The 72,089-nt window shown below is 43.4% G+C and overlaps 1 protein-coding gene across 1 annotated transcript; it reads left to right on the forward strand.

Moving 5' to 3' along the window:
• The first annotated feature begins 12,099 nt into the window (after positions 1 to 12,099).
• On the forward strand, positions 12,100 to 41,119 carry DPT (dermatopontin). The gene is made up of 4 exons (XM_035010889.1): positions 12,100 to 12,447; positions 24,387 to 24,512; positions 35,849 to 35,956; positions 39,969 to 41,119. Exons 1-4 carry the CDS (start codon positions 12,143 to 12,145, stop codon positions 40,033 to 40,035), a joined length of 606 nt encoding a protein of 201 aa, XP_034866780.1. The 5' UTR covers positions 12,100 to 12,142; the 3' UTR covers positions 40,036 to 41,119.
• Positions 41,120 to 72,089: the final 30,970 nt, after the last annotated feature.

Genomic DNA, 72,089 nt, shown 5'->3' on the forward strand with positions numbered 1-72,089 from the left:
CTCGCCTCCAGGGCTCATTACCCCACGCAGTCCCCCAGCTCAGTCCCTCAGGAAACCAACACTGTGATGTTCCATCCAAGTGACAATGTGGAAGGGCCACTCGCAGTGGGTGGGGTGCTGTCAGAGGGAGAGGAAGAAGGAGGTGCTTGCGGGAAACTGAGAAGATTGGTGGGGATCCTGTCTCATTCAGGGGTGCAAGGAGGACAACACTCTAGTGGCAAAACTCCTAGAACCTAGAGAAATTTTTTTCCCCTAGGACTGCCACAATAAATAACCACAAACCTCGTAGCTTAAAACCATGAAATTTATTATCTCGCCATTCTAGAGACTGGAAATCTGAAATCAAGGTGTTATCAGAGCCATGATCCCTTGGAAGCTCCAGGCAAGAATCCTTCCCTGCTTCTGTATAGCTTCTGCTGGCTCCTGGCAATCCTTGGCATTCCTTGGCTTGTGATGCTTCACTATAGTCTCTGTCCCTGTCTCCACATCACCCTCTTCTCTGTGTCTGTGTGTCCTTTCTTTATAGGGACACCAGTCATTGGCCCATGGGCCCACCCTAAATCCAAGATGATGTCACCTTGAGATTCTGAACTAATTACATCTGCAAAGACCTTTATTCCAAATAAGGTTAAATTTTGAGGTTTAGGGTAGACAGAAATTTGTGGGGACACTATTTAACCCACTTCACCAGGCTTTAGGAAACCATCACTGCTGTTGGTTTTAGTGAAATAAACATAGTAAATATGCCCCTGCCTAAGAGAGAACAAGGTCAATTTGGTGCTCTAGAAAGTATGGAGCCGAATGTTTAAAATCAAAATACCTCAGAATATATGAATAATTTTGTTTACTGAGCTTATCAGAATAAACCACTTGATAGCTACTAAGAATTTTGAATTAAAGCACATATTCTTTGGCATTCCCAACTGAAATGAGCTGTGTGATCTAGCCACACAGTCACAAAAAATGGATACCTTGATGTAGAAGTCATCTAAGTGGGTTACAGACACATCTGTACACACATATACACACACAGAGATAGATGATGATAGATAGATAGATGATAGATAGATGATAGATAGATAGATAGATAGATAGATAGATAGATAGATAGATAGATAGATAGATAATTGAGTGAAAGATAGATGATAGAAAGAATAGGTTTGATATGACATTACTCCCAGTATTATTATATACAAACAGACAAAAAGACCCAAAGCATTTTGCATTTGCGTACAGTTGGAGGCTTTTTTTTTTTTAGTTGATGCCACTGGTTACTTCATTTTACAAAATGTGAAATTTCGTTGTCTCTTCATGCCATGAATTATATTTTGTCCTAAGTCCATCTCCTTTTGGAATTTGCAACAGAGTATGCTTTGTATTGTTGGTCATTTTCTCTGTAATGTCACTAGCCAGATGGCCACGTGATTTCCAGTTTTGCTTCCTTTACTCCCGGAAGCATTTCTGAGGGATAAGTATGACTTGAGAAGAGAGGAGTGGAGAGCACCTTACTTCATTGACATTGGCCTATTTCACCTCATCCTTGCAAGAAAACGTTGATTCAGCACCCACCGTGGATGCACCAGTCCCTGTACTGGGCTCAGCACACACAGGTGTATCCCTGCTTTTAGCTAGCTAGTCATCCAGCTCACCAGATAGCAGCTGCCTGGATATCCTCAGACAACAATAAGTCAGAAAAACCAGAGTTTCTGAGCTATGCCTTGATCTGAATTTGATGTCTTGGGAGGCATCAGACAAAAAGAATTCACCCCTTGCTCTTAAAGGTATTTATAGGGTCAAAGGCTGAAAGGGACTTCAGGAAGCATTTGATCCAATCTCCTGATTTCACTCAATAGACAGCTGATAAATATTTGTTAAATGTCAGCATAGTACCTGGTACAGTATTATGCCCTGCAGAAACAACCGTGAGTAAACCCAGGCACAGAACTCACCCTACTGGAGCATATACGGTCCAATGGGAGACGTCAGATGTTACCCAATAATTACATGAATAAATATGAAGTTGTGAAGGTGAAGTCTTCCCAGGAAGTAGCCTTAAGCTTGGGTCTCACAGGATAAGCTCTGCAGAAGCAGGCAGGAGGGAGGAGCATCCTGGGCAGAGGGAGCCGGCAAGCTCACTGCGGACTCCCAGCCTGCAGGGGTCCGTGAGAGGGGCCAAGAATCTGTACTTCTTGCGAACTCTCTCTCTGTGATTCTGATACAATCCTGAGAGAACTGTCATTTTGAGAGCACAAGCTCTGTGTTCAAACGGACTTGACCTGGGTGTCCTTAGGCAAGTTCCCCTCTAAAGTCGCGGCAAGGCGTTCCTGAAAGAGTATGAAGATGACATCCAGTATAGTGAGGGTAAACATTTTGCACAGTCAGACAGGCCCCTGTAAGTCTGCAGCTCAGCCAGATGTCATTTTCCTTTGTTCAGGGACAGACTGCCTAGGGGAGAAGCCTGACTCATATACATAAGGACGAACCAAAGGGAGGGACAATGTGTTGTCAGGACAAGATTTATCTTTGACTTCCTGAAAGGAACAGGTTGCAAAGGTGGGCTTTTGGACCAAGTGATGTAAGAGCTGAGGTGGAAGAACCATGGGCGGAAGTCAGACTGACCTCACCCAGCTGGTGAGAATGTTCTTCTCCCTGGGAGTAGCTATCACCACAGCAGCTGGAGACAGATGCCCAGTGCTGGGGACAGTCCCATTGTTTCAGGATCTTCCTTGTATTGAATCCAGCCAGGTATCCCTTAGATCAGTCAGGTCCTGGCAGGAAGCAGGTGCACACATTCAAAAGGGGTGACTGGAGAGAATTCATGAAAGAACTGTGTGCAAAGGTGAGAGCTGGGTTAAGGTGGAACATCCCGGGGCCAGCTATGCTAGAAACTGCTGAATACCACTCCAGGCCTGAAGTGGCAGGGTGAGGGGGGGTGATGTTGCTGGAACCTCTCCTTGGAAGGGGGACCAGCCAGCAGAAGCCAAGGCTTCATGGAGAGAAACCCAGCCACTGCCAACCAGGGCTTGGCAGGCAGAGAGCCAGGGGAGTTAATAATTTGAGCCTCTTCTCTTATCCTTTAGCATTCTGCGGGTGCCTCCCAGTGAACAAACCCCACCAGGAACCAGAGCGCAAGAGGCACAACCATGCGGCCCATAAATCTTCCCCAGCACAGTGCAGATAAGAGAAGAGATTCAGAAAGTGAAACATCTTGCAAAATGATAAATGTTTCTTTTTTGAGTACCTGACTATGTTCAAGCACTTTCCATTATTTCCTTATTTAATATTCATGATGGATGAAGAGTAATGTGTGAGTGCATGTATGTGCACACACACACAATCACACACGCGCACACACACACACACACTGCAGGGCTTTGGCAACAGCAGAAATGCTGCAACTCTATTAGTGCTTCTGTTTAGGTGAAGCAAGCCCACAGTTGAAGAGAGTTGAATTATTTTGAATTAATTGAATTAATACTGCAGCATTTAAAAAGCTGGGATGGAGAACAAACGTCATTAACTCAGCTGCAGACTGTTGCCGGGGGATGGGAGGAGGGCGGAGCTGCAGTTCTCAGTTCTGTCGTGTCACGGTCTGCATGGTGGCATGTGAGCAGGAGGCAGTCTGGGCTTCACAAAAGTGGGATTACAGTGCAGAGCCCTCCGCACTGCCCATGCACCCCAGAGCCGGGGACACACCTGGACCTGGACCGCTAGCTGGGTACTTGGCAGAGGAGACTTGCCCGGTTCTGCCTCATATTTGGGAAGAATACAAAATCAGAAAAATTATCAGGGAATGAAAATGCACCTTAGCCTATGGTTCCAGACTTTGGAATGCATAAAGTTCACAGGGGAGAGCTCGTTGCAAACACAGATTCCAGGGCCCCATCTCCAGAGATTCTGCTTCAGCACATCCCTCCCTGACTGGGATGCTGCAGTCTGTGGACCTCACTCAGAAATGCTGGTTTGCAGTGGGTGTGTGTTCTTAGGCCTGGGAAAGGCAGTGGGCTTCCTCGGTGACCATGTCCAGCACCCAAAGCTAGAGGAAGGGACTGATCAATACCAAATGGAAGTACAAATGTGTAGTTGCAGCAATGGGGGCAAGAGCATGGAGCTTAGTTGAAGGGTAACCAGGCATGATCAGAGGAAGCAACAGATAGGAGCAGTGCTGGGGGAAGGACCTGGCAGAGACAGTGGAAATCTGGAGGAGAAGGGCTGTTCAGGGAGGCTACTTCTGCTGCTCAAACCCAGGCCCATAGCCTTCAGAAGGTCAGAGGAAAGGGCTTGGTAAATGTGCATAAGTGGATCTTCCAAAGCACTCTAGGATGGGTCATCTTGCTTCCATGCAAGTCAGGTTCACAGGTCTCTGTCCAGGCCTCCAGTGCCCTGAGAAACCTGGTAGGGCTTGCTGGGATGGTCAGAGTGATGTAGGGTGCATCAGGATCCTCTATGTGAAATCGGGAGACACGGGTTTATATCCACACACTTTCACCCATACGTCTGTAACTTTGGACATGACTCTACCTCTCAAAGCCTCCATTTCAAAATTGGCAAGAGAACTAATGAAGCCGACTTCACCACCTCCATCAATGCAAAGATGAACTGATTCTTGTTGGAGCCCTGCAAGTAGAAGAGAACAAATATGTCCTGGGGGCCTCCCACCTGCTAGATGGCATGGTTTATATACCAGGTCTGAGCATTCATAAAGCCGATTTGAAACTAGGAACTTTGGCTTGGAATGACATCACTTAAGATCTCCTTCTCCACCATGAAGGTTCCTCCTCCTGCCTGTCACTCCCAGACCTCCTGAATTCTCCTCCCTCACTCCCTGCCTCTAGTGCCCAACCCTGTCCTCCTGACATCTGCAAACTCACTCTCTCGGTGAGCTCTGCCATCCACACTCATCCGCATGGTGTAGTGGAGCCCCTGAGTGGTGAAGCAGTGCATTCCTAGCTTCACCATTCCCAAACGAATTCCGCCTGGCACTCGTGTGCTCGGGACTACTCCGCGGACTGTAGTGCTGGCTGCTCATTACACCAGTTTGCATGATGAGCCCCTCTGCTCCGGTGTCTAGTGTTTCTCCGAGGTGATAATGACAACCTACATTTGTGTCAAGCTTTACAATTTACTAGGACTTTGCAAGACCGTTATTCGGTATGATTCTCACAGCAATCTCATGGTGGGGAGAGGAGCAGGTACTGTGATTATCATCCCCATCTGACAGATGATCAAACAGGTTTTGTCTAGCTCAGTGGTTCTCAACCAGAGATGATTCTGTCCCCTGGGAAATGTTTGGCGATGTCTGCAGGCATTCTTGGTTGTCACGTACATTGTGGGGAAGGGAGATACTGCTGGCATGTGGATAGAGACCAGAGATGCTGCTCAACATCCTACGGCGTTCGGGACAACAAAAAATTATCTGGCCCAGAGCATCAGCAGTGCCCAAGTAGGAAACTGGTTTAATGTCATTTAGCTTACTTGTAGAACCAGAATTTTGATGCAGATATTTGGAGACCAGGCACCTCTGTTCGTTTCAGTATCATCTGCCACTGCTCTGAGGTCCAGTCATGACTGCTCGGTACTTGGGATCAAAGAAACAGACTGACAAAGTCGAGCCCCCTTTGTGTCTTGTGCCAACTCTAAGAATTGGGGTGAGTTACCAATCCTCTCTCAACCTCATTTTCCTCAACCATAAAACGGCCATCCTAGAACTGTGGGAAGACTAACTGGGCAGTCGCATGAGAAGTCATAGCAGTTTAACTAGCACAAGTAGGTGCACTGTGTTCTACCCTTCCCGACCTTCTCTCTTCACTCTCCTTAACTTTGGTTCTCACTCTTTCTCCTGCTGCCTCCAATACAAGCATTTCTAGCCTCACTGGTAGCTCTCAGGGCTCACCTCAAATGGCATAATGGTGGATGCCCCACAATGGGTCAAGCAAACAGTGGCGAGCTTGAGGGACAAGAGGACAGCCTGGGCGTGCAGAGGCTATTTAAGACCTCCCTCAGCTAAACTCTGAAGCTGAGAAATGTTCTTTTTGGGGAGAGAACATGGATGGTTCAGCAGACACGTGGCATGGGGTTCCTCACAGTATGTGTGCAAAGACCCTGTACATAGACCTGCAGCTAAATCCTGATTATAGACAGTAGTTAAAAGGGAAAAAAGGAAGTGTGTAAAAATGGAATCTTCCCATAATTTCCAGCCAATATTTCAGGCTAAGCATCTGCTCACTCATCTGGGGCTACCACCTTCATCCAAGCACTGCAGTGAGCCATGTCTTCTGCCTTTCCCATAGCTTGTCCATGGAGCCAACAGGTCATACCCAGAAAACTGCAGTGGATTCGGTCTGCTCGAGAGTGACACCATAAGTATACACTGTTTTTCTTGCCAACGTGCAATCCAGAAAGTGTAAAAATAACTCACTCAGAGGGGTAAATTGATTCTAGGATCATTCTGGGGGCTCCCCACTGAGATCAGGCCAAAACGGTATATTCAGTATTTCTCAAGAAGGAATTAAATCTTTGAGGAAGTTACCAGATTGGAGTGGATCCAGACCCCTAAAAGTGTCACCAGAGTGTCTGTGGCTTTCTGCAGCTTTCTGAAGAAGCCAGGCCTAATCAAAGCATTGGTGAAGATGTAGAGAAATTGGAACACTCACACACTGCTGGTGGGGACATTAAATGGTTCTGCTGTTTTGGAAAGCAGAACCTCAAAAAGTTAAACATGGAGTTATCATATACCCCAGCAATTCCACTCCTGGGTATATATCCAAGAGAAATGAAAACCTATGGTCACTCAAAAACTTGTACGTGAATGTTCATAACAACGTTGTTCATAATAGCCGAAAGGTGGAAACAACCCAAATGTCCATCAACTTATGAATGGATAAATAGCATGTGGTATATCCATACAATGGAACATTGTTTGGCAACAAAAAGAAATGAAGTCCTGACACATTACAACATGGATGAACCTTGAAAACAGTTACACTGAGTGTCAGACCAGTCACAAAAGACCACATGATTCTATTTACATGAAGTGTCCAGATTAGACAAATCCATAGAGACAGGACGTAGATTAGTTGTTCCCCAGGGCTAATGGGAGGGAAGAAATGTGGAGTCATTGCTAATGGGTACAGTATTTCTCGTTGGGTGACAAAAATATTCTAAAATTGACTGTGGTGATGGTGGTACAATGTGAATACACTAGAAGCCATTGTATATGCCTTAACTGATGAGTTGTTTGGTATGTGAATTGTATCTCAACAAAGCTGTTAGAGGGAAGAGGAAGAGTAAGAGAGGAAAAGGAAAAAGAAGAATCATCCAGGCTTTGGAAAGCTCAATGGCTGAGTCGCTCCAAAACATCTCAGGTTCATTACTACTAGGAAATGATATAGTCCAGTGATTACTGTGTGGGCTCTGTGATAAAATAAATGATTTGGACTCAAATAGGCTTCAGTATCATTCAATTACTCCTTACCAAGTGACTCCTGGAATTTGGGTAGATTTTTCTGAGATATCTCCTGTGTGATGGTTCTCACTTCAGTGTGCATCAGATTACCCGGGGAGCTGGTTGAAACACAGATTGCTGGTTCCCACCCCAGAGTGTCTGATTCATTAGGTCTGCAGTGGGGCCAGAGAATTTACATTTCTAACAAGTTCCCAGGTGCCGCTGATGCCACACATTCTAGAACCACACTTTGAAAGCTGCTGATCTCATACTTAGTTCTTGAAAGTCCTCAGATTACTGAGCACATGTCAATAACAGCAGAAATCCATAGTGCAAATTAGTTGTGTGTGTGTGTTCATATAAATAACCCCATAAATATTTTATGTGGAAATTCGTTCTAAGTGCTGATTTATAGTTAGTGACTGCAGTTTTGTTGAAATAAGGAAAGGAATCACAGAATGGAGTCAAAAGACCTGAAGGTCATAACCTCCCAGCTCTAGCAATCTGAGCCAAAATGTTCCCTAGCCAGTTTCCTCATCTGTGAAAAGTGAACCCCAATAAGGCCTCACTAATATATGTTATAAGGTTGTGAGAAAGGTAATAGGATTCCCTAGTTGAAAATGCATGGTAAAGTGCACATGTGTTAAACAGGTTCCTAACGTCCACTCAGGAAAACCATTCTCTGTGAGGCCTCTAGCAACTCGCTCAAAGCCCTCAGCAGTTTCTGGAATCCCCTGAGCCATTGCATCAGTTGGGATGCTTTCAGCTCTAAGTAACAGGAATCTACACCCAGACTGGCCTAAACTATCAAGATGTTTACTTCTGCACATTGCAGGGAGTCCAGCCATGGTATCTCTAAGCTGTAAGACAGGAGAGGTCTGCCCAGAACAGGGAACAGGCAGGGCCTGGAAATGGTTGGGAAATGAATGTACAAAAAAGATAAGTGCTTCAATGACTTACATTGTCTCTGGGAGCTCCTTAAGGTTTAAGATTACTCATACGTCATACCCAGAATGCAGGATAAAACTCCTGAGCATCAGGATGCTAGAACTTAAAACCTCTAGGGAAAAGGGATGGAGGACAACCAATCAATCAACCAGTCAATCTATCAATCAATCAATCCTCTATAGTAGTTGTTCTCAATGTTGGCTGTATGTAAGAATCATACAGAAAGGTTTTAAAGTTTAAAGTTTTACTGTTGTCTGGGCCCTGATCAAAAGCTTCTGGTCTGGAGGGTTGGGGAGGAGGCTCAGACCTTGGTGTTTTTCAAAAGCTCCCCAGGTTATTCTTGCCTGGTAATTTTTGACAGGGCTGAGAATGAGTGCTCTAGCATATTAAAAATCAAAGTGGTCACCCTAAGCTTGGAGGACACCAGTTGTCAGCTGTGGGGAGTTACTTAGGGATAAAGTGGTAGGAGAAGATGATGCTAAAAAGAAAACGGAGGCCCATTTACCTGTTCAGCCCAGAGCCTCTTCCCCTCCCTTTAGTAACCATAATCTCAGAGCAAACTGCATGCCCAAAACACACGCGCGCACGCACACATGCACATACACACACACACACGTCTGCTTTCTTCCCATGTGGGACGTTCTTTCTCCTTCAAGGTGATCTTGATTAATCTAGCTTGAATGCCATCTGGTAAATGTGCTATAGGTTGGACAAGGCGTGAGATTTATAGTGTGATTTCCTTTTCCCTAGCTCCACATTCCTTTAGAAAAGTGGTTCTTAAACTTGATTTGAATAAGAATCACCTGGAAAAAAAAATTCTTTTAACTGTAGGTACTTGGGCACCCCCTGTGAGGTTATGGTTTAATAGGTTCTGGAGTGGAGCCCAGGAATCTGCATTTTAACAAGCTTCACAGGGGCCTAAGAGATAATTGGTCTACAACCACAATATAGAGAAACTTTTTAAAGGACAACCCTGATGAAAAATGAGAAATACTATGCACTTAGGAGACACCCAAAGGGCTCAAAAGATCTAAACAGCTAAATCACCAGAGAAGACATATGGTGGCTGATAAACACATGAAAAAAATGTTCAAAATCATTAGTCACTAGAGAAATGCAAATCAAAAGCTCACTGAAATACCACTAGAAACCTATTACCCTATTAAAATGGTAAAATAAAGAAAGAAATGGTAATTTTCTGGTAGGGATGCACAATGGCTCAGCCATTTTAGAATTCAGGTAGTTTCTTATAAATTTAAACAGACGCTTACCTTGTGGTCCAGCAATTCCACTCCTAGGTATTTGCCCAAATGAAATAAAAATCTGTTCACACAGAAAAAACCTGCACATGGATGTTTATAGCAGCTTTTTTTCCACAATTACCAAAACCTGACAAAACAACAACAACAACAACAACAACAACAAAAACGATTGTCTTCCCAACCGACAGAATGGGAGAAGATATTTGCAAATGACATATCAGATAAAGGGCTAGTATCCAAAATCTATAAAGAACTCATCAAACTCAACACCCAAAGAACAAAGAATCCAATCAAGAAATGGGCAGAAGACATGAACAGACATTTTTCCAAAGAAGACATCCAAATGGCCAACAGACACATGAAAAAGTGCTCAATATCGCTCAGCATCAGGGAAATCCAAATCAAAACCTCAATGAGATACCACCTCACACCAGTCAGAATGGCTAAAATTAACAAGTCAGGAAACAACACATGTTGGCGGGGATGTGGAGAAAGGGGAACCCTCCTACACTGTTGGTGGGAATGCAAGCTGGTGCAGCCACTCTGGAAAACAGTATGGAGGTTCCTCAAAAAGTTGAAAATAGAGCTACCGTATGATCCAGCAATTGCACTACTGGGTATTTACCCCAAAGATACAAAAGTAGGGATCTGAAAGGGTACGTGCACCCCGATGTTTATAGCAGCAATGTCCACAATAACCAAACTGTGGAAAGAGCCAAGATGTCCATCGACAGATGAATGGATAAAGAAGAGGTGGTATATATATACAATGGAATATTATGTAGCCATCAAAAGGAATGAGATCTTGCCATTTGCAATGACATGGATGGAACTGGAGGGTATTATGTTGAGCGAAATAAGTCAAACAGAGAAAGACATGTATCATATGACCTCACTGATATGAGGAATTCTTAATCACAGGAAACAAACTGAGGGTTGCTGGAGTGGGGGGTGGGGTGGGAGGGATGGGGTGACTGGGTGATAGACACTGGGGAGGGTATGTGCTCTGGTAAGCGCTGTGAATTGTGCAAGACTGTTGAATCTCAGATCTGTACCTCTGAAACAAATAATGCAATATATGTTAAGAAAAAAAAAAGAAGAAGAAGAATGTAGCAGGAGGGGAAGAATGAAGCGGGGGAAATCAGAGGGGTAGATGAACCATGAGAGACGATGGACTCTGAAAAACAAACTGAGGGTTCTAGAGGGGAGGGGGGTGGGAGGATGGGTTAACCTGGTGATGGGTATTGAGGAGGGCACATTTTGTATGGAGCACTGGGTGTTATGCAAAAACAATGAATCATGGAACACTACATCTAAAACTAATGATGTAATGTATGGGGATTAACATAAGAATTAAAAAAAAGACGATTGTCTTTCAACTGGTAAATTTATAAACAACTTATAGCACCGCCGTATCATAGAACACCACTCAGCGGGGACTAATCTTAAAAGGGAAAGGAGTCGGACACAAAAGACTACTTACGTACGGTTGCATTTACTTGACATTCTGGAAATAGAAAGCTATAGTGACAGAGAGTAGATCAGGGTTTACCAGGAACAAGGTGCTGGGGAAGATTCGACTACCAAGGAATATAAATGGGATTTGGGGGGGTTGATGGACCTGTTCTGTGTCTCAGCTACGGTTCTGGTTAAATGACTGTATGCTAAATATTTTAAAAGATGACTTTTATTATCTGTACAGTATACTTCAATAAAAAGAAAACCCCTCACGTGGAGGAAAAAACCACTGAAGGATGAATTCAGATTATTCAGATAACTCATTACACACTTAAGAGGAGAGCACAGCTTGTAGAGTAGCTGGGTCCAATTTCCGCAGCTTAGGAGGATGCTCAAGTGCAGGGATGGTGCCTAACTTCCCTTCCCATGGGCCCACAGCACTGCCACGTGTGACTTAATAATTCACAGAACAGCCTTGCAAACCGGCACACCGTATATACACTCACAGTCGAAAGACAGTGGGCTGAGAACTTAAACCAGGCATCGAGCCTTGCAGAAATCTTAAGGACTCTATCCCTTCATCCTATTATTTTGGTGTTTTGGAATCACTCTGGGTATCTGTGGGGTCCTGGAAGGCTAGTTTGGACAAAAAAGTGCAGGGGCTTGCTGGCGGAGGGGAGCAGAGAGAGGGAAGGCCCTGAGAGACGAGGGGCAGACACGCGGTCCTCTCCGGTGAAGGCTTCTAAGGGCTGTGAAGCCGTTTGCTTTTATAATCTATGCGCGGAATTATTCTTTCTCCAGGGAATTTCTTTCATTTGTATGTTCCTCACATTTTCCTAGAATTCCACCTTAAAACGAGCTGGATGGACTTGTGGCCAGGATCTCCACGCCGAAAAGTTCTGCTTGAACGATGACACACTGCAGTTGGAGCTTGCTCACCCACATCTGGAAGCCACATGTCAGCGGCAGCTGTACAAAACGGTCAGCCCAGCGGCCCTAGGGTGACAGTGTTTGCCAGAAGCCCAGCAGCATGGACCGTGCTCTGCTCTGGGTGCTTCTGCCGCTGGTCACCGTGGCCTGGGGCCAGTACGGAGACTACGGGTATCCTTACCAGCAGTACCACGACTACAGTGATGACGGGTGGGTGAATCTGAACCGGCAGGGCTTCAGCTACCAGTGTCCCCATGGGCAGGTGGTGGTGGCCGTGAGGAGCATCTTCAACAAGAATGAAGGCTCGGACAGACAGTGGAATTACGCTTGCATGCCCACGCCACAGAACCTCGGGGAGCCCACGGAGTGCTGGTGGGAGGAAATCAACAGAGCTGGAATGGAGTGGTAAGGGCAGCCTGCACTCTTGGACGGGGGGCACGGCCATGACGGCACATTTGTCCCCTGGGGGCCGCTTGACCCCAGCCTCCAGAGATGGGGCCAGGAACTCATTCTCGGGGCGGCTGGGGCAGGGCTGGCTGCTCAGCAGCCTACATGACAGGACAGAAACCCAGGATGGGGAGTGCCCACGGCAGATGGGCTCCTCTGTGGTTCCGTTCCTTCCAGAGGCAGCCCTCCTCTCAATTTCGTCCAGGAACTACCGTGGGTCTGCGAAATGTTTACTAGCCCGCAAAAAGATCAGTACAGGAATTGAGGGTTTTTAAGACACTTTACAGTGTTGTGATGTCCAAATGGCATTTTCGTTTTGTAGTAATTTATTTTTACTATTTTGCAAAGGTATTGGTCCACAAGAGTTTGGGGACAATAAATGACTGGACCCTCACCGTGGACAGTTTGAGAAATGCAGATTTAAAACAAGTGAATGGGGGAGAGGGGACAAAGAAATTTAGGCAAGGAGAAGGGAAATGAAATACCTCTCTACTGCCCTGCTAAAAGGTGCTCTCTTGGTTATAGGAACTGAGGTCCTTCTCTCTGTCTGAATTTAAAGTGGGTTTCACTGCCAGAAAATAGTTTACTGAAGACTTTTAGGGAGAAGTGCTGTTCTGGCCTGACTGGGCTCTGCCACAGTCAATGGCATGGAAATGGTCCAAGCTGGTGCTTGGCTGTGGGGTGTGACAGTCCCAGCCCCAGACCTCGGTCAGGATCCCATCCCAGTACTACTGCCTGTGAGGCTGGCTATTCATGCAGACTGGATGGGAAGGCAGGACCCCTGGGGGGTGGGATGGGGGACGTGGGCTCTGGGGGAGGCAGGTCCAGTGAGGAGGAAGCCCCGCTGCCGCTGGGTTTTCTGGAGAGCAGGACTCTGTGAGGGTTCCAGCAGCGCATGGTGGAGAGTGGGTTGGGGTGGTCAAACTCTGGGGGACCGCACAATCAGCAGACTGAACCATGATGAGACCCCGGGAGGGAAAGACACTGACGCGTGTGTGCAGGAACCGGGCAAGAGAGGGGACTTCTGAGTAGTCAAAACAACTGCCATTTATTGAGTGTTTATCCTGAGGTAGCACCATGCTGATGCTTTATATGGATTATCTCATTAATGCTCAAAACAAATCTATAAGTCATTTTATAGGTAGACAAATTGTGGTCTAGAGACCCAAATGTTTCCTCAGCCCAAAAGTGGTAAAGGCAGGATTTGGATCTAGTGAGTCTTAACTCCAAATTGTATGTCCTTGGCCACAGTGATGAGCTTCTCGAGAGCCTGCTGCCCCCGCCTGATGTGGGCCATTGGCCCAGCCAGGGGCCGGGACTGGACTCAGGGAAGTGGTTCATCCTGGGAGGATGGGATCTGCAAGGTCATAGTGGAAGCCGAGCCCGGGAGGTTTGGGGACCAGCTTGGTTACTGTGGCTGAGGAGGGGCTCAGCTTGTGGAAGGAATGGGGAGTGGGTCAAATAAGCAGCTGCAGGTGGGGCCCTTTACTGGGCCTCCCTTCTCTACCCCACTGCCTCTGGTGAGCAGATTTAATTATTCAAAACTCCTTCTGAAAGGTGACCAACTCAGAGTCCAGGCTTACCTCAAAGATCCCCTTAGCCAGGCCCATTGCCTGGCATGGAGCACAGCACCACCTTAGTCCATCCATCTAGGGGGCCGTTATATGGGCGGGGCCCCTTTCTAATGCCCCTTTTTTGAGCCATATAGTAAAACAGCGCTCAGAGATGATTTCTTAACCCCAAAGGAAGAGCCTTGGGCTTGGAGTCAGAAGGCCTGGATTCAGACCCAGCTTCTAAAGGCCACGTGACCTTGCCCCAGGGATTCAACTCTCTAGGCTCCTACCTCATCTGGAAAATGAGTGGTCACACTACGTGATCTCAGAAGAATCCACAACTCCAATACCGCATGCTCTGTTTGGCCTTGAAAATGCATTTGGATTTTTCTTGCATTCTGTTGATCCTTGTGTTTATCCCTGCTAGGGAGAGAAGGCAAATGATGTTTAGTTTTAAACTTGCCAACTTGCATCTGGTTTGTCATTAACTCCCAGACTGTTTGAAGCAAAGCAAAAGAGGAAGGGAGTGGACATGAGATGGGTTTTTTTTTGGCCAATGGGAGTCCAATAAGAGGCTGACGGGTAAGATCACTCTTCCACCCTCTTCCTCCACATTTTGGGCTGTGCTGACTCAAACGATTTTCCTTCTCCCTTTCCACCCCCTGTTGCCTCCTACTCTGCTAATCACAGAGTGAAAAATGCACAAACATGAAAAACAGTTCCTTTATGGTAAAACTCAACTGCCCCAGGTCTGATACCAATTACCCCAGAAGCACTTTTTTAGATGATTATTGCTTTGAGTTTAGACTTCAGTCCCAGTGAAAAATCTGGAAGGAAAGAATTTGCTAATAGGCTGAGTGAGGGGCAGTTACACTTCCCATGGGCTGCAAGCTTGTAATCTGCTCTGGGGGAAGAGCTGTGGACGGTTTTGTGAATTTGGCTGCCTTGTATAAGTGAATCAGCTTGCAGGTTTATTTTAAGAGGGAGGAGGAGTCTAAAACACAGATTTGACAACGATATATAGGACCTACTAAAGACACAGGCTAACTGAAGCACAGATTTAAAAGGTGCTCCATGGGGTGCCTGGGTGGCTCAGTCTGTTAAGCGTCGGACTCTTGGCTTCAGCTCAGGCCATGATCTCGGGGTGCTGCAATCGAGCCCCGCATCGGGCTCTGCACTCAGCACGGAGTCTGCTTCAGATTCTCTCCCTCTCCCTCCTGCTCACTCTCTCTCAAATAAAGAAATAAAATCTTTTAAAATAAATCAATAAAATAAAAGGTGTTCCAAGCATGGGCTGGGTGGCTCATAACACTGCTGTTCGCTATAGTTTCTCTGTAGAAAGCCACCTCTTCAGGGGCCATATTCTGGAGTGTGCAAGCCGGCTCCCCTATTAATGGCCACCAGGAGGCTTTCCCTGAGTCCCAAGAGTGGCACTTTGCCATTTCAGGGCATGCCTCGGTTGTTCTCAGGGAATCTCTAACTCGACGTGGCACAGGCTAGAGGACATGTGAGTCCTGTGTGGAGCAAAATGGAAGCTGGAATTTGCTAGTGAGGCTGAGCTGTCATGTGGTAGACGGAGCTCTGGTCTTAGAACCAGGAAATCTCGATTCACAGCTCCTGTTTCTATCATCTCTTAGCCCTGTGGTCCCAAGCATTTGATTCCTCATTCCGGAAAAAAAGGAGGGTGCGGCACCCGCCTCACAATAGGGGGTGTCACTGTGTGCGTGCAGGAGAAATGTATAGAGGCGGGACTCTAAATCTCAATGTAAAGAAATGCCTGGCACATCACAGGCGGTCAATAAAGGTTTAATGAATCTGGAACTTGATGAGGCTGGTTTTGGGGCAAGCCAGATTTACATGGAGCCTGAATTCAAAAGAACAGCATTCTGTTTGTTGGCACCTGCTTCCCCCGCCCCCCCAGCCCCCGGGGAGGGCCCTGGGCTTCAAAGGATCTCAGGAAGGTGTTTTTAAATGACAGCTTCTCTCACAGCTGACAATTTAAATTTATGAATTCACCAAAGGCCAGTCATGTGACGGAGAAGAGGAGAAAGGAAAACTGTCCCAAGACCTGTGTTAGCATTAAGGTCAATCTGAAGCTGAGAATAGAGGGCAGAAACTCAGTTTGCCATAATCTGACTCTACTGGAGAGCAGGACTCTGTGTCGTACAGAGCAATGCCCCTGATTCATGGTTCTAAGCACTCAGGACACACAGAGCCCCCCCTCCTCTGAGAGTCTTTTTCAGACCACCTTGTCTGAACCCAAGTTTCCCACCCTCTACGCCCCAACCTGCTTTATGTTTGCTGTGGTGCACCTGTCATTAGCTGATTTGTATTTGTACAGTGTTTGTCTCCTTCAAAACAGGCTTAACAAATGTAGGGACTTTGTCTTATTTGACGCTGCATAGGATATTCTCCAGGGCCTAGAATAAGTCGGTGCATAGTAGGACCACTAAATATGTATGCAAGACTAAATCAGACTAGTGCGTGCTTTGGGTAATTCAAATCCCAGTCAGTGTTCCACCCCCCACCACACTCAACAAAGAAGCCTGCAGATTTTCCAGCAGGGGAAACCATTTTGTTCATATTTTTGGTTTTCAGGATCCCATTACCTATAATATAGGGCCCAGCTTTATTGTTCACCTCTCATTTTGGCTAGCTGCATTTGCTGCCCTGCAGGATGGTCTTCTGAGACTTCCTGAAGTTCTCTATAACATGCACAGAGGATGTTGGACACACTTACCTCAGGATGAATTCTTTTTTTTTTTTTAAGATTTTATTTATTTGAGAGAGAGAACGAGATAGAGAGAGAGCACGAGAGAGGGGAGGGTCAGAGAGAGAGGCAGACTCCCCCATGAGCAGGGAGCCCAACGCGGGACTCGATCCCGGGACTCCAGGATCATGACCTGAGCCGAAGGCAGTCGCCCAACCAACTGAGCCACCCAGGCGCCCAGGATGAATTCTTAATTAGATTTCCATCCTACTATCCCCCAAATCTTACTGTCCCAATAATTTCAAAAATGCAATAGTGAGCTCTTTATCTCAAAAGCCACTTGGGCCAAATGCCACATGGTATTCTGGTTTGGATCTTGGAACAAAAAAAGGTCATTAGTGAGAAAACATGAAATCCAAACAAAGTCTGGAGTTAAGGGTTGTACCAGTGATAATTCCTTAGGGTTGATCAAGGAACCAGAGTTCTGAAAGATAAGATCAGGGAAACAACTCTTCTGTAAATCTAAAATCACTTCAAACTAAAAAGATTTTTAAAAGTAAGGATGCCGGCTAGTAGAGTACATACTGGTAGTTTAAAAGGCAAACAGCAACAGAATCAAAGAAGCTTAGCGCCAGGAGGGGCCTGGAAAAAAATCCACAACAATGTCCTTGCATCGTAGATGAGGAATGAAGGCCAAGAGAGTCTGCAATTGAAAAACCCATGAAATAGGTGCATTCCGTGTAGGTGCTATTACCCTAGGCCTAATTTCTGCGGTGCTTGGTAGTTTATAAGCATTCCCCATTTATACGTTCCTTTGCTCATTTATTCACTACCAAATGCTTATTATCACAAATTTTGCCAGACTCCAGGATCATGAAGATGAATGACATACAGTCTATGCCCTTGAGTTACTCGTAGTCTAATCTTATTTGATCTTCATGGTGCTATCAGGAGGCAGGCACTACTATTTCTCTGTTTTACAGATGAGGGACTGTGGCTCAGAGCACTGGGAGACTTGCCCCCTGGGAGCTGGTGAGCAGTAGAGGACAGGGCCCAAGCCAGACATTCTGATACCCCAGTGCTGGCCGATGTGAAATGCTGGTGTCGTTTCTGTTCTTGGATAAAGCTGGGCTAAAGAAGATATCACATCCACGTAAGAGTGACTTCTGAGGGCAAGAAGGCGAGTGTGGGAGAAGGGTTATGGCAGCTCCACGATTCTTGCCCACTCCCCATCGAGGTCACTCTTCTTCTAAGTACTAGGAATCAGGTGTCTGGGGGAACTTGAGTTTTGCAAAAATGGCTCTTGGCTGTGCTGATAAGATTGGCAAAGTTTCACTAATCCCGGTAGGGGATTTGCTTCTGTGGGGGTACCGGCCAGACATAATCTTCCCAATAAATAAGAGATTTCCCAGAGTTAGGATATCTTCCTCTGTGCGTGTGTGTGTGCACCGTGTGTGTGTGTTTCTTCAAGTTATCTTGAAGTAATGGAAAGATAACTTTTGCAGTCAAACAGGACAGTTCTCAAAATGCCACCCCACTCCTTCTGATGGAAGTTATGTCAACCTTCCAAGCCCCAGTTTCTACCTCTACAAAGACAGACGTGTAGTGAGAGGTAAATGAGATAATATATAGGCATTACTGACTGTGCGTCCTTGAGAGAATCACATAACGTCTCTAAACCCAAGTTTCCTTATGTGTCACACGCTGGTGGTGGTGAGAACTGGTTATGCGAGCCCATTTCATGAGATGTTTTGATGACTGAAATAATGAGCCCGGGTTAGAGTGCTGAGCACAACACCTGGCATGCGGTAGGTCCCTGACAAAGGTTACTTATTTTCACTCTTATGACTACCCTGTAGAAACTGAAACTCAAAGAGATACATATCACACAGTCCATTTTAAAGCTGGAGCTCAAATATAAATTGCTACATTACAAAGGCCCCTGATGTGTACCACTTTGTTTGGGGAACATATAATTCAGTTATGATCTATAAATATCTAAGCATACATTATGAGTGTCTTGAATATCGGTCACATTTTCAGATAGACATTGAGGCAGCATTAGATCTCTGGGTTAACAAATATTGTGATAATTGATGTTCATGGGTTCCTGTGGCTGAGGCTGAGATCCCCGCATGACCTGCATTTGCTCTCAGGCCATAACTGATCTCAAGACATTAATACGTCACATAAGATAATCCGGATCTTCTCAGACACCTTTGGGATAGTCTCTACTGCTTGTATTTTTCCAAAATGGGGCAGGAGTTGGTATTTTGGGGTGAATTTGTTTTTCTCTCTCTGTCCTGCTATGTTGGGGTTTTTTTGGTTTTTTTTTTAATCCAGAGAAGGTATTCGGCAGCCCATTTGTGCGTCACCATCTGGAAACCTGGTAGACAGGCAGGCAGACTTGAAACCAGATGCACGGAAGGCAGGAGGACTCTTCCTCAGATGCGGGCAGGCAGAGAAGAGACTGCCTTCAGCGCAGCGCTATTCAGATGATTGTTCACGTCCCCACCTGAGTGGCAGAAAGCCCAGCGCTCAGCAGTGCAGCGCTTACCTCCAGAAATTCTGCACTATTGCACCTTGCCCCCAAACTGGGTTTGTCTCTGCCTCTTGCCACTTCCCTGTCCCAATGTCCCCACCCAGTCTCTTGCTCCTCTTCTCTGGCTGGAGTGCCAGTCTACTTCTTCTCTCCAATCCCTGTATTGCCATAGCCCGTGCTAACTCGTATAGCCCTCTGGAAAGAATTCCAGACCAAGTATCGTACCAGGCAGAGAGAAGGTTCTGATGAGGGTTTATTGGAAGAGTTAATGAACATTCTAAAACCCTGTGCTCTATGTTATAAATGCCTTAGAGCAACTCAAAGGATTAATCTGGGGAGAAGAGAATTAACAGGACTCAAAGCTTTATTCTAAAATAATGAATCTGTCTTGGTGGAACTTAAGCCCTCATCAAGCTGGACTGGGGGAAAAATGGGGGGAGTCATGGAGGCTGTGTCACATGGTCTCCCCAGTGCTGAGAGCTCTTATTCCATCTCTGCTGTGTGGTTGGAGACTGGCTAACAGGCCTGGAGCACCTTGCATGTCTGTGGAACTGGGAGGAAAGAGACCAGAACAACCAGCCCATCCATTTGATGTGACTATGAAAGCTTGACCAAGATGGCCCTGCTTTACCCTGTTCTACACCAGACCCATCGCCATAAGTTTGAACTTTTTATAAGTTTGGACCAAAACCAGCAAAGATTGGAAGGAGGGACTAAAACTCCATAGAAGAGTTCACCAACAAGACCAGACATATGCACACCTTCCAGTCCCCACCCCCATCACTTGGCCTGACCAAGAGCCTGGACCCAGTGAAGACTACAGGAGACAGAGAGAAAGCCTGGCCAGAGAATGGACCAGAAGCAGAAGACAGTCTTCGACCAATTCTTTGTGCCCCTGATAGCTCATGTACAGAGTTTTGGCCTCGGAAAAATGCATTTGGATCCTGCTCTTCCTGTTTCCATCTTGGCCAAGAGTGACTTAAATAAGGCTCCACACAGTGTGGTAATGACAGGGCGGGGACAGAACTTGGGTCTGCTGCTTCCTCAACAACAGCTCTTCGTCTGCACCCTGTCGCTTCTTTGTTTTACTGCTGCTGACACAGGAGAAGGTTTTCTGTCTTTGCTTTCCGGGGCACGGTCCCAAGATAAGCCACTTTCAAAAGGCCACCCTCCCAGAGAAGGTCCCTGAATATTGTCAGGGAAAGGATAACTAACTGCCTTGTGATTTGCCTTCTAGAAAGTTTCTTCTGTCAGGTGGGGCAGGACCAACAATGATCCAGTTTGTGAAACAAAATTGAGCCTTCAGCCTTCAAAGGGATGGTGAGAAAGAAAGTCTGCCTTCTGAAATGGGGAGTAGACAGCTTCTGAAGCAGGGCATCCAAGGACTCAGATTCCGAAGGGATGTTCTCAGGGAGTCCGTGCCCACGGCTCCTCTGGGATCCCATCACAATCCACCCAGAAGCCTGCAGTCTTGGGTCCATACTCTTCTGCAGGCCCATTCAGGAGCATCAAGCCGGTGCTGAGAAGTGGAGCAGAGCCTTCGGTGTGTCTTTTCATCACTGGCCACTTTTTAAAAATTGAGTTTGAATCCTGTCAGTGATGCCAGCCCTCTCCTGCTCCCCCACGCCCCTCGTGTTCACAGCTGCCCTCACCCCTCTTCTCTCCTGCCTGTTCCCATGTTTGTGATCCTGCAGATGTGGCCAAATGTCTAAGTGAGTCTCGCCAAATAAGGTGCTTTTACAAAAAGTTGATTGAAAGGGACAAGAATGGAGGGGAGGAAAGTCCAAAGCTCTGCTCATTTCACGCCCTCAGCCTGAGCAGGCTTGGTTCCTGAGGGAAAAAGTGGATGTGGGGAGACCATCACTCACTCCAGATCCTGGAAACTTCTGGGGGGGAATGTCAGGGCCCTTTCTGGATCTGAGTGATGGGCTCTTCAATGTCAACTCTGCCTCTGGTGTTGGAGGACGCCTGACCAGTCATCCGTTCATTCGTTCTTCTGTTAAACATCTGCTAGACCTGCCTTGTCAGGCCCCATGGGGAATTCAAACTGAAAATTGAGTGATCTTTTCCCTTAAGGACTTTACTATCCACTCAAGTATCTATGCTACAAAGTGGGTGTGTGTCAGCAACCAAGACAGCCAACCTCCGTGCTTGGTTTTAGGGAAACAACAGCTCAGGGAATACACTGGAGTCCACCAGCTTTGCTCTGACTGGAGACTGGGGAGCCAAGGCAGCTTTGGCCAAGTACACTCACAATTGTCGAGTAGGCAAAATGAAAGTATGATGACAATAATAAAGAATTTATTAAGCACCAGAATATATATGCATTGTCTTATTTGGTCTTCACAATAACTTAAATAAGTATGTGCCATTATTATGCCCATTTTACAAATGAGAAAACTGAGGCCAATAGAGAGTATGAAGCCTGCCCAAGGTGACACAGCCAGTCCAGCAGCACAGTCCATGCTCTTAGCCATTCTGCTCTACTGATCCCCACATGAGTGTGAAAATGTACCCCAACAAAAATCCAATTCTGGATTTCATTGTCCTGGCCACATGCACTACCAAACTCCAGTACTCTACCAAAATGGGATGGCCGTGGGACAGAAGCTGGAAGAGAGTTCTGCTTGGTTTTCTAATCTTCGCAGGGCAGCATTATCTGAGGTGGTGTGTGAGGGAGTGACACACACACTCCCCACACAGGATCATGGGGCAGGCCGCCTGGCTGACAGCCAGCAGGGAATTCACAGAACTTGGATTTCCTTCAGAACTGGTACCCCATGAAACAGGCCAGCTTATCTTGTTACATGTATTTTTACTTAAGGGAACTTACCACCCTGGGAACACTGTCCCCTGTGGTGATCCAAGTGCACAGGACAAACCCAAACAATTGGAAGAAGAACCACAGGGAAACTACAACCTGGCTCGGTTTTGAAAGGACTGTTTCAGAGGAAGCCAGAACTGTCATGATGGTAAGAAGGAAGATCACAGAAGCTTTGTTTACAACTTTTAGTGCTTTCTCTTGAACAGCTCTCACTCACACTGCTAGAATTAGGATATAATAGACTATCTTGGACTATCCACCGTCCCGGACCCGAACACTCCATTCCAATCACATTCCCAAATGTGCCAGGTGTTTTCCAAAGTGGCACCACTCCTGGTGAGCTGTGAGCAGTGGTAGAGCAAAGAAGGCTAGGACGTCAAGGGCATGGGTCTCAAGGCACATTTTAATCTGCAATCCTGATCTGCCGTAGCTGAGCTCTCTAGGGTCCGTCAGAACCTCTTACAAGTCCCAGGGACAGGCACCTCGGGCTAATACGGCTAATACGTGTGACTGGCCAAATACTAAGCCCATCCCTCACTGCCCTCAGCATGGAAGCGTGGTGATTGATACAGAAGAATTGCTGGGTACAAGCTTGTTGAGTGGATGAACAAATAAACACATGCATATTTGAGTGTAGGTATGCATGAATAAATAAATGAATAATAAATGAATGAAAAGGACAGATGCCTTCCAATCAGAGCCATCGAATATATTTAATATCTAGTTTCATCAGATCCACAAGATCATTTCTGGCAATTACAAAGAAACCACCGATGGTTCTACAGTTTGTGTGTCAGCAAGGTCCCTGTCACCTATCAGCACAGAGCAATTATTCTTACTTTATCTGTTATATTTCCGGGGAACTTATCTGTACTTGGAAAACGGGATTGTGTTCCAGAAGTTTTCAAGCCATGACACATAGGCAGCCGCCTGTTCTGCTCACTCATGAGAGGGAGCATGATCAATGGCTGGGGGGTGGGGGGAGGGACATGCAGAGAACCTGATGGAGCTAAGGACTGGTTTTGGAAGGACTTGTGAGAGACCACCACCCCGCATAAGGCCGGGTGGACAACAGCATCGTCATCATCCAGCAGAAAGTGGCAAACTTTGGGCACTGGTGGGATTTGGGGCAGGGATGGGAGAAAGTAGTACTGGAGGTGGGACAAAGGAAGAAATGATCACACTGTCTAAAGCCAATGCTTAGTTAGGAAGGTGCTGTGAAGATAAAAGGGGCTGACCCCCAGAGGCATCAGCAGCCCAGCTAGAAAGAAAGAGTGACAATGCCCATGGCCGCAGGGAGGGTCTGTGGACCAGAGAGGAGGGGTCACCTTCTTTGAAGAATTAGAACAGAGCATATAAGACAGGAAAAAGACCCCTACAGGGAATTTGAGGTTAGTTTTCCTGTCACCACCCTGTAAGGAGTGCTTCCATATGCCAGGACCCACTGTGGGCACTGAGGATAAATCCAAGCAAAACCCGTCCTGACTATGTAGAGCTTACAGTCGAGTGGGCAGTAAGAAGATTCCTGGGTAAGTGGTGAGAACCTGGGGATGTGGTCCCAGCTTCCCACCGGGTGCCCTGGACCAAGTGCCGTGCCCACCTGGGCTTTGCAGGTACGTGGGGCTTGAGTGAATGAGTGCCCCGTGCAAACTCCCAGGGCTCTGCTCTTGAGCAAAAGAAATGTTGTTTGAAGTGCATCAAATCATTGTGTTTCTCTGTCTTCTTTTTATTTTAAATTTAAGTAAAATAAAGTGTATTCTCTTGTAAGTAGCATAAATAATACAATCTTGCATTTGTAAAAGTCTAGATGCCTCTATATCCATCCATTTATGCTTGCTTCTAACTATAAATTCATAGACGTCTACCAGGAGCTGCGCTCCCCAATTTCCTTCAGCTGAAATATTATGAATCATTTGAATTTTAATGGTGAGCATGTTATTTCCACAAATATAGCAAGTCTTTATTATTTGCAGTAAAATGGAAGCAACTAGGGCACCTGCGTAGCCCAGTCAGTTAAGCGTCCGACTCTTGATTTCGGCTCAGGTCATGATCTCAGGGTCCTGGGTCCGAGCCCCGCATGGGGCTGCGTGCTGGGCACGGAACCTGCTTAAGATTTGCCCTCTCCTTCTGCCCCTCCCCTCCTTCTCTAAAACAAGAGGCATAAATTTCAGGAACCTAGGTCAGTCAAAGCACGGCCTGGCTCAGGAGCTGTGGGAGCTGGGGTCTTGGGTGTTCTTGCCGTTAGTTCACTTGTTCTCTTCTCTTCAGGTACCAGACGTGCTCCAACAACGGGCTGGTGGCAGGGTTCCAGAGCCGCTACTTTGAGTCCGTGCTGGATCGGGAATGGCAGTTTTACTGCTGTCGGTACGGCAAGAGATGTCCGTATTCCTGCTGGTGAGCCTGGCAGCCAAACACAACACCTCAAGACTCCTGGGGCTGGAGGGGAGCTTGGGGGGGAGGGGGCGCTCTGGTCCCCGTTTCTGACTTCAGATGAGCCTGGGCTGTCACGAACAAGTTTGGAATGCAGCAGGCAGCACGTAGAAGGAAACGAATGTACAAAATTCATGAAAAGGCTAGAATATTCTCTCTGGGAGGGACCTCACAGCTCATCAAGCCAATGCATCTACACCCCTCTTTTGGCAGGAAGAAACAAACAGAACTATAGAACAAGGAAGTCCCTTGTCCAAAGTTATGCAGCTATTTCGTGAGAGTGTCACCCCTAGAGCTGAGATCTACTGACTCTTGTTGCAGGACTCTTTCCCTCTATCACAATAACTTCTCATCACATCCAAGGCTGCTGGACCTGTTTGGGAACCTATTTGTTCCTTGTCACCGGTCAGAGTAGCAAACATAGTCTATAATTATAGACCAAAGAAAGAGGCTAGTGTTTTCTAGATCAATTTGTAATTCCAGTTTGTATAATTTTGCTCTTTCCTGCTCCCTGGGCTGATGCCAAATATCCCCTTACCTAGCTTTCAAATTGACTAGGAGAATGTGTATATATTTATTTACCCGGATAACTTCCAATGGGTGTTGACAACACAACTTGTCCCAAGTTCTTCAGTCTAAAAACAAGCCCAGCATTTCTGCCTTGGACAAAGGGATCCAAAGTGTCAACTTTTTTGAAGTGTTTGAAGTGTGGCTCACTCAAGGGATTTATCTCTCTGCAGTGTGGTGCTAGAAAGGACAGCCTTGTGGGTTATGCCTTCTTCTGCCACCGGACAGTATTACTCCACAGATGCCCAAGCAGGGCACCATGGGTCTCGGCACAGGCAACTCCAAAAGCTAAGAGTTTTCTGTTTAAAGTAATGATAAATTGTAAACCCAGAGCTCAAAGCCAGTAGCTGTAGGATGGAGCAGGGGCTTGTTCCAGCTCTCCAAAGCTGCCCCCATAAAGCAGTTCTTACCCCACCACGGCAGGTGAGCAGGCACGGCTAGGGTGTTAGGACAAAACTGTGACAGATCCTGAAGCAAAGACCTAAAGCCTGCACATGCTGGGGTCGTGTGGAGGAAGCACTGATGGGACAAGAAACTTGAGTTCCTGTCTCTCCCCTCCCCACCTTCCCCTCCCTCCCTTCTTCCCCCTCCTCCCCCTCTTAACAGTGCTGTCTCTGGAATGCCACTTTCCTTCTCTTTGGGACTCAAGTCCATCACTTAAAATGATGGCCAACTTTGCTGGGTCTCTGAGATTTTTGAGAATCTGATGAAAGCTATAAATCTTGTCTTCGGGAAAAAGAAAATACACTTCAGCATATTTAGACAAAAGTTTACACAGAATTTCCAGGAGCCCTCAAACTCCCTGAAGGCCACCAAAAGATCTTTGAGGTTGTTTTAAGCCCTAAAAATTCCTTGACGCCAAAGGTGCTTTTGCAAAAGGCAATCCAGATGCCCAGAACTGATTGCCAAGACAGGGTGAAGGTCCTAAAGACGACTGGGACCCACTGAGTGGGGAGAGAAGGTAGGAGCCTGCCTTGCTGCTGTGACCTGAGAAGCAGGGCTTTCCCCAATTTTCCTGTCCCCAGTCTGCTAACAGAAAGCCCCCCCAATGGTGAAATCTGCCTCCCTTGTTGAGAGGCATTAAAAGCCAGTTAAAATGTAAATAAATTATCAGAAAGAGTAGGCGACAAACTAATAGTCCGTTAATCCATTACCACATTAGCAAGATTTCCCCTTAGGCTCCAAAGGAAAACCTCAGGGCCCTGTGGGGAGGATGCACAGCCTAAGGGCAGCGGGAGGACCAGGTGTCTGGGGGCCCTAGTTTCTGCCCCTCATGGATGTCTGTTACAGCTCTTAGTGTACTACACTGGGTCTAGCCTGGGAGCCTCTGGAGCATACAGGGAACTCATTGATCTTTGCATCCCCAGTGCCCAGTGTAATGCTTGGAACGTAGTGTCTGCTTGATAATTATTGAGTAAATATTGGAATAAATGATTCTGAAGGGCATGCAGAATAAGGTGAAGAGGCCCAGAAAATATAATTTACTTACTTACTCTAAAAGTTTGTTGTTGTTGTTTTTTAACTCTGCTTTTAAATCCCACTCTCCCATCCTTTCCCTAGAATGTAAACTCTATACAAGCAAAGATCTCTGTATTGATATATTCCAAGCCCTTAACTAGTGCCAAGCACTTATTAGGCACTCAATAACATGTGTTGAGTGAATGAATAACTTTGGCCTACTTCCTAACTCTGCGAGGATAAAATGAGATAGTATATGTCCGGTACTGCTACTGGCTATGATCACACAGAGCTGACCTGTCCCCTGCAGCCCTCCCAGCTCCAGGGTAGACGCAGCCTCCTCCCTAAAAGACAGGCCTTCCAAAGGCTGACTCTACCCAAGGTCATCACAGTCAGGGGTGGGATCGCCCTGCAGGAAGCAGAACCAGTGGCTGGAGCGGGGTGTGCAGAGAAACAAGAGATGGTCCACTTGGACAGTCTACTAGGGGGCCACTGACTCATTGCCCCCCAGGCAGAAGAGGAGGGAGCCCATTCCATCACTGTGAGGACCAGCTTCTCTGCCAAGACAGGTGGGAGAGTCTGCCCCTCTACTGGTCACACAGTCACTGGCTGGTCACCTGGCTTCTGGCCAAACAGAGTAACAACAGGGAGTGGACTTAGGGCCCAAGGCTTTTGGTGACAAGGCAGGCAAGAAACGGAGTCTCACTCATTTTGGAGAAATTGCCTAACAGCAGAGGTGGGGGTGAATGGAGGTAAGGGTGGGATGAAGGGGAAATAGCTCATCTTCCCAGAGTCCCCAGACTCTGTGGAGTCTGTGATCTGCATCACTATCCTGAGCATTGTTGCTTGAAGTTTACCCTGTCTCTTTGAATGCTGAGACCCAAAAGACATCCAGATCTTTATGTCTCAAAATTCCACTGATTTTCTAATGATGCTCCAGATGGCCATTGGTCACTTGGGGGGGTGGGGGCTGGTTCCAGGCTCCTCCTGCTCCCCACAAGCACTGGATGTCCTTCTGCTCACGTACTTTAGAACTTGGACTTTTCAAGCTCTCTTAGATGCAGCCCACCAATTGCTAAGATGTTAAGAATTTAATGAACATGGAAATATATACGTAGGAACAAAGTCCTGAGGTTAAAGATGAGCAACTTTTCCTCAGTTACCCGAGACATTCAGAGCCCAGTGGCAAAACTTACCCAGAGCCTTGGTCTGCAATGGCCTCCTTCGCCCTCCCCCCCCACTCCACCACCAAGACATGTCATTAATGGTCAGCAGAACCCATGGGGGAAAAGAGGAGAGAATTACTCAGAAAGACACAACAAGTCAACTTGGAAGCAAGTCCCCTCTGAGGAAGGCTTTGCTTAGCTGCATCTATTTCTGACTGCACGGTGTTAGAGCTGAGAGCCACTGTGGTTATCTAAGGAAATGGTATTTTTTCAAAGGGAAACTTGGAGAAGCAGCCGAATGAGATTGCAGTATGCACCATGGTATGCAGTGCATGACTCACTATCCCACTGCGGTGTCTAGACGTTTTAGTGGCATCTTTAAATTGCCTGAGTCATGACATTATATTATGTCTTTCTAAACTACGTGAAGCCTCTAGGGCAAAAATTAAGTCTTATTTCTTCAGCATCTCAGCGTACTGCCTGGCACAAAAGAGACCCTTAATAAATTTTTTGAATGAATGTTGCAGGCCCGTAGAAACAGTAACAGTGGTGAAACCTGACAGTGGTATGATGATGTTTTAGAGTTGAAAAGGATTCTTTCACAAGCATTATTTTGTTTGATCCTTCTAACAGTCCGTCAGAGGGAGAAGTGTTTTCCCACACCTTCCCACTGTGAAAACTGCTGATAACATTCCTATTTGAACCCTTCCCTCACGTCACTTAAACTGGTTTGAACTACCTCCCAGGGAACTGGACGCATGTGGGTGGGGACATTTTTCTCTCCCACTTCGAAAGCCACTCTGTAGCACTGAGCCTGACCATGTTTTGAACTAGCTAAATGAGCATCAATCATCTTTGTGTTTGCAAACATTTAAGGATTCAGAAATGGCACCGCTCTTGCAGGAAAACAACACAAATTATCCAACCAACTCCCAAATGAGCACGAGATTTATTTGTTTGGTGGGGACCAAGGTGCGGCTCTCATTTCGGACTGAGAAGTTTCTCGTTGGATATTACAGCCTCGCTGAACTCTGGCCAGAGAGTGAATTTCTGATAGACTCAGATATGCTGTCACTAAACAGTCCCCACTGGGTTGGATGCATATGTAAATTTTACACATATTTATTTATATATGAGAATTCACATTCTTTTTTTTTTTTTTAAGATTTTATTTATTTGACAGAGAGAGACACAGAGAGAGAGGGAACACAAGCAGGGGGAGTGGGAGAGGGAGAAGCAGGCTTCCCGTTGAGCAGGGAGACTGATGAGGGGCTCGATCCCAGGACCCTGGGATCATGACCTGAGCTGAAGGCAGACGCTTAACAACTGAGCCACCCAGGCGCCCCGAGAATTCACATTCTTAGACCAGTCGTCTGCAAACCGCAAACACATGTCACTGAAGAAGCCGCAACCCTTCAGAGCCTGTTTGTAATAACTCCCCAGTTCCCAAGCAGCTGAGCTGCTGCCTGCCCCACACTAGACTGTCCCCCACCAGCGTGCAGGGCTGGCCAGGCGCAGGCTCTGGGTCCTGGGAACCGACGGTTTTGAATTGAGCATCGATTTCCTTTTCCATGGTTCTCCTCCAGACCTGTGGCCTTTCATTAGATTCACTACATATTATGTTTTGATGAAAAAAAAAAATGTTACTCCTCAGAATCAACATAGATGACATTTCAGTTTTCTCCCAATCTTGAGATCCGATGACTCTTGCATGTCACTTCCTCCACTGCCTATCTCCCCTCTCTCCCTGAAGCTCAAGTCCTACACCTGAGAGTATTTTTCTTAATTCCTAGGTAGCTCTAGTTAACAACAACAAAATCAGCTAACTAGAACATTCTTCTCCTCTCTCCACCCCAAAACCTCGATCAAAGCTAATCTTTAACTCCTCACCTCATGGCTCAGAATTTAATACAAGATGGGTGGTGTTTGCACGACCAGTCCCCCATGATATCATGACAGGGACAAGAATGACGTCATAGGCACCCCTACGGCCGTCTCTGTTGCCTCCCGCCCCTGGTCAGGTGTCACTCAGCACTGTGCCCAGAGGCTGGTAAGAAGGGCAGCTTCTATGATGGTTCCTCTGAGCAAGCTGAAAGCTGTTATTATAGAGATAAAGACACCCACACTCCGTTTTAGCTACTTGCCTTTACTGGAATCTAGAGACAATCATTCATTCCTCCATTCATTAATTTATTTAATCAGCCAGCCAATGTGAATGGATATAAAATAAGTACAATTTATAGACTTTGATTCCATTCATTCCCTGTAATGATGATGATGATACTTTTATTTATTGAGCATCTAGCATGTGCTCATGTGTTAGTTCATTCACTTCTCACACACAGAAAATATGACACTTTCACACAAATGAGGGAAGTGAGGTGCAGAAGTTGTGACCCATTCAAAGTTCCAAACTCTGTTCAAACAGGTCTGTCTGCCTCCCAACCGCATGCCTTCTGCACAGTATTGAGCTCTCCCAATCCAGAGGAGAAAGTAAGACCCACACAGGTGAAGTATCAGGTAGCAACACAGTAAGCATCTGGGAGAAAACAAAGAAGAAAGGCGTTATTTCAGCTGGAACAGAGATGTTGGAGATGTCAGTGTTTAGGACCAAGGTGACCATGATGTAATGTGGCTGATGAAAGCCAGTAGGGATGGAAAGAAATGTGCTTGCTGAGCAGCCCTGGGCGTGGACGGTGAGCAAGAAACTTGGTTCCAAGAGAGCAATTTGGAAAATATTTAGAGATTTTCCTCCTTCTAATTTAAGTCAGAGATATCTCTGGAACTGTGTTTCCCTCTGTGGTGATACATATTTGAACCATTTGAAATATAAATCTTCAAAATGCTGCAAGAAGACAGACATGAACATGCAAGGTTCTGTCTCATCCCCCCAGGGTCTAGGGTCTCTCCCTAGTGCAGAGGAGGGCACTTTGGTGGCTACAGAGACCTGGTCATTCAGCCCCATGGGGTCAGTTCCCCAGCTCTCTGGCAGGGGAAGCCAGGTGGCTGCTCCTTTGCAGGTGCTTTCCTTCGTGCATAACTGCATTTAGGTCTTATTTTTCTCACCTTTGCAAAAATAATTCAAACAGGTTCTGATGCAACTCCTATTGGGGATGCCAGGCCATTAGCAAAATAGTCTAACCTGAAATATGCTCATTCCTGCTAGCTTCCCTGGAAAAGCAGTATGCAAGAGGATTGATCATGAACAAATTCTGTTTATTTAAAAACTTCTCACTGATTTTCCTGTCCAAGAGGGACATACTCCTTGTAGCTGGTAGTAGAATGTGAGCCAACCTCAACACATCAATTCTACAAAGGCTGAATTTCTCATCCATGCCACTGTGAACTAGATTGTTAAGGTTTATATGCTGCCAGGTACCACTGACCCCTTAAGGAGCTCACCAGATTGGTCATCATCATGAAACAAGATGCTTTTATGGGATCCTGGGGGTTTTTGTTGTTGTTTTGTTTGGGGGCGGGGGGAGGAATCCTGTTTGTTTTTTTTTAATCAAATGCTACATATGTGGTGCTGATAAGTAACAGGACATTAGAATAGGATATTTAAAATAAGGTGCTGATTGGGAAGTGGAGAAAATAGGGGCAAAACAGAATTAGAGGTTGGGTTGACCAGAAGAAGCTTCTCAAAAATGTTATTTGAACGTGGGTTGCTCACCAAAGAATGGGTCAGAAAACATCCTCAGTTTATACTTGTTTAGAGAAAAGCTGAAGCTTCCTCAGGCACCCCCATTCTGGTTTGTTAACGTGTAAATGATGGGTGTTCTTCCAGTTCCTACAGTAGGGAGGCTGTGGGGTGTGCTTCTCTGGTGCCCCACGAAGCAGGATAAGGTGGAGGATGTGATCCTGGCTGACTGTAATCCAGTTGTCCTCACTGCCAGCAGATCAGGCATGTGGCAAAAAGATCCTGCTGCTGTGAAGTTTGACTCTAGGTTTAACTGCTCCTTAATCACTAATAGAGGTGGATTTTGATGCCATTTTACACTTAGTCACTCTCTTCTGAGGAATAGACTTAAAACCCCTTCTTTCAACTATTAAGACTGGTCCTCACTCAAACCTCTGACAACAAGTAAAACTGGACTCTTGATCCAACTAAATTGTATCTCTACTCCCCTCTTTAAAATGGGTGTGAGGACGTATATCCGGGCTGGCTCTGTCCAATTTTCACAGCATAGGAGCTAGGACATCTCTCAGCAGCAGGCAGCTCCGATTCTGATAACAGACCGCTCAGCTGCCATGTTTTGATTCTAGTCGGATCTGTTGATAATTTCAGTGCTTTAAGAATCTCAGATGAGGGGCGCCTGGGTGGCTCAGTCAGTTAAGCGACTGCCTTCGGCTCAGGTCATGATCCTGGAGTCCCTGGATCGAGTCCCGCATCGGGCTCCCTGCTCGGCAGGGAGTCTGCTTCTCCCTCTGACCCTCTCCCCTCTCATGTGCTCTCTCTCTCTCTCTCATTCTGTCTCAAATAAATAAATAAAATCTTTAAAAAAAAAAAAAAAAAAAAGAATCTCAGATGAGCGGGGAGCCTGGGTGGCTCAGTCGGTTAAGCGTCTGCCTTCAGCTCAGGTCGTGATCCCAGGGTCCTGGGATCAAGCCCCACATCGGGCTCCCTGCTTGTCGGGGAGCCTGCTTCTCCCTCTCCTACTCCCTCCTGCTTATGTTCCCTCTCTCGCTGTGTCTCTCTCTGTCAAATAAATAAAATCTTTAAAAAAGAAAAAAAAGAATCTCAGATGAGAATATCTTCTATCAATCTTAAAAATCGCTTCAGTTGGATTGGGTTGTCTTCAGCTCCTAAGATTTATTTAATTTTCTTCCATCTCATTCAACCCCATCTAAGAAGTTGTACAAGTGGTTCTACATTATCAAGTTCCTGCTAGGCTTTTCTCAAGCTCTTTTCAAGTTCTCTGTCCTGTCTCGTCTTGCCTGCAGTTGGCAGAGAAAATATTATGGGGTGAGAAAGTGTACCCCAATATTCACTCATCCAGAAGTGATAGGAGGAACACACACACACACACCACACACACGCATACACATACACACACACACGAGTTCTTTGGAAAAGGGTATGTAAGGATCCCAAAAGAAGAGCTTCAGGGGCGCCTGGGTGGCTCAGATGGTTAAGCGTCTGCCTTCGGCTCAGGTCATGATCCCGGCGTCCTGGGATCGAGCCCCGCATCGGGCTTCCTGCTGAGCGGGGAGCCTGCTTCTCCCTCTCCCTCTCTCCCTGCTCATGCTCTCTCCCTCTCTCTCTCTCTCTGTATCTCTGTGTCTCAAATGAATAAATAAAAAAAAAAAAAAGAAGAGCTTCAGTTATATATCCATTTCAGTGCTTTGAATAAAGGCGTCTTACTGACTGGCCCTTCCCTTCATCTTACCAAGCTGAAGGCTTGTTCAATTGCTGTAATTGGTCTAAGAATGTATGACAATGCTTAGTACGAAGTATGCTTTGCCAAAAAGCTGCCTGTAGTGACCTAGTAATTCACAAGGAAGCTAGAACCACACAGAACTCTTCCCCACCCGCCCTCAGGAAGCCCAATGCCACCGCTTATGAAACCCTGATTTTCTACTTCCTTATAGCCTCCTTTAATTTCTTGACAAGTCCCTATGCCCTGTCTCAGTGTCTAGCTGACAGTTTAAATTCTGCTTTTTCTCGGAGGTGCTATTACTGGGGCTTTCATTTATTGAGACATTTTGTGTGTGCATGATGTCTTCAAGAACTGAATGGAGACACATCTATCTGGTTCTAAAACTCAGAATCTTAGATCATATTGAAACAGCAGTCCCCTCTATGTATGGTCTTTGCGAGGTTCACTTTCTACTAATGATTTGGACCATTTTTCTTCTGAGTTTTTAGTTTCATAAAGCAGGCATAATTTCCATCAATGTCCAAATTCCTTCCCTGGTCCTCTTAATCCAAGGTTCTGTAAGATAGGCTAAACTTATCTCACAGTTTTGTAACAAAACAACAACAACCAAAAATCAAGTAAAACAAAAACCCGGCTGAGACCAAGTTGGAAATGTACCAATGAGCATGCACCACACCTTCTCTAGGGCAATCTAGAAATCTACTGGATAGCAGTACCCCCCCACAAGGGAGGCTTCCAGACAAACTGTCGAGTTAATCGGGGGGCCAGTATCTGATCACTGCCAAAAATGAAGCAATAGAGAATGCCAGTTAAAGTATTGGATAAATTATTCCCCTTTGAAGCTTAACTTCATGATTTTTTTTAAATGCAAGCCTCTCTTTTCTACTTTATTCCATATTTGTTTAACTAACCAAGTAATCTGACATCAAATCAGCAAAAACTTAAAAAATAAATATCTAGACTGGTTATTTCCAAATAATTTTGGCAATTATATTTAGTTTAGTGCAGTATTGCCATATGTCGATTCTGCTTTAGAACATATCAAAATGTTTGGCAATTAGCTTTTATACACTGAATCCCAAGAGTGCTTCCAAGTTCTGGAAAATATTTTGTATTCCCTGAAGTAAGGAAAACACCTCCTACCCTATGTCTTTTAATCCTAATTTGCATTATTCACATTTCCTACCAATGCCTCTTTTTTGGATAAACTTTAGTCTAGCACTTATTAGAATCCTCAGGGATCACAAATCAATGGGACCCAAGTGAGGCCCTATTAAGTCCACTTATGAGTCATTTAACACTTTCATTAGAAAGAAGTCCTTGTTCTAGGTCTCTTTAGAAGCACAAAATAGATTTCTAAATTAGCAGAGCCTTATTTCCCTCCATGAACACATTAAGTGAAAACACATGTAACCCAATCTGGGTTGGGCTTGACATCCTAATGAAGCATAATTATGTATTGAGAAAGGTCTCAGAACAAGGACAGCTATAAAATGTGAGGAAACAATTGTAAGCCTAGAGAATGGGCTTTCAGGGCTCTAGCTAACTCCATGTTATCTTGAGCTAACCATTGATCTTGCTGCATCTAAGCACTGAGATCCTCCTAGGAGACCTTCCAGTTTATAAATCAGTCTTTTTAAGATTTCATGACAATCCTTGCAATATTAAGTCTACATAGCGGAACATCTTTCTATCATCAACATATATACAACAACAACATACAATGACCTGGTGAACCCAAATCAGTTGAAATTCCTGATGCTCAATTACTGCCTTGGAGATACAGATAAAGACTTTGACAGACCCATGTCACACTGAAAGGACTATTTTGGTCCCAAAGATCCCCTTATGAGAATCAAAAGATTCTAGATTTATTCCAGGTGGACCACAGCAAACCTAGAGAGACGCCTGGAATTGACTTAATCTTAGAGGGGACAAAAGGAAAAGGAGAAGGGGGAAAAAGAAACAAAATTGTTCCTATGATTCAACTTCTACCATTTACACATCACACATATTTCTCCTAGTCCCAGTGACAAACGTATAAGGTAACTTTTATTCTTCTATACACCAGGAAACTAAGATTAAGTGACTCTCCCAAGGCCACTTATTTATTCAACAAATACTACGTAGCAGGAACTATTTCAGGTGCCACAAAACAATGGTGGGCAAGGAAAAGGGGAATTTTGTGGGGATTAAGTATTACTTTAATATTTTTCATACATTTTAATCATGACTCACAGTAAAAAAATACATATTAAACTATCACGCCATATATGCATCATAAATACACATACACAGTATATTTGAAACAAAGTTTTTACACACACAAGAACATATCTTTAGTGTGTGCTCTGATATTTTCTACTCTTTCTTTTTTAAAGCCCATTTGGTAATAACCAATTAAATTGATTTCATGATCCACTAATAATCACAATCCATAGTTTGGAAACATGATTCCAGCAGACTTAAATGGCATGGACTAATATTGATATTAATTAATATTTCCTCAAGGCCTGGGGAGTTATCTACATCTTTTTCAGTGTGTAGTTTAACGACAAGAAGAAAGGAGAAGCCGGAGGAAACCACCCATCTTTTCATAGCCTGAAATGGTTTGGTGGAGGCCATCTAACTCTGGCTTGGGTTTCCCATGAAGTTCAAATGCCATCTCTTCTTTGTAATAATAGTATGTTTTATCTTTTTCTTCTAAACTTTTATTCTTACCACATAGGCTGACCACAGAATATCCAGGCCACTATGGGGAAGAAATGGACATGATTTCCTACAATTACGACTACTATATGCGAGGAGCAACCACCACTTTCTCTGCAGTGGAAAGGTGAGCCTTCCCAGGGGCTAGGAATTTACATCCGGGATTTTCCCTACTTTATTTCTTTTTTTTTAAATTTTATTTTATTATGTTATGTTAATCACCATCATTAGCTTTTGATGTAGTGTCCCTACTTTATTTCTACTTGGTCTAGAATTCACTGAGAGTTTCCTGGGTGGTGGAAGGCCATGGGAATGGAGCTATTCTCATAAACCCATTTCATGGAATAGCTCACCCTTGGAGATGAGGATGGGCTCCAGGCCACTCAGAGCAGAAGAGCCTCATCTTGGTCTCCCATGATGTTCTAAGCTCTGCCCTTCACTCGATTTCAAAGAGCACTTTTTCTGACCCAATGTTAGGAGGAGAGGGCAAAAATGGTTGAAGGACCATCCACTGTCAAATTGGAACCCCACAGATGCCGATGCTGGTCTCTAGATGACCCCCATCTTGGGTTGCAAGGAGGGAGAGAAGAGAAGGGGAAGGGACTCCACCATACTTAGAAAGGAAAGGGGAGGATTTACATAACCTGAAGGCAAAACAAACTTCTTCCATCTCCTTTCCTAATAAGCTCCCCAATCCTATCCCAAACACTCAAAACAAAACAATAAGAACATGAGAACTCTTCTCCCAACTAGTATAGACAGAGGTGTCGATAAATTCAGGTATTTTCAGTCAGGTGATAATCACTTTACACAGCACATGAATTCCTGAAAAGTCACCAATAAATGTTTTGCAAACAAAAGTTACATTAACTCCTTAAATAATGGACTATGATGAATGTGAGTGTGACTTATCTTTCAGGGATATTTATGTTTTCAAATGAAATGACATCTCACCTAACCAAGTTAACATGACCCAGAATTTAAAAAAACAAAAACAGGGGCACCCTGGGTAGCTCAGTCGTTAAGTGTCTGCCTTCAGCTCAAGTCATGATCCCAGGGTTCTGGGATTGAGCCCCACATCGGGCTCCCTGCTCCCCGGGAAGCCTGTTTCTCCCTCTCCCACTCCCCTGCTTTTGTTCCCTCTCTCGCTGTGTCTCTCTCTGTCAAATAAATAAATAAAATCTTAAAAAAAAAACAAACAATAGAACAAACATTAAATAGCTCTGAAAAGGCACACTACATGGTGCAGGCTCCACAAAGACCTTTATGTTTATTCCTAAGAGAACCCCTCATTTCTCACACATTAATCATTTTTATTTTAGATCCATTTTTTTTAAAAATTTTATTTATTTATTCATGACAGACAGAGAGAGAGAGAGAGAGGCAGAGGGAGAAGCAGGCTCCCAAGGAGCAGGGAGCCCGATGAGGGACTCCATCCCAGGGCCCTGAGATCATGACCTGAGCCGAAGGCAGACGCTCAACCATCTGAGCCACCCAGGTGCCATAGATCCATTTTTAAGTAGCTTAGTTAACTATTTTCTAGAAGCAGAAAACTAAAATATGAACAGGGAAAATAATACATAAAATGAAACTCTTCACCAGTGAGAATAGCTAAACGACATAACACGCACACAAAATATATTTAAGAAAAGGAAAGACTTAAGAACTCAAAACCATGGGAGCCTGGAGACAATTAGCAAGTGTGTCGCCCCCAAGGGCAGACTGGATAACAGTGCAGTAGGGCGTTCAGAATTCTTAACAATGTCTCCATGTCAATAAGAAAATTAGTTCTGCATTGCCTGGTTAAGAAGGCAAGAAGGAATATAATAAAGAAAGAATACCTTCCAAAATTACTACTGCATATATATATATATATGCTTATATATATAATTGGATATTTTCACTGCATACATATCAAAATATCCAATTCCTATTGGCTTGAAATTTTTCAGTTATGTAGAATAACCCAGAACCTTGAAAAACTGAGCTATCATGTCATGCATTTGTTTAAAATGAACATGCCCGTGTGATTTTGCTGTTGTCACTAACAATCGGTGGCTTAAAGATCCACAGCATGTGTTCCTTCAGCTCTGCTGAAAGATGCTAAGGCCACAGCGTCGGAGAAATAGCATCAGTGCAGGACCTACTGGGCAGGGACTTTCCTTCCATATGCAAATCAGAGTGGGTTCCTCCTGGAACGGAGTTGCTCAGCCTGAGCACTATTGACATCCGGGACAGGTAAGTTCTCCGTTGCAGGAGCCTGTCCTGTCATACCAGATGTTTAGCGGTATCCTTGGCCCCAGTCACTAGATGGCAGTAGTAACCTCCCCTCCCCCATAGTTATGACAACTAAAATCCCCCTGGGGAGCAAAAGTGTCCCTGCTTGAGAGCCACTGGTCTGGAAAGAAATCAGACTGAGCCTGATTGAGTCCCTTGGTTCTCTTAGGACCAAGTTTAAAATTTGCTCAGCATCAATTAACAGTCTCTTGAAAGAGTAGTGTGAATGCCTGGCTTAAGAGCCTACTTATCTGTCTGTTGGTATACAGATAAGTAAGACTTGCCTACAGTAATGAAATTCATCTGATAAACATGCACGCCACCAATTTGCTAATCTCCATCTAAAAGAAGCCATGTCCTCTGTTGACAGCTGCAGGAATAAATACTAATACATAGTTGGACACCAAGACTCTCAGGACTTGTACCAGGAGACCCTCTTCCTAATCATTGTAAACAAATGACTTGGAGCAGCTGACTCAGAACTGCAAAGCCTGACTTAGGTTGACCAGCATGTCCCCTAGCTGCTGGCAAGAGGTATCTCCCAGAACGAAGTGGGGTCAGTCCCACGTTCCAGATCAGAGGCTGGAGGGAGACCTTCTCAGTATTGGTTGTTGTTTAAGATAAACCAACCTAGGAAGAAGCCTTGCAGGTTGAAAGGGAGAAGGGTAATTCAAAGATTAACTGACCCAGCTGTGCTTTGGAAGGATTTGCGTGATCATATATGGAATGACTCTTTATATTTACCCTTTGTTGGGACTTTGCAAAGGATGTGACAGCCGTGTCCTCTGATGGGGTTATGGGCATGTAGTTATGGGGGTATTGTAGTATAAGACGAAGAGCAAGATTTCAGTTCAACACACTTGGAATCTGAAGTTGTCACCTCATTATCTTAAAGAAGGTCACATGTTTCTCTGAGTCTGCTTCTCCACCTAAATCATGAATCATGGTGAAGATTAAATGAGCATACTGTACACCATTGCAATGCTTGATATACTGAACTCACTCAGAGCACAGTGGTTACGATCAACATATCGCCATTAAACGATGTTACACTGGAAGAACACCATGCAGAGTAGGCACTCGATAAATTTTTGTTCAGTGGGTGAACAAAGAACAATGGCTTGCCCTTAGCAAAGAACATTCATTGAAATGTATCCACACCACATTTTCCAAGACAGAGCAAATCTATGTACTTTCATACACATGCCTGACCTCTAGAACAAACATGCAATTCAATTTCTGTTACACATGAATGGCAGATATTTTCCTTTTCACTTTATGGGTTTTCAGAGTTGTTTCCCTTCACTTCATTTCCCTATAATAGTGTTTCCTGGAGGGCTACACATCGTATATAGTATGGAGCCTGGAACATGGTAAGTTCTCAGTAAAAGAATAAATGAGCAAATGGGTGGTCTATTTAAGAGAAGATTCTTTACAATGGAATGGAGACAGTGTCAAATAAATGCTTTTAATGCTGTTAACCTATTTGCAAATAGGTTACATTAACATACATTACATTAAGGAGTTAATGTAACTTTTGTTTGCAAATAAATGCTGTTAACCTATTTGTCCTTGAGGTACTCAGGGTAGTGCCAGCTGACCCCTTGTGACCAATAGGACCTCCACATAGCCAGGAACCTAATCAGTCACCTGCAAGGTGCCACCTGCACTGATCGAGGAGGGGTCTAGAACTCCTGACCTCACAGATGATTGATTACCTGATGGTTTTCCAGAGACTTACTACAGAACAAAGTGAGATCAGGTGCCCCTTGGGTTCCCAAGTTCTCCAGAGGTTGTTCACTGCTTTTCCCTCAGCAGCGATTTTTCTCACTGGCATTGGCTTTCTGACTCTCTCCCCACAGGGATCGCCAGTGGAAGTTCATAATGTGCCGGATGACTGACTATGACTGTGAATTTGCAAATGTTTAGATCTGCCACTCACCAAATCTAGGTGAGGGGAAGGGGGCCAGGAGACCTGAGGATGTCCACAGAGGTCAACATCAGCTGGAGCTCCGATGTGGTTTCTGCTGCTCTTTTCTTCTCCCTGAGGGGGTTAGTGGCTGCAGCACCAGCTTTCTGGGCCTTTCTGACTAGTATCACACTTACAATAAAATCCACAATGAAATCGTGTTCTCACTTTCAACATGTTCCATAGCAACCGTTTTATATGACTGACGATGGCTTTCTTGCACGCCGCATAGACAGTGTGCATGCTCACAGCCAGAAAAAAAGCCTGGTTCCCAGAGCACCTGTCACAGCTTTTGCTACCAAGTGAGCTACAGGCAAGGCTGGGGCTGAGCAGTATCTGTGAAGAGGTTCAGTGTAGTGGAGTGAACGGCAGAAATTGAAGAAAGTGGCAATCAATGAAGGTTCTTTGCAGGTCACTGTGTTTGAATGAAACCAAGGGTCCTCACCAAGCCTTGAAGGGACATGTGCCCACTCTCCCCCACCACATCAGCCATGCTTGTCTGGAAGTCCAAAGTGCGGAGTTCTGTGCTCCAGGAGGGAGGGGACAGGGAGGTAAAATGGAGGGATAAAAGGGTCTGGGCAGAGCTGAAAGCCTTAGCATTGGAAGAGTTTCCTGAGTTGAAGGAAGATTGTGGGCATACCCAGTAATGACAATAATGCAGAACTCAGAGAAACCTATGCAAATCTGGCTCAAGTCAGACAGGAACAAGGAGGAAGACAGAGAGCATGGGACTTGTGTTAGGAACTTAGAGGGAAAGAAAGAGTGGCCAGATTGCTTTGGGAATAGAAAGGGCGGTTTGAGTCACTGGCACCTGGAGATGTGTCCAGGACTCCCAGGAAGGCTAGCATATGCCTGCAGCCATGGGACTTACTGGCAAACTCACCTGAGAAAGGCTGCCCTGAGACTCCACTTCCCTTCTATGCATAGTTTAGGGGTGTTTTTTGCAGAGGTAACACTATCTTTCCTCCTTCTGTGATGTCTCTGTCCCCAGCCCTTTGTACTCTCTTCATCATAAAAGGAATAAAAATGTTAACATTCACTATGCTGCAAATGGTAAGGGTCAATTTTTGCTCTCTACCCTTCCCCTTTCCAATTATTCATCCCATCCATTCGGAAAATGTAGCTTAGCATTGTGATTTGTGCCAAGTGCCGTGCAAGGCACCAGGACTACAGCGATGATGAGGACAGAGTATGGTTAGCAGGTCTAATGATTAAAACAGAAAGTGCTAAGTGCTTTCACTAAGGACTGGACAAAGGATAGAACTACATTTTTTGGTGTTGAACCTAACCTGATTTGCCATCAGCATCCTTCAGCCCTCCTCCTGCCAGCATGCCATGTGCATTTTTTTAATTATTATTATGTTCAATTAGCCAGCATATAGTACATCGTTAGTTTTTGATGTAGTGTCCACATGCATTTTTGACACAGGGAGCCCCTGTTCCCTTTATCCACACAGTTTACCTTTTGTTTTCAAATCTGTGCTGCCCCTCCCCCCTCCTCTCTTCCAGTGGACCCAGGAGAGCAGGTAGCCAGGCAAAACCACAGGGGTTATCACCCTTGTCATGCACCCCATCCAGGTGGCCAAGATGGTGAATCCACGCCAGTGCAGGTGCATTTCCCACGGTGATATCCTGGGACCGTGAAGGGGAAGGCAGAGCTAAGATGTCCTCCTTTGCCTCCTTTTTGCCCTATAAGGCAATTTTTCAAAATATGGCTTTCCTTTACTCCCTCCATTTCATCGTTTTCCACCTCCCTGGCAATTTTAATTTACAGCAAGCTTTACTGTGTTATTTTTCACAGAAGGAGCCATTAATATTTTAGCAGTTGCAGCACTGGTGCAGGATGGCAGCCAGGAAATGGCCTTAGCTGGGTGTGTGGAGCACAGCTGGAAGGCAGCCATGAGGAAAACAAAGAGCCGGTGAGAGGGTCTACAGGGGAGGGGGGTGCCAGCTGGAGGGCTGCAGCTGGGAGGGGCAGTCCAGGGGACTGCAAGAGAGCAAAGCCAAAAAAAAAAAGACACCCGATAAAGCCATCCAGTAAGTGCCTGCACCAAGTAGAATAAATAGGTTTTTACTAAGAAAAAAACTATTCTTTACATATAGGCCAAGGACGATGATAGTAAAGACATTATCACCTTGGTTCAAATCTGAGTAATTTATACTTTATATCATATGCCAATCAGAAAGAACTAAGTGTCAGTCTGGGGCTAACTATGTTCTCATTGCTTCAATCTTTCTACTCACTTGCTCCATAACCTTGGATAAGCCACCTCCCCATTCTATGAGGACATTTATTCAGGTAACCATTGTGGTTTCTTGCAGTTCTGTGAACTCTATCGCTGGACCCAGATTGTTTAGAAGGACCCTTGCTAAGGCATTTTCTTCCAGATTAGAAACCTGGGATGAGAGTTGAAAAGTGAAGTCCGACCTCTGATTCTGACAGAGGATGGCCTTGTCCAATTAGACAAATCCCCAGGCCACCTTTTCCTCATCTTCCTGGTATGGACAGGAGCCCCTCTCCCAACAACTTCACAAGTGGTGGCCACACAAAGTGGGAAGAAGAGAGACAGGATTCCCACCTCCCAGGGACTATAGTCCTAATAAGGAGAGGTGAGAAAATGGACAATGAAGACACAGGTGTAGGAAAGTTTACTGAGGGAACCAAGTCCTGGTCCCGAGAGACGAAGAGAAAGTAGAGGTAAGTAGAAGAGCATGTGGGATTTTGTTCAGACTGTCCAGGCACAAATCCTGGCTCTATCACTTACCAGCTTAATGGCCTTGGCCCAGTCACCTACATTTCCCAGTTGATTTTCTTACCAGTAGAGATAATCATTGGACCTGCAGCTTGTTGTAAGGATTACATGAGATTTCATAGTGTCTCGCACATAAGGACCCAGTAAATATAGTAAGAGGAATTGAAATATTATTAGTATGTATTAGAAATAATGTTCCTCAGGTGAGTGGACGTTAGTAGAGGTCAACAATAGAAACGGTTTACCAAAGAAGTAGAACTTCCTTTTTGCTCTCATTCATTTCTTCATTTATTTAGCGACTGAATCAATAAATTTTTAAGTGCTTATCATATACCAACCACTGTTCCAGGCACTGTTCCTGCATTCCAGGGGATTATACATTAAGAGAGCCAGACAAGCAAACAGACCATCCAGGTTCAGAAATCAAGGATAAGCAGCATTTCAACAGAGAGTGGACAGGGGTTGGGTTAGAGAGGGGATTGTGGCATTTCAGGCAATGGAAACAATATGATAGAAGGCACAAAAAGAGGGATGGGCTAAGAAAAGAATCCCCAGGAAACCCTGACATCAACTGAGTCTAGAAGGCCCAACACACAGTCATAACGACCTAACGAGGGACTGGTAGCTCACATGAGCACCATAATGGATTCTACTGTTTGGGCATATGAATTGCAATATATTGTCTCTGTCTGGAACTCAGTTTTCAGCTGGGGCTTCCTACAAATCTAGGGAGTGGGAATTCATCAGGTGCTTCCTCATCACCCCCCATTCCTTCCTCACACACTGTGCCATGGCCTGGGGAAGTCCTTTCTCATGCTGGGTCTTCATCCATACATACTGTCTTTATGATCAACTGTTTTGACCCAGACATGAAACAATATTTTTTTTAGTTCCTTCAGAAGAATGTATTCTTACAAAAGCATTAGTGAATGCACAAACTCAAAAAGGTAAACCTAGACATTCCCTTCTTCTATGGTTTTTTCTTACTTGCATGCAAACCCTTGCTATGCAGGAGTTTTCCTCTCTCTAGCTGGTCTCCATCTAGCCAGCTAGGCTCTCTGCTCACCCTCCCAGTCATTCTCCCCCTATTAACAAGGGAAAATGTTGCTTCGAGCAGACCACACCCAAACAGGTGGGCCAACGCAACCAAGGTCATATATAGTCAATAGCATCCACTCTCCTTACAAAACCTCATCAATTTCAATTAAACCACTTCTGTTTAGTTCTGTTAAATTAAAGCACTTTGTTAAGAAGTGATAGCTGAACCTGGTTACCATTCTGGGATCCAGAGTCAGTGAGGTAAGTGAAACCTTTGCAAAACTGTGCCTAAGCTTTCGTGGGTGTGTTACCCTTTACTTACTGAACTGCTGAATTTCTTTTTATCAGTTTATTTCTTTTTGTAAAGCAAGGATAAGAAACACGCCTACTTCAAAAGTCATTTTTAATGACTAATAATAATATAGTCGCACATAGCTCAGATTTCATGGAACTTACAACTTTTGAACAGAATGGAATGTCCATTGTCTCCTTAAAACTAAAAACCAACCAAAATTCCTCATGTACTTTAAACCTATTTATTAGAGCCTGAGGTGCCTTGCTAATGCTGGAAATCTACCATTGTGTGACCTCCTTCTTCCCTCCCTGATGCACCCACAAGGAGCCAGTTATCAGTGTGAATGACTGTGTATCTGTATCATTGAAAAACACGGATTAGACATACTCAAATATGCAAAAAAAGTCTGCACTGTGGCATCACTCTTTATTTCTTTGTTCTTTCCTTTTCTGTCTTTCTCAACTTTAAAAAAACAATTGCCATGGACTGTGTTCATAATTAAAAAAGAAAAGTTATTTCAATCTTATAGAACAAAAACAGGGGCACCTGGATGGCTCGGTCATTAAGCGTCTGCCTTTGGTTCAGGTCATGATCCCAGGGTCCTAGGATCGAGTGCCACATCAGGCTCTCTGCTCCGGGGGAAGCTGGCTTCTCCCTCTCCCACTCCCCCTGCTTGTGTTGCCTCTCTCATTGTGTGTCTCTCTTTGTCAAATAAATAAATAAAATTAAAAAAAAAAAAGAACAAAAACAGTCACCAACTGTCAAACAGTTGAGCCCTAGGACCTCATTCCAGCCAAAAGGTGAGCATATGGTGACTTCATGAAAAGAGATTATAAAACCAAACCCTTTCATCTAACCAGCTGCCTGGTGGCTTATAATTTAATATGCAGAAGTACCTGCTCTTTCCAATACTGCTCATCATCCCCAGAGACAATGGAACAGATGTTCAGTGTGTCAGATGGCCAATAGGAAACTATCATTTAAAAGTCCTCCACTCACCAAAGTCCTTGGCATACTTCAGGGCCAAGCAGACACTCAGCTTCCTCAGAAAACTTCCTATGCTTTCTAAGACCTGCCCAGGGTTCCTTCTTTGCTTCCTCAGTACTATCTTCCTTCTCTCTCCTGTCTCTCTTGTTCACTGGTAGGTTTCTAATGCCTAGTGAGGTGTTTTACACATAGTGGACCTCCAAGACATATATTTTAAAATTAATCTGGATTTCTGATTGATTTTCAGTTTTTACTGGGAAGACCTCTATCGAAACTCTAAGCAATGGATAATTGAAACTATGTGTAAAAGCACTTTGAAAATTATGAAATTCTATTAGAAGGCATGGAATGATGATGATGGTTTTGATGAGGGTTAATGCCATCTTCCACTCCCTTTCTCCAGCATCATTAGGTGACCATAAATTTTATCCTTTTAAAGAGCTACTCACTAATGACGAGTGAGTTGGAAACACACCAATCAGTCACAATTGTCACTTACATGTTCAGAAAGTATATGTCTCCATCCTAAGGACCTGAATGTCAGTTTTGTTGTTGTTATGACCTCTAAACTTCACTGAAATCAACATCTGAGCAGTCAGCACCTGACTTGGCATTTGGTGAGCGTGACATAGAGCCTTGCTAACACCCCTAAGGCGACTGGAACACTGAGGGAAAAAGAGGTTCAGGTTGGTTAAATAAGTGCAGCCCTGTATGAATTTAGATGCTGTTTTTAAGCCTAATGACACCATATGAGTCCAGGGGAGGTAGAGTAGTGATTTTTGTTTGATATACTTCCTGCACAACAAATATTTAATGAATAAATAAAAACAGAGCCCTAAGACAAACCCTAACATAGATTATGACTTCATGAATGTAGACTATATGACCCTTGCTTTTTGTTGTTAGTCCCACTAAGAGTTTACTTGTGGGCTTAGCTGCTATTTAGCTGGACCCAAGCAGTAAAATTGGTTTCTCAGAGTTAGGTGGTTTCCTGTTTATATGGTAGCCTGGCAGCCATTCATGGCCCATGCTGGTGTCCTGCATCTTCCTTGTCTGTGGCTGGTGGATTTCCACTGATCTGGGTGTCTCCGTGGGCCTCTTTTGTTGGCAGACTCAAAGGTAAGCTCATTAGCTATACCCCAAGGAAAGATGTTCTTGGAAATCAAACTCACTCTGAGTCACATCTGCCTGTCCCCTACAAAGACTGTATAATGTCATGCAGATTGGTTCTGCCCACAGGCTTCCAGGAAGAAGGAACTAAAAATCTCTCATAGCATGCAACAGCACAGCTTCAGCTGGAGAAGGACTTCACTCCACAGAAATTCAGAGTGAAGGCAGGCTTTTAGTTCGCTACACATGTAGGTTAGCCTTGATAAAAAGAGAAGGAGAAGAAGGAGAAGAACGAGAAGGAGGAGAAGAAGAAAGAAGAAGAAGAACAAGAACAAGAACAAGAAGAACAAGAAGAAGAAGAAGGAAGAAGAAGAGGAAGAAGAAGAAGAAGAAGAAGAAGAAGAAGAAGAAGAAGAAGAAGAAGAAGAAGAAGAAGAAGGAGAAGGAGAAGGAGAAGGAGAAGGAGAAGGAGAAGGAGAAGGAGAAGGAGAAAGAAGGAGAAGAAGGAGAAAGAAGGAGAAGAAGGAGGAGGAAAGAGGTGAACAAGTAGATTATAGGTGCAGAGGAAGCAGATTCAGTTCTTCCCAGAATGGTACCGGTCCTGTTCTAAATTCAAAACCTCACATGTCTGCGCTTTGTATACATCATGTTGACTGTTGCTTCACCAAGGTGTCATTAATCACCTATGTTGTTCCTAGCACAAACTGAAAGAAGCCAGGGGTATAAAGCACACTCCCTTACGCAGGGAGATTTGTGTTCTAGATAGGGAAACAAGAACTAAAATGTGGAAAGGTTCATAAATAAAATAAAGCTGCTTATAATCAAGTGCACAATGAGTGATGCAGGAAATCTTAGGACTATTGCAGAGATAGGAGGATCACCATGGGCTGATGAAACAGAAGACTGTAAGACAGGTACAAGAAGACCAAGTTTCAAGCCAGTAGTGAGTAAACCTATGCAGTGAGGATGTTCACCCAGGTCCTGAGAGGAATCTTGGGGATTGTGAAACCAATTCTTACATCTTACCAATAGGGAGCTGGGACCCACTGAGATACATGATCTACTCAAGGACACCTCATGCATTAGTGGCAGAGCCGGGTCTAGAATTCCAGGCTTTTGGTGATGTTTCTCCCAGGTGGCTGTGCAACGCACTAGTCGGGCAAGGGAGAGGAAGATTTGGGCCTTGCACTCTGTGCTTGAATAGGCTTTCCTGTTTACTGACTGCAGCTAGCTATTCTAGACAGGCTTGTTTCCTGACATTTTATAGATGGCTTCAAAGGTGTCTGAAATAGAAGGTAACTTGCCCAAGCTCACCCATTTGGTGGAAGTGGATTTTGAACCCAAGTCTGGCTATTTTCAAAGCCCAGTTTTCTCTCTCTGTCAACCTGGAGTCAAGGGTTTCCACTGAGAGCAAAGAGAGATAAAGTGTTTACACTTGATATTTTATAGCTCCATAGATGAATGTTGCAAATATGAAGAAATGATTCACATACTCCAATAGTTAACATATGCCCTTGAGGGAAGAAGTTGCAATGGGGAACACTGTTGGAGGTCCAAAAAGCAGACAAGTCGTCTGAAAATCATAATGCTGCTACTCTACTTTTTCATATTATCGTAGGCCTTACCCATCATGATAAAATCAGGAACAGATTTAACATCTCCTGCAGTTAAAATAACATTGTTGTCTACCTTTGAAAAATGTTTCCTACATAACAAACCCTCAATTCCATAAAATCAATCTAACCCAAGTAAGCATAATTGCTCTGACAACTGACAAATTAATGCCCTTGATTCGTCCCCCAGCCTCCACTACTGTTTTGGCTCTCCACACAGAGTTACAGTCTTATTTCTCTAGCTGTGTGTGCTCTGGGAAGCTTTCTGCCTGGAGAATCTGTAAGCTCAATAAGAACCACTATCCTCCTCAGTTGATTAAACCCCAGGATACCCTGTCTGTTAGCAGAAATGTGTTGTGTGAACCTCAAATCTCCAACCCACCTCATCCCGTGAGGCTTTCTTCCAGTGTTATTTTAGAGTGTGCATGTTTCCTGAATCATAAACCAAACTGATCACTGGCATTTGGTAATTACAACCAAATCAACAGACACTTACATTATTTTTCATTAACTGTAATTCCCAGTGAGGAAATATGGACACCTAATCTAAGAAAGGAGAATATCGTGTTCTAGTTTTATTAGACATTATAAAGATCTCACTTGTTGAAAGTGGAAAAGTAAGCAAATTTTCAGAATAGTGGCAATTTTGAGGTCCTTCTGCATGAAACCCATCTCTATGGCCATTAAGGAAGCTGCTTCTTTTTTTTTTTAAGATTTTATTTATTTATTTGACAGAGAGAGACACAGCAAGAGAGGGAACACAAGCAGGGGGAGTGGGAGAGGGAGAAGCAGGCTTCCTGTGAGGAGGGAGCCCGATGCGGGGCTCGATCCCAGGACCCCGGGACCATGACCCGAGCCGAAGGCAGACACTTAATGACTGAGCCACCCGGGCGCCCCAAGGAAGCTGCTTCTTAGATTATGTGCAGCTTCAGCCCACACTGGCCCTAGAGAATTCAGAGCAGGTCTCCATTTCTTGAGGTAGCCAGGTCTTTGATTTACCTGTGGCTATAGATATATGCACCAGATAATGATGACAAAACAATTATTTTTATCTATACTCTGAGCCAGGCATCTTACTCAGCTCTTAAATGCACCTCATTTGAATACTCATAGTAGACTTATGAGATGATTGTCATCATCCTAATTTTACAAGTGAAAAAAACTGAGACTCAGGTTGAATTATTTTCTTAAGGCTACACACCCCACACATCAAAGCAGACTCAGGCTTGGCTGAGTCTAAGACATGAATAGTCCAATATAGACATTGCTATGCTGCCTTTCATAGGCAATGCCATAAACGCTAATGGCATCCTATATCTCACTGTTGGAAGCCAGCATGGGCACCAGATCAACTTGACATCAAGCTCATCTGAATCCACCAGACCAGTCAATCCCTCCCAGTACAAAAGGTTCATTATTGTATTCCCATCACCTAGCAGAGTACCTAGTATATTGTTGGAGATTAATACACATTTGTCGAGTGAATGAATGACTTACTTGGTTGGTTATTCATGGATGATGCTCTAAGTGGCAGCCACTTTACTCATCTATTCTCTCCCATACTCTTTATTCATATTCTTTCAATCATACCCCTTCACTGTTGCTCTCATCCTCACATCCCCAAACATTCCTACCATCTAGGCTCCTAGACCTTCTATCCCATGGCTCAAAATCATCCTAATCCTAATCACCCACCTTCCCTCTTTTCACAGACTTATGCCTCACCTCCTGGTTTTATGTGAATCTTTTTTTTGCCCACAGCCCTCTCAGATGGGGACATGCACTCACATATGCTCCGAGTACTCTGACTCATCAGTATAATTTTCACCTCCTAAGCAATTCTTGAACTTGAACTCTTTTATTTATTCTCCAACTTCCACCTTTTTTCAGAACCTTATCCCTGCTTCTCCATATCCTTAGCTATATTCTTTTCTTCAGGAACTCCATCCATCTTTCTGAACATAATGCAATATGTTGCATCCCTACTTAAAATCCTTTTGTAACCCACAACAATATAGTCAGTTAGTCTTGGACAAAGCAGGAAAGAATATTCAATGGGAAAAAGACAGTCTCTTCAGCAAATGGTGTTAGGAAAATTGGACAGGAACATACAAAAGAAGGAAACTGGATCACTTTCTTTTACCATACACAAAAATAAATTCAAAATGGATTAAAGATCTAAATGTAGTCAGGAAACTATAAAAATCCTACAAAAGAACACTGGCAGTAACTTCTTTGACTTCGACCATAGCAATATCTTTTTAGGTATGTCTTCTGAGGCAAGGGAAACAAAAGCAAAAATGAACTATTGGACTTCATCAAAATAAAAAGCTTCTACACATTGAAGGAAACAATCAACTACTAAACTAAAAGGCAACCTATAGAATGAAGACGATATTTGCAAATACATATCTAAGAAAGGGTTAGTATCCAAAATATATAAAGAATTTATACAACTCAACACCCAAAAAACAAATAATCCAATTAAAAAATTGGCTGAAGACATGAATATACATCTTTCCAAAAAAGACATCCAGATGGCCAACAGACATGAAAAGATGCTCAATGTCACTCATCATCAGGAAAATACAAATTAAAACTACAATGAAATATCACCTCACACCTACCAGAATGGCTAAAATCAATAACACAAGAAGCAACAGGTTTTGGCAAGGATGTGGAAAAAGGGGAATATTCTTGCACTGTTGGTGGGAATGCAAACTGGGGCAGCCACTCTAGAACACAGTATAGAGATTCCTCAAAAAGTTAAAAATAGAACTCCCAAAATCCAACAATTGCACTACTAGGTATTTACCCAAAGAATAAAAAAATACTAATTCAAAGGGTTTCATGCACTCCGATGTATATAGCAGCATTATCTACAATACCCAAAATATGGAAACAGCACAAGTGTCCATTGACTGATGAATGGATAAAGAAGAACTGGAATACACTTCCACTGATAGATTATAAAAAAGAAAAGAAAGAAAGAAAGAAAAGGAAAGAAAGATAGATGATAGATGATAGATAGATAGATGATAGATGATGATAGAGAGATAGATGACAGATATAAATGGAATACTACTCAGCCATAGAAAAGAATGAAATCTTACAAGTTGCAAGGACATGGATGGAGTTAGAGTATTATGCTAAGTGAGTATTATGCTAAGTGAAATAAGTTAGTCAAAAAAAGATATATACCATATAATTTCACTTATATGTGGAATTTAAGAAACAAAACAAATGAGCAAATGGGAAAAGAGAGAGAGAGAGGCAAACCAACAGACTCTTAACTATAAAGAACAAACTGATGGTTATCAGAGGGGAGGTGAGAGGGGGAATGTGTTAAATAAGTGATGGAGATTAAGGACTGCACTTGTGATGAGCACCGAGTGTTGTATGGAAATGTTGATTCACTATATTGTACACCTGAAACTAACATTACACTGTATGTTAACTAACTGGAATTTAAATAAAAACTGGAAAAAAAAATCCTTTCGTAATTCCTAAACACATTCCAAGCAAAACATACTTTCCTCTCAATGACATAGTATCCTTCACACTCTGCCCCCCAAGTGCCTATACTCCAGCCATGCAGAATTATTCATATTTGCCTAAAGAGACCATGTTGGTCATATATTATTTCCAGTTCCCAGGTGACTCTGTACCTGAACATTCTTTCCTGGGCTGACTTGCAGTACTCTATTTCCTGATTCCCAAGGTTAGTTAGAAGTCCCTGGCTGGTATTGCCCTAACACCTAATTATACCCACCTCATAGCACACGTCATACTTGTGCATTTTCCTGTTTTGACAGAGACTAAATGTTCTTTGTCCCTTTTACCCAGTGATCAGCATCAGTACGTATTTATTACCTATTAACTATTCAAAGAATGAAAGAAGTGCCTTCCAACACCTGAGAGTCTACAGTTCCATGAAAAATAACTACATGTAGAACTCACCATCTCTTTCCCAAACTACTGCACCAGCTTTTTGCCTAGGCTCCTTCTCTCTATTCTTCCTTGTGTCCTTCAAATCCCATGCACATACGGCCACCAAAATGAGCTGACAGTGATCTTTCCCTCTAATCTTACACTCTTGATGTTCCCCATAGGGCATGGATTTAAGTTCCACTGCCTCATAAAGCATCAATGCCTTCCATGGGAGTGTCCTCTGCTTCTCCTCATCCCATTCCATACTTTCCTTGATCTCTCCCAGGCTGGGTTAGGAAGCTTTCATGGGGGAACCCACCATACTGTGTGCAGAACACTATCACTGTCTCTACCACAATACTTTATGGTAACTACTTAAATGAAGTTCTCATTGCCAGACAGTAAATTCCTTGAGAACAGAAACTGTGTTATATTTATCTCTGGATCCCTGGTAGCTAGCACAGTTGCTGACTGATAGCTGGTGCTCAATAATGGGTATTGAATTAATAGTATCTGAGTTGGCAAGAAAGTGTTGCAAAGAAAAGCAAACTTTTCAACAAAGAACAGGCCTTTCAGCAGTCTTTAAATTTAATGTATCTCAGAATGTTAAGGAACTTATATTTCTCATCAAACTTTTTCAACTGAGGACAATATTTCATAAATACTCTTTGGTGCAAATCAAAAACTGATTATATCATAAAACATAAGTAGAAAATAAAAATGCAGATAATCTTCATAAAATGCAGTGAATTTCATAGAGCAAGAAGTTTTTAATACACATTTTCATAACTAATGATACATAGCATTCACAGCATTGCACTTTTAGATAGCATAACAGCGGCTAATTGCATTCTAACGGAACTCATGTTCTGTCTTACTGTTTGCCAATGCCTAATAACCCCCCATCAACAGTTAATTGGTCAACAAGTAATTATTAAAGACTTCTTTTGAGGACAGCACCACAGTGGTTGCAGTGGGGGAATAATGGAATAGCAGATTTCTGACACTCAAGCAGCTCACAATGTATTTGGGTAGAACAGAGACACCCAAGAGCAATACAAGATAATCTATGGACATTAGAATCCACAGATTCTATCCAAGAGCTGAGCACTGCAGATCTGATGCAGGGGCACTGGCTGAGGACTGAATGTAGGAAGTGCAAAGGCTGTAGAGAGCTCAAATAGAAAGAAGGCTCCTACAAGACTGGAGGGTCAACATCTGCTTCGTTTGTTTGTCTCTTCATTAAAACTGAGGTTCCAGTGCCAAGTCATCTCCATCTCTCAGCACTGGCTTAGTCTCAGTCATACATGTTCTGCTCATGATTATTACCATGAGCACTGTAAAAGGAGACTTCAAAATGGAGCAAGCAAGCCTAGCTAGCAAAGTCTCTTTTAAAATAGAGTCATGGAGCACCTGGGTGGGTCAGTCCGTTAAGTGTCTGCCTTTGGCTCAGCTCATGATCTCAGAATCCTGGGATTGAGTCCCGTATCGGGCTCCCTGCTCAGCAGGGAGTCTGCTTCTCCTTCACCCTCGGCCCCTCCCCCCACTCTCTCTCTCTCTCAAATAAGTAAATAAAATCTTAAAAAAAAATAAAATAAAAAAGTAAAATAGGGTTGTGGGTGCCTGGGTGGCTCAGTGGGTTAAGCATCCGACTCTTGATTTTAGCTCAGGTCATAATCTCAGGGTCGTGGGATCAAGCCCTGCATCGGGCTCACATTGGGTGTGGAGTCTGCTTAAGATTCTCTCTCTCTCTCTCTCTCTCTGCCCCTCTCCCCCCAACCCCTTCCCCCTGCTCACACACACTCTCTCTCAAAAAAAAAATAAAATAAAGTAAAATAATAAAATAAAATAGGGTGGCAAGGCCATAAGAGAGGAGGAATTTATGCAGATCCTCATCAGGAAAACTATGAACTTTTTGCCAGCTGCAAGCCCTCAGCCTGGCCTTACCTCCCTCCTCATCCTGACATGGGAATCTTTTGTATTCTTCACTTGGAAAGGAGCCAAGGTGATTTGACAAGCTTCAATCCCTCATTGGAATACTAATCCAACCAATCCCAGTTAACCCAGTTTCATAGAGGACCTAAGTGAGAACTGTACTCATGACCTTTTGTCTTATAACTCTGCCCCTTCTTTGTCTTCCCCACAACACTAGTCAGGCTTCTACCTGATTCTATGTCTCCTGAATTGCAATTCTAATTGCCCAAATAAATGCCTGATAGCTTTAATTTTCAGGGGATTCTTTCTCTGTCAACAACATAAACATAACAAATAACCGTATAGCTCGACTACAGCCTGTTTGATGGGTATTATTGCCCCTATCTTGCAAATAAGCAAGTGGGCACCCGGGGATTGTGACTTGCCCAAGTACATAGCTATGAGACAAGACTAAAACTTGAATTCACATCTTCTGACCCCAAAGTCCAAGCTCTTCCCAGTATGGTGCAAGAGGCAAATGTCAAATGTTGCCAAATAGTATCATTAGTACTTCCAAATTCCTTCCAGCATGAGATTTTATAGATGAAATCTGTTAGGGCAGATTTGGTCATATATGTTGGACTAAGAAGTCTATAATGTATCTTCTCAACCAAAAACCACACAATTCTCTCTAGACTATTTATAGATACCATCAATGCTGCCATAATTCAGCCATTACAATTGAATTGTTCCATCAAGCAACCAGTCAAGGCAATGAAGAAACAAACAATATATCTGATTTATTTAACCAAGTGATTTAAACACAATGGTTAAACTGCTTAAGAGTGAAACAAAGCCATAGTCTTGGCCAAGATTAATATTTCTTCATTCCTCCAGTGTTATATAATATGCTGGATTCCTGTTTATAGACATCACTATACCTTCATTAAACTGCATTTTGTGTATTAGAGAGTCTATTAAAATTCATTTTGGCCATCCAGAAATATTCATATTAGTCCCTTCTGGCTTCCTTCATATCCTTATACTCTTCCACAATACCTTATTGTTTATTTTTACTATTAAATTGCTGAATGTATTACTGCTATGATTTGAGCATTACATACTTATTAAATGTTCACAGAGGGGCGCCTGGGTGGCTCAGTTGGTTAAGCGACTGCCTTTGGCTCAGGTCATGATCCTGGAGTCCCAGGATCGAGTCCCGCATCGGGCTCCCTGCTCGGCAGGGAGTCTGCTTCTCCCTCTGACCCTCCTCCCTCTCACGCTCTCTGTCTCTCATTCTCTCTCTCTCAAATAAATAAATAAAATCTTTAAAATAAATAAATAAATAAATAAATAAATGTTCACAGAATCCTCCACTTTTCTATGACACTCAAGGTATGTCTTATTTTTTTTTTTTCAAGGTATGTCTTAAGCTATGAATGAGTCTGAATCACTAAAAAGAGAACCTTTTGGAACTTCTACTTTTACTTTTTTTTCCTTGACTGGAAGACAACATCCACTATTTGAGGGAAATTTTCAGCTTTCATCCAACTCCTTTATGGTAGATCTTTGTCCCCACGGTAAATCCCTAAAAAGCCAGGGACTGTGGCTTGCTTCTTCAGAGTGCCAACATTAATGAGAACAGTTCCGAAGTATCACAAGGAGAGAGAGCTCCTAAGGACAGCCCAGGGGCATCAGCCTCTTTGCCTTCAGCAACTCTGTAGGATCTGACAGCTGCATTCTACCTTGCCCTGACTTCCAAGCCTGGGCACCCGGTAGGTGTAACTGCTAAATTCCAGGACAAACATTCTCTGAAGGACAACATTTTACCTTGAAAGGCAAACAATCTGCCCCTAACCAGGACCACAAGTCTTATGTATATTTAGTTCAGATAAGAAAAGCAGGAAAAGAATTTCTTTACAATGAGAGCTCTTGCTTCAAAGGCAAAGGATGACACCTCCTACAGAGGAAGTTTGGTAGGGAAATATTTCATCTAATTGGGAAGGCAGCAGGGCAACACCTTTGGGAGAGCAAGGGTCATGGAGTCAGGATATCTGGTTCTCATTCTGCCGCTAAAATGTTCAGTCTGCACAACTATGAGCAAGTAACTCAATTCTCATGAGTCAGAGTCCTTTTCTGTCAAATAGAGATAGCTATCATAATTCCTCCCTTCCTTATTGAGTTGTTGTGAGGATCAATTTAGTTATGGTAAAACAGACTATAAATATCATACACTGATTCATTATTAGCATTAATTCCACATTCATACCTGCCTTTTGAGATTGCATGAGTAAGTCCTTTTAGGATTCCCTAAATGCCTTCAGCTTTGAAATAGGAAAGAGTTTGTAAAGTAAGTATTCAATGAGCACCAAGTGTGGGTCCTATACTCTGTCAGGAGCTACAAGGGTTAACAATAAATAAAAAAATATATACAGTAATCCTAACCTTAAGGACTTCATAATCTAGTCATGGAGAAGATATGGCTATAAAAGAAATAATTACTGACAAAAATCAACATGACATAGATTTAAGGCCACTTAGGTGAGACCTAATGGATGGATTCATACATAACAGGGGTGAAGGGTAGACAGTGCTGAGGCAAGGCTTTGTGGAAAAAATGTTCACAAGCTGGGTGAAGATGTGGGCACCTGGAGAAATTAAACTAAGGATAAGCTCATCCCTTAATTGAGCCACTCTTAAACTGAGCTTGGTGTTAAAAGAAACTGAGACATATTAAATTTTTTAAGAGTTTGAGCAAAAACTGATTTGAATTGACCAATATCTGATCTAGCAGATGGAAAGGAGCTCCAAGGAGTTGTACAAAAGGAAAGACTTTTATAGGCACAAGGGAGCATCAACAAGGAAGTGATGCTAGCAAAAAAAAAAAAAAAAAGCGGGTTGGTTATGACAAGGTTACTTTCCTTCAGGGGATGGCAGGGATCTATCAGGCATATTACCTAACTAATTCTGATCAGGTGACTAGTTTAAAATTCCATTTCTGGGAGAACTGAAACTGTAATCAAGTTAAGTTTTGGCTTGGTAATATGGGGCTTAGCATACACAACTCCATTTTGGACCTGTTGTCTTGTTTTTACTACCAGAGAAGAATGACAAAGTAATAGAAGAGACACAAAATGATGGAATTCAAAATTTAGATCTCAGCACAAGGATTCCTATCTTCTTAGACAAAGGTGGAAATGTTGGCAAATGTATAAGGAAACGTGTTCAGTGAAGTTTACTGCAAGGCAGAATAGAAAATTCTAAGTGTTTTGGTTGACAAGCTTGGCCAAGAGAAGGAGTCCTTGAAGTGGAACCACAGTGAAATACTCATGCATGTAATTCTATCACACAAACCAGGAAAGAATATCTTACTAGAAGATCACATTTCATGTTTTCAAGTATCCATGTCTTTTTAAAAATGATGAACATTTTTGAGTCTGTAACATGTACAAAATAAGCATACTTGCAAAGATAAAGTCTTTACAAAAGTCCCCTAATTTGATACAACTCCTCAATGAGCTAACTTTTTAGATCTCCATTTTACAGATGATAAAATTAATGCATTTGAGCAGTGGATTCACTTGCCCACATGAGTGGCAGAGTTAAGATTCCAATAGGCATGCATTCAATCATTTTTTTTTTCTTTTTTCTTTTCATGAGCTACTTGTTCATTCAAGTGTTGATGGCTTGCAAAACTTTTATGGCAGAAATGGCTAAAATTGGAGATCTATTCTGTAATTTTGTTTTCTCTATGAATTGGAATGTAATCCCATTGTTCTATTTTAGCAACAGAACACTCAAGCACTAAACATGTTAATTGTGGAATGTGGAATGTCCGCTGTAGGATCTTGGTTAGAAAACCACTGCAAACCAAGTCAAAAACTTTGAGAAAGACAAGAACAAGGATCCTTGTCTGGCACCAAGAACACTCCTGGCAGCAAATTCATTGGCTTCCTCTAGCAATTTTGCAATGCTCGGTGTTGGGATCCCAGGCAGCACCAAGAAAACTGCTGTTGGGCTCTTTGAGAGATTCAGTCACCATTAAAGACAGTTGGATAAAATATGGTTTTAACAACCCCAATATTTTTTTTTTAAACATTGCCTTGAGTTCCAGCTGGCAGCTCTGAATAGTTCTGCCTCTGTTTTCACCACCAAACTGAAAATTTTCCAATGTTGAAGGTAAACCACTGGGCCCTCCAACAGCAGCTCTTCCTCTCCCTGAAATATGTGTGCAGGCTGCATGAGCCTGAGCAGCACATATAATGGAGATGAGGGAGGTCACAGCCTCTGAGGCTTGCTAGACAAAATCCTCTCTTTCCATTTCACCCAGACTCTGTTTCTCATCCCTGGAGGTACTTTTGTGTTCCAGAAATGTGCTCATAGGTCATGGTGCAATTCAGCATGGCTGAAATATTATTCAGGAAATAGATGTGCTTTTCTGTTGTTTGATTGCTTTGTTTTGTTTTTGTAGAAATGTTGAGAGTTTTGCAGAAACTTTTTGATTTTGCTACGGAGCACCTTAAAAATGAACAACATTGAAAAATGGGGAAATTCAGACAGCAGGTCTTTAAGACAACGTCTACTTCTCCCAAGACAAGACCAGTGGAGATATTAAATTTTTAAAATCCTGAAATAGGATTTACTACAATTCCCAGAAGTCCCCATTCAGGCTTTTTGTTTGTTTGTTTGTTTCTGTAGTGTAAGCCTCTCAGTCATAGGCAGCTCTAGGGAAATGGACCTATTAGGCAAAATTTAGCTCCTCACTCAACTGAACTGAAAGATTCTAGGGCTCCAAATGCCTGCTTAGACTGTGCACCTGCAGAAAGGGAGGGGGCAGAGCAATGAAGGGTGAGTCATCACCACAAGTAAAAATAAGCAAAAAATAGAGGAGGAAAAAGATTAGAAGAGACAGTGAATGCATACAACAGTAGCATAAACCAACCACATCTCAAATTCAAATAGCCCACCAGGTGGTCACATACTACACTCCATTCTGACTCTAAGAGTGGAGGGAGAGGATTTGGAAATCATCAGTGATGAAGTAAGGGGATGTTCATTTCTGGAAATTAGTCATGAGGACCACTATTGTAGTCAGGCCCTTGAGAAATAATAAATTCCTTAAAAGATGCAAGGAAGGGAAGAACAAAGATGATTCCTAGGGATCCAGCCAGAACTTCTTACATTCAGTGACACCTCTGAGTGAGAAAGCTGGTGTTTCAGAGACTTCCTGTTCTTTGTTGGCCTCCATTGGAAGATTTCAGAGGCAGCTCTCGCTCAGAAGCACAGGCTCCTTCCTTTGAATATATCCAAATGTACAATGATCAGATTACCCATGGCCCAAGCCCACATCTCCCAGGTTTCAAATTACCAACAATGATAAGCCTCTCTGTCTGGATTGTGCAGATAATCATCTCAATTCTCCATTTCCCTGGTGAAACTCACTGTCACACTTTACTTTTGCCTCAAAAATAAATGGTCAGCCAAAAGTGTGCTGAGAGGGAAGAACAGAGTGGAGAGAGGAGTGTATTCCTTGGGAAAGCCATTGCAGGATCTTGGTGAGCAGAGACAGTCATGGCAAATTTGGAAGAGGGGTCTCACAACCCGTATGTATTATCTACTGGATAAGAGCATTGACACTCTTGGAGTATAGGGACCTCTTTAAAACTTAGGATGGCCAGCCATCCCAGTTTGCCCAGGATTACCCCAGTTTTCGTACTGAAAGTCTCTTATCTCTCCCCGGTATGCAGAAAGTCCCAATGGCCATAAATACAGAAAATTGAGGAAACATGCAAAACCTGTACAGCAGCCCAAAAAATAGGGCTGAAATTACACTGTTGCTGATGTCAAATGACTGCAATGCAGATTACCCACCTTCTAGATGGCTATTGCTGCTTGTTTCCCCATGATTCTGTCTTAGTCTGGGTTTCTGTAACAGAATGCCCAGACCGAGTAGCTTATAAACAACAGAAAGTTCTTTCTCACACGCCTGGAGGCTAGGAGTCCAAAATCAAGGCATTGGCAGATTCTGTGTTTGGTGAGAACCCACTTCCGACTTCACAGATGGTGTCTTTTCTCTGTCCTCACATGGCAGAAGAGGAGAGAGAGCTCCTTTGGGCTTCTTCTATAAAGGCACGAAGCCCATTCAGAAGGACTCCACCCTCATATCTTAACCACCTCCCAATGGCCCCACCTCCTAATACATTACCTTGAGAGTTAGGTTTCAATAAACGAATTTGAGGGGCACACAAACATTCAGACCCTAGCAACTGCTGATGTTGGCAACCATAATCTGCAGTTCACTATACCGGATCATTCACTGTTGTATTACTCTGAGGGATTTGTGTGCAATTCCAGTGCCTGGTAATCATGAGCCTTAACAGTCCACTTTTTACTTTGCCTCTGGATCAACTATTGTGCTTTTTATCAAAATAAACCTAGTTTAATTTTTTCACATTTTGACTATTGTGATCATGTTTTCTAAGAGTTCAGATAATGAAAATGAGAGTGATTACAAAACCTACTGCAGCATGATGTGGAAATTGCTAGAAAAGAAGGCTAAATGACTGTTATTTTAATGACAGATGGAAGAACAGGTACAATGGGATTGGGGAGCTAAGTAACCAAAACAGAGCACAGTACACAATCTGCAGGAAAGAATTTGGAGTTGTGCATGGCAAAAGGACATTGATGGTGAAAGGCTGACTTGGAGACCAAATCTCATAAGTTCAAGATGAGACAGGCATGCCTTTCTTTCAATGAAGAGCCTTTTTTTTTTTTTGGCCCCTAAAGAGACACGAGTGCTCAGTTGACAAAGGAACCAGTGAATTAGCTTAAGCACACCACACAAATGAATAGACATTGTCATATCTTTCTCTTGGTGTCTCTATGAAACTGAGTAGTTACATGTTCTGACTCAATTTACAACCAAAGTGTCTATTGTTGAATAAAAGAGAAAATTTTCATAATAAATGTGCTGGTCCCTTAGAGTTTAGAGTTGATTCTGTCAGTTCTTACCAATGACCATGCTATCCGCAGTTAAGGAAGTGTTGAGTCAAATTGAGGCAACAAAAAGTGTTCTTTCTCACTCTTCAGAACTTTGATGTGAAAAATGAATTTTCCAATCACTCTCTTGAATTCTGTGAAGATTTTAAAGAAACCACAGAAAACATAGAACAAAAGATTCTTGATATCTAAACACAAACTAGACTTAGCAAATCTGCATATTTGGTAGACATTGCAAATGTAAATCTTGATAAATTCCATTCAGTCTATATACTTCTTGCAGAAGAAAATGGGAGATTTAGTTGCTAATGTCCTGCACACTGTGTACACAATACTGCTAAGAGCAGATGTGATTTACTTCTCTGTGAAATTGAGGCTCTCATAATGAAAGTTTCTCCTCTGAGGAATTTTTCACTTTCTTCAAAATGTGCAGAAGCCTTTAATGAGGTATTGTACAGAAATTAAAGGAGATAGCCTCCTCACACATGTGTCTAAAAGGGGGCTATAATTGTTATGAGCCCTCAATAAATAATTCATGGCAGCCCAATATTTTAACAGCTTTTGTAGGATCTCCATTCAGCAGATGATGTAGAAGTGGGAGTTTAAAAAACATGTCCAGAAAATTTTTGATACACTTCCTTTTAAGAAGTGGAGGTTCAGAGGAGCAAGATGGTGGTGGAGTGGGAGAACTGGATTTCGACTGGTCCCAGGAATTCAGCTGGATAGGGATCAAACCATTCTGAACACCTATGAACTCAACAGGAGATCAAAGAAAAGAATAGCAGCAACTCTCTGAACAGAAAAGTGACCACTTTCTGGAAGGCAGGACGTGGGAGAAGTGAATCCGAGGTGATATTCGGGAGGATAGATGGTGGGGGAGGGGGCCTCCATCGGCCACTACTGGCAAGTGATAGAGCAGCGGAGCACAAGATCGGAACTTTTAGAAGTCTGCTCCGCTGAGGGATGTCGCTCCAGTGGCTAAGCGGGGGGAATAACACTCAAGGGACAGTGTGGTCTCAGGACCCTTGGGGTCACAGAAAGACTGGGGGTGCCTGAGGGCGGCAGAGCTCCCAGGTATCGGAGCGAGGAAGCTGGCTGCAGAGACGGAGTTGAGGTATGAGCTCTCAGCTCGGGGTTGCCATAAACCGTGATCCCTGGCACAGTCAGGCCACTGCTCCTCTGGCAGGGACCCAACAAGCGGCAGATCTGGGGAGACTCCCCTTCCTCCCCTGGGAGGAGCGGCATGGGAGCGCACCTCAGGGATCTGCTGGGTTTGGAGACTCCACACAGGGTCGGGTGCCAGAGATAGAAACACGCGGTCACAGGCCGGGTGAGCACGGAGTGTGGCTGGAGACCAGGGAGATGAGAGGGATTGACTGCTTTTCTCTGGGGGCTCACTGAGGAGTGCGGCCCCGAGTTCTCGGCTTCTCCGGGGCAGAGATTGGGAGGCTGCCATTTTCACTCTCATCCTCCAAAGCTCTACGGAAAGCTTGGAACAAAAGCTCCTGAGAGCAAACCCGAGCAGATTGCTTAGCCTGGACCCAGCAAGGGCGGGGCAATTCTGCCTCCAGCAAAGACATTTGGGAACCATGGCAACAGGCCCCTTCCCCAGAAGATCAGCAAGAACAGCCAGCCAAGACCAAGTTTACCAATCAAGGAGAACGGCAGAACTCCAGCGCTAGGGGAATACTGCACATAGAATTCATGGCTTTTTTCCCATGATTTTTAATCTTTCAAAGTTAATTTTTTTTAACTTTCTTTTTCTTTTTTCTTTTTTTTTTAATTTTTCTTTTTCCCTTTTTCAAACAATATCTTATCAATCCCTTTTTTAAAAAATCTTTTATATTTTTCATTTTTAGAGTCATATTCTATCCCTTCATAGCAGCTAGCCTTATTTTTGGTATATATACGTAAGTTGTTCTCTCTTTAAAATTTTGGGATACAGGGCGCCTGGGTGGCTCAGGTGGTTAAGCAACTGCCTTTGGCTCAGGTCATGATCCTGGAGGCCTGGGATCGAGTCCCGCATCGGGCTCCCAGCTCGGCAGGGAGTCTGCTTCTCCCTCTGACCCTCCTCCCTCTCATGCTCTCTGTCTCTCATTCACTCTGTCTCAAATAAATAAATAAAATTTTTTTAAAAAAAATTAAAATTAAAAAAATAATAAAATTTTGGGATACAGTTTCTTCTAACAACAAAATATACCCTAAATCTCTAGTGTATGGCTTTGTTCGTCTCCTGCCTGATCACATTCTCTCCCCCCTTTTTTTTAAAATCCTCTTCATTCTTTTTTCAACCAACTTCTTATCAATTCCTTTTATAAAATCTTTTATAATTTTCATCTTTACATTCATATTCCATCCCTTCATCATATTAATGCTTTATTTTGTACATATATAAGTTTTTCTTTCTTTAAAATTTTGGGAGGCACTTTCTTCTAACAGACCAAAATACACCCAAAATCTAGTATGTTCCACTGATCTATGCACCAGCCTGATCATATTTTATCATATTATGTTTTTTGGGGGGTATTTGTTTATTTTTATCTTTTTCTTTTTTTCTTCTTTCTTTCCCTTTCTTTTCCCCTGGTTTCAGGTCTCTTCTGATTTGTTTAGTGTATATTTTTCTGGGGACATTGTTAGCCTGTTAGCATTTTGTTCTCTCATTCATCTATTTCCTCTGGACAAAATGACAAGATGGAAAAAATCACTTCAATAAAAAGAACAAGAGGCAGTACCGACTGCCAGGGACCTAATTAATACACACATTAGTAAAATGTCAGAACTAGAGTTCAGGGCACCTGGGTGGCTCACTTGGTTAAGCGACTGCCTTTGGCTCAGGTCATGATCCTGGAGTCCTGGAATTGAGCCCCACAATGGGCTCCCGGCTCAGCGGGGAGCCTGCTTCTCCCTCTGACCCTCTCCCCTCTCATGCTGTTTCTCTCTTGCTCACTCTCTAATAAATAAATAAATAAATAAATAAATAAAATCTTTAAAAAAAAAAGAACTAGAGTTCAGAATGATGATTTTAAAGATACTAGCTGGGCTTCAAAAAAGCATGGAAGATATTAGAGAAATCCTTCCTGGAGAAATAAAAGAACTAAAATCTAACCAAGTCGAAATCAAAAAGCCTGTTAATGAGGTGCAATCAAATATGGAGGCTCTAACTGCTAGGATAAATGAGGCAGAAGAGAGAATCAGTGATATAGAAGACCAAATGATGGAAAATAAAGAAGCTGAGAAAATGAGAGATAAACAACTACTGGATCATGAGGGCAGAATTCAAGAGATAAGTGATACCATAAGATGAAACAATATTAGAATAATTGGGATCCCAGAAGAAGAAGAGAGAGGGGGGCAAAAGGTATAATGGAGCAAATTATAGCAGAGAACTTCCCTAATTTGGGGAAGGAAACAGGCATCAAAATCCAGGAGGCACAGAGAACCCCCCTAAAAATCAATAAAAATAGGTCAACACCCCGACATCTAATAGTAAAACTTACGAGTCTCAAAGAGAAAATCCTGAAAGCAGCTCAAGAGAAGAGATCTGTGACCTACAATAGTAGAAACATTAGATTGGCAACAGACCTACCCACAGAGACCTGGCAGGCCAGAAAGGACTGGCAGGATATATTCAGAGCACTAAATGAGAAAAATATGCAGCCAAGAATACTATATCCAGCTAGGCTGTCATTGAAAATAGAAGGAGAGATACAAAGCTTCCAGGACAAACAAAAACTAAAGGAATTTGCAAACACAAAACCAGCCCTACAGAAAATCTTGAAAGGGGTCCTCTAAGCAAAGAGAGAGCTTAAAAGTAACATAGACCAGAAAGGAACACAGACAATATACAGTAACAGTCACCTTCCAGGCAATACAGTGGCACTAAATTCCTATCTTTCAATAGTTACCCTGAATGTAAATGGGCTAAATGCCCCAATCAAAAGACACAGGCTATCAGATTGGATGAAAAAACAAGACCCATTGCTGTGCTGTCTGCAAGAGACTCATTTTAGACCCAAACACACCCCCAGATTGAAAGTGAGGGGGTGGAAAACCATTTACCATGCTAATGGAGACCAAAAGAAAGTTTGGGGTGGCAATCCTTATATCAGACAAATTAGATTTTAAACCAAAGACTGTAATAAGAGATGAGGAAGGACACTATATCCTACTTAAAGGGTCTATCTAACAAGAAGATCTAACGATTGTATATATCTATGCCCCTACCATGGGAGCAGCCAATTATATAAGGCAATTAATAACAAAAGCAAAGAAACACATCGACAACAATACAATAATAGTGGGCAGTTGAAAACCCCCCTCACGGAAATGGACAGATCATCTAAGCAAAAGATCAAGGGAAATAAAGACTTTAAATGACACACTGGACCAAATGGACTTCACAGACATATTCAGAACATTCCATCCCAAAGCAACAGAATACACATTCTTCTCCAGGGCCCATGGAAGTTTCTCCAGAATAGATCACATCCTAGGTCACAAATCAGGTCTCAACCAGTACCAAAATATTGGGATCATTCCCTGTATATTCTCAGATCACAATGCTTTGAAACTAAACTCAATCACAAGAGGAAAGTCAGAAAGAAATCAAATACAAGGAGGCTAAAGAACTCCCTACTAAAGAATGAATGGGTCAACCAGGAAATTAAAGAAGAATTAAAAAAATTCATGGAAACCAATGAAAGTGAAAACAAAACTGTTCAAAATCTTTGGGATGCAGTAAAGGCAGTCCTAAGAGGAAAGTATATAGCAATACAAGCCTTTCTCAAGAAACAAGAAAGGTCTCAAATACACAACCTAATCCTACACCTAAAGGAGCTGGAGAAAGAACAGCAAATAAAGCCTAAACCCAGCAGGAGAAGAGAAATAATAAAGAACAGAGTAGAAATCAATGAAATAGAAACCAAAAGAACAGTAGAACAGATCAACAAAATTAGGAGCTGGTTCTTTGAAAGAATTAACAAGATTGATAAACCCCTGGCCAGACTCATCAAAAAGAAAAGAGAAATGACCCAAATCAGCAAAATCATGAACGAAAGAGGAGAGATCACAACCAACACCAAAGAAATACAAACAATTATAAGACCATATTATGAGCAACTATATGCCAGCAAATTAGATAATCTAGAAGAAATGGATGCATTCCTAGCAATGTATCAACTACCAAAACTGAACCAGGAAGAAATAGAAAACCTGAACAGACCTATAACCACTAAGGAAATTGAAGCAGTCATCAAAAATCTCCCAAGAAACAAAAGCCCAGGGCCAGATGGCTTCCCCGGGGAATTCTACCAAACATTTCAAGAAGAATTAATACCCATCCTTCTGAAATTGTTCCAAAAAATAGAAATGGAAGGAAAACTTCCAAACTCGTTTTATGAGGCCACCATTACCTTGATCCCCAAACCAGACAAAGACCCCATCAAAAAGGAGAATTACAGACCAATATCCTTGATGAACATGGATGCAAAAATTCTCACCAAGATACTAGCCAATAGGATCCAACAGTACATTAAAAGGATTATTCACCACGACCAAGTGGAATTTATCCCTGGGCTGCAAGGTTGGTTCAACATCTGCAAATAGTCAGTGTGATACAATACATTAATAAAAGAAAGAACAAGAACCATATGATCCTCTCAATAGATGCAGAAAAAGCATTTCACAAAGTACAGCATCCTTTCTTGATCAAAACTCTTCAGAGTATAGGGATAGAGAGTATATACCTCAATATCTTAAAAGCCATCTATGAAAAACCTACAGCAAATATCATTCTCAATGGGGAAAAACTGAGAGCTTTCCCCCTAAGGTCAGGAACGTGGCAGGGATGTCCACTATCACCACTGCTATTCAACACAGTATTAGAAGTCCTAGCCACAGCAATCAGACAACAAAAAGAAATCAAAGGCATCCAAATTGGCAAAGAAGAAGTCAAACTCTCACTCTTTGCAGATGATATGATACTTTAGGTGGAAAACCCCAAAGACTCCATCCCAAAATTGCTAGAACTCATACAGGAATTCAGTAAAGTGGCAGGATATAAAATCAATGCACAGAATTCAGTGGTATTCCTATACACCAACAACAAGACAGAAGAAAGAGAAATTAAGGAGTCGATCCCATTTACAATTGCACCCAAAACCATAAGATACCTAGGAATAAATCTAAGCAAAGGGGCAAAGTATCTGTACTCAGAAAACTATAAACTACTCATGAAAGAAATTAAGGAAGACACAAAGAAATGGAAAAACGTTCCATGCTCAGGGATTGGAAGAACAAATATTGTGAAGATGTCAATGCTACCTAGAGCAATCTACACATTCAGTGCAATCCCCATCAAAATACCATCCACTTTTTTCAAAGAAATGGAACAAATAATCCTAAAATTTGTATGGAACCAGAAAAGACCCCAAATAGCCAGAGGAATGTTGAAAAAGAATAGCAAAGCTGGCAGCATCACAATTCCGGACTTCCAGTTCTATTACAAAGCTGTCATCATCAAGACAGTATGGTACTGGCACAAAAACAGACACATAGATCAATGGAACAGAATAGAGAGCCCAGAAATGGACCCTTAACTCTATGGTCAACTCATCTTTGACAAAGCAGGAAAGAATGTCCAATGGAAAAAAGACAGTCTCTTCAACAAATGGTGTTGGGAAAATTGGATAGCCACATGCAGAAGAATGAAACTGGACCATTTCCTTACACCACACACAAAAATAGACTCCAAATGGTTGATAGATCTAAATGTGAGACAGAAGTCCATCAAAATCCTAAAGGAGAACACAGGCAGCAACCTCTTCGACCTCAGTCACAGCAACTTCTTCTTAGAAACATCACCAAAGGCAAGGGAAGCAAGGGCAAAAATGAACTATTGGGACTTCATCTAGATAAGAAACTTTTGCACAGCAAAAGAAACAGTCAACAAAACCAAAAGACAACCGACAGAATGGGAAAAGATATTTGCAAATGACATATCAGATAAAGGGCTAGTATCCAAAATCTATAAAGAACTTATCGAACTCAACACCCAAAGAACAAATGATGCAATCAAGAAATGGGCAGAAGACATGAACAGACATTTTTCCAAAGAAGACATCCAAACGGCCAACAGACACATGAAAAAGTGCTCAATATCGCTCAGAATCAGGGAAATCCAAATCAAAACTTCAGTGAGATACTACCTCACACCAGTCAGAATGGCTAAAATTAACAAGTCAGGAAATGACAGATGTTGGTGGGGATGTGGAGAAAGGGGAACCATCCTACACTGTTGGTGGGAATGCAAGCTGGTGCAACCACTCTGGAAAACAGTATGGAGGTTCCTCAAAAAGTTGAAAATAGAGCTACCATACAATCCAGCAATTGCACTACTGGGTATTTACCCCAAAGATACAAATGTAGGGATCTGAAGGGGTACGTGCACCCCAATGTTTATAGCAGCAATGTCCACAATAGCCAAACTGTGGAAAGAGCCAAGATGTCCATCGACAGATGAATGGATAAAGAAGAGGTGGTATATATATATACAATGGAATATTATGCAGCCATCAAAAGGAATGAAATCTTGCCATTTACAACAATGTGGATGGAACTGGAAGGTGTTATGCTGAGCGAAATAAGTCAATCAGAGAAAGACATGTATCATATGACCTCACTGATATGAGGAATTCTTAATCTCAGGAAACAAACTGAGGGTTGCTGGAGTGGTGGGGGCTGGGAGGGTTGGGGTGGCTGGGTGATAGACATTGGGGAGGGTATGTGCTATGGTGAGTGCTCTGAATTGTGTAAGAGTGTTGAAAAAAAAAAGAAGATAGCAGGAAGGGAAGAATGAAGGGGGTTAATCAGAGGTGGAGACGAACCATGAGAGACTATGGACTCTGAGAAGCAAACTGAAAGTTCTAGAGGGGAGGGGGGTGGGGGGATGGGTTTTGGTAATGGGTATTAAGGAGGGCACATACTGCATGGAGCACTGGGTGTTATACACAAACAATGAATCATGGAACAATACATCAAAAACTAATGATGTAATGTATGGTGGTTAATGTAACATATTAAAAAAAAAAAAAAGTGGAGGTTCATTGCCCTCCCCTGAAAGACAGCCTTGCCAGGTAAAGTATTCTTGGTTGGCAAATTTTTTCTTTCAGCCCTGTGTCTTAGAGATCTCTTTTAAGATTATTTTCTGTGGTGACCTATGATCTTTATGAACTTGAATATTCAAATATCTCCCCAGATTTGGGACATTCCCAGCCATTTTTTCTTTCTATATTAATAAGCATGTGATCCTTAGCCAGCACAGTGGTGAGTCTGCAGTGGCTAAAGGGGCTGGTGGGGTCCTCAGTGGTGCCTCCAGGTTCAGTGGCCAGAAACCACAGCAGGCAACAGTGATGGCCAGAGCTGGTGGTGTGCACAAATGTGGCTGCAGGTGCCAGCTGTAGGTGCCTCTGTGGTAACAGAGGCCATCTGCAGACACATGTAGTGATGGGGCCAGGGCAGGCAGCAAGGGCCAGGGCCAACGGCAGGCACACTGGTAACTGCAGGAGCCCTGGATTTGGTGTGTACTGCCGTGGCTGCTGGGTTTTGTCATGGGCACATGGCAGTGAAAGCCATCGACAGAGGTCAGGCTGGGAGCATGCAGGTGCAGAGCTGGAAAAGCTAGTTACGGATGAGTGAAGTCATGCAGGTCAGTGACAAAAGACAAGCCCCACAAGCAGCTGTGGGGGGCCCTGCTATCCACAAGTGCCTATGGGATGAAAGCTGGCAAAATCTGCAGGGGTCTGCTGTGGCTGTGCTAGTCCTTGGTTTCTTTAGAAATGAAATCTGCTGGGTTTGTCTGCAAAGCAGGTCGCTGGGGACTGCGGTAGCTGCTATTGGCAGCCCCTGCTTTTTTGCTTGGGTAGGCAAGGTTCTTACCCTGTGAAGAACCATTCACAGTCTCTTGAATAAACTTCCTATATTCTCTTGCTTCTGGGATTTTGTACATACTTTTTTTTTCACTCCATCCTCTTCCTCAACTAACTCCTAACATTCTCAGAGGTTTTCCCTAAATACCTTAGAGTGGGTTGGGTACCCTGGCTCTGCATATCTGTAGCTTCTTGGGCTTATCCTTATCATAGAACTTATCATGTCATGTGGTAATGACTTTATTTTGTTTTTCTGGTATATTTTACAAATGTATTTTGCTCACTGTTATATCCCCAGCACCTAGGTCAGTGCCTTTCACAAAGAGCAGTCACATAATAAATGCTAATTTGTGTTTATAAATAACACAAATTATAAATAAGTGATATAAGGCTATGTATTAGTTTTTTAGGACTATCCTAACAAATTACCACAAATCTGGTGGCTTAAAACAACAGAAATATATTCTCTCCCAGGTTTGGAGATCAGAGGTTGGAAACCAAGGTGCCAGCAGGGCCATGCTCTCTAGTGAAAAATCCTTTCTTGTCCTTCCAGCATGTTGGAGGCTCCTGGCATTCCTTGGCTTGTGGCAGCAACATTTCATTCTCTAATTCCAGCTTCATGTAAACTTCTTCCCTGTGTCTCTGTGTCTCTTCTTTTCTGTCTCTTATGAGGACACTCATCATTGGATTTAAGTTTCATCCTAATCCAGGATGAGCTCCTCTCAAGATTCTTACCTTAATTACATCTGCAAATACCTTTATTCCAAATAAGGTCACATTCTGAGGTTCTGGATGGACATAATTTTGGAGGTCCTCTATTCAACCCACCACATTCTGCACTGTGGCCTCTGACTTTGTGTCCATTCCCTGTGAAAAGTATATTCCCTCCATCCCCACATCCCCAAAGTTAAGACAACTCATGAAAACATCAACTAAGTCCAAGTTCTTCTATAAATATTATCAGTTCAAAAGGTCCCCGGTTTCATCACCTAAATCATCTGAGTCAGGTATGATTGAGATTCCAGGACCAATGCATCCTATAGCAAAATTCTTCTCCATCTGTGGACTTGTGAACTAGAAGACAAATTATCTACTTCCAAAATACAATAGTGGTACAGCTGTAAGGTAGGCATTCTCTCTCCAAAAGGGAGAAACTGGAAGGAATTAAGGAATCACTGGCCCCAGCAGAGTTCAAAACCCAACAAGGAAAATTCCTTTAGGTTTCAAGACTTGCAAATTGTCCTCTGTGGCTCACGGCTTCCACCTCTGGGCACACAGCTAGCTCCATCACCTCCTGCCCCTCCACAGTAGCCCCATCATCCACTGTGTCCCCAGCAGCTGCTCCTGTACCCTCAGCTCCTGGGCCTGCATCTCCATACTGCAAGCCATTCTTCCTGCTCCTTGAAGAGTAGCACACATTTGCAGTCTTGTAGCTCATTTCCTATTTATTGAATTATGGAAAGCTGACAACCTTTTTTTTTTTCTTTAATTCTGTTCAGTTACTGTTCCTTTCCAGTCCAACCTGGAAGTGTTTCTGTTGGCATTCCCAAAAACCTCATGGTCCTCCCATGTATGTCAAGGGGATCCATTCATTAAACAAGATTCTCCCTGAATAACCCCATCTCGATCCCAGAATTCTTCTGAGATGGCTAATTGGATCCAAGCCACATACCTAATCTCTTCAGCAAAAGGTTGTCCAGCAATACCCTTGGACTTCTCTTCAGAATATTTTTCCTCAACAGTGAATTTCCTAATTTTAGCATCCTTTGCAATCTGGATAGTTTGAGAACCTCTCAAATCATCAAATGCTCGTTCTTTTTTGTTTAACATTTTTTCTCTCAATTTCTTATTCTTCTCTCATTTGACTATAAGCAACAAGGAAAAAACAAGCTGCACCTTTCATACTTTGCTTGGAAATCTCACAAAATATCCAAGTTCATCATTTACAAGTTCTGCTTTCCAACCAACAGTGGAACGCAGTCCATCCAAGTTCTCTGCCACTTGATAAAAACAACTGTTTTTCCTCTAGTTTCAAATATGTGCCTCATTTCCTTCGGAGATCTCACCAGAAACATGTTTAACTTCCGTCTTTCCACCAACAGTCCCTTCAAGGCAGTCTGGGCTTTTTCTATCATGCTTCTCAAAATTCTTCCATTACCTATCACTAATTCTGAAGCCACTTTCACATTTGTAGGAGTTGTGACAGCAGCTGTGCACTGCCCAGGACAAAAAAAAAAAAAAAGGCAAAGCATCATAAGGGTTCTAGCAGAGAAACAACCAATAAGATATATATATCTTGACACTGTGCTGTGGCCTACAGGCAGAATTTCTTCTAGATTTCAGGGAAATCTCAGTTTTGTTCTTAAAGTCTTCTAACTGATTAGATGAAGCCCACCAGATTATCAAAGATAATCTTTAAAATCAACTGATTGTAGATGTTAACCACAT

The sequence above is a fragment of the Mirounga leonina genome, unplaced genomic scaffold (genome assembly GCF_011800145.1).
Source record: "Mirounga leonina isolate KUSES-001 unplaced genomic scaffold, KU_Mleo_1.0 Mir_154, whole genome shotgun sequence".
In the NCBI taxonomy this organism is placed as follows: Eukaryota; Metazoa; Chordata; class Mammalia; order Carnivora; family Phocidae; genus Mirounga; species Mirounga leonina.

Coding starts and splice junctions, on each gene's coding strand:
- DPT (XM_035010889.1), top strand. CDS start 12,143: ATGGACCGTGCTCTGCTCTGGGTGCTTCTGCCGCTGGTCACCGTGGCC. Junction 12,448..24,386: donor AACAGAGCTGGAATGGAGTG/GTAAGGGCAGCC, acceptor TCTTCTCTTCAG/GTACCAGACGTGCTCCAACA. Junction 35,957..39,968: donor ACTTTCTCTGCAGTGGAAAG/GTGAGCCTTCCC, acceptor CTCTCCCCACAG/GGATCGCCAGTGGAAGTTCA.